Source organism: Caretta caretta, chromosome 4 (assembly GCF_965140235.1).
Source record: "Caretta caretta isolate rCarCar2 chromosome 4, rCarCar1.hap1, whole genome shotgun sequence".
In the NCBI taxonomy this organism is placed as follows: Eukaryota; Metazoa; Chordata; order Testudines; family Cheloniidae; genus Caretta; species Caretta caretta.
In genome coordinates, this window is record NC_134209.1 from 78,535,465 (window position 1) to 78,607,553 (window position 72,089).

Sequence of the window (72,089 nt, forward strand, 5' to 3'; positions counted from 1 at the left end):
ATGAACCTATCAAGTTAAGTTTTTATAGAAGTTTATGACTTCAATTGTCTCAGTACCAACACTATAAAAAAATCCCAGGTTATACATTTTTTATTTCAAATAAGTGCATAGGAAAGAATTGCTCATTTAAGGTACTATCATTGCGTCAGGGCAAACATATTTTTTATATTACTAACAGTTACGAGTGTACACCAGCAACAGAATAGAACCTGTTACTTACTATTAAATGTATTTCCTAAGATTGACTATACTTGCCTTGATTCAACAGAGTTGCAATCCCGTTTTACTGGGACAACTGTGGAAACTTTGTTAATGTGAGGTGGCATATAATATAATAAAAACACTATGGATTGGATCCTGAAGTCCTTGTACAGGCAAAATTCCCAGGGACTTTAAAATTGTGTAACATTTCAGGATCTGGCCTTATGTTATTACCTAGAAAATCATGTCAATATAATCAAGATACCAGAGTACTATTAACTGGAATAATGTGGAGACCTCTGATTTTAATTTTACCTGTCCTATTAATTACCATAATTTTTAGAAAACACTTTTACCCTGAAATATAATGTTCATTTTATTGTTAATTATCTTCCCCTTTCCATGTTTGTTTTGTCTACCTGTTATAATTAAACACTGTAAACTGCTTCTGGCAAAGAGTCTTAATTCTTCAGATTTGTATGGTGCTTAGCACTGTGGGCCCTGATCGGGTCCTTTAGGCACTATTATAATACAATTTATACACAAAACAATAGTTATCAGCTAGACTTTCTGGACCTAAATGAAATAACTATTCACCCAAAGATCCAAGCTGACAGACAAGGGAAGACTCAACGCAAGCCTCAACAACAAATACTCAATGGAAGCCTCCAGACTCAACGCAAGTACTTTGTATGGAAGGCAAGGGATTGTATCTCACAATTCCTTGCTTGTTCAGGAAGGCCTGTAATAGTGGCTTCTTCAAAACAAATGTAAAGAAGTGAAATAAAGGCTCAGTTAGTTCTCCAACAATAGCTTACGCATTCAGTAGCTATGTACCAGTGTATCACTAGACTCCAATTAGAAGGTTTCAGGAAATGCAAAGCTCAAACAGAGTGTGGAGACTGCAGCCAAAATTTGAAATGATATAAAGAAAATTTTCTTATCAGCCTCATAACCCTGCAGCATCTCAGGGCATCTTTTCATCCCTTTTGGGATTCTTGCAGCCCTATGGAACACCTCATTTGTCACTCTACCCAACTACTAGTGACAGTCTCTCACCTGACTCCAGTTGAGGACTCAGCAAGAACCTCCACGCCTGCTAGTACTGCTGTTTTATCCAGAGGGAGTCAGTAGAAAGCAATGAAATTCTGTCTCTGCTATACTCATAATGCAAGGTTGTATCCCTATTTTATAGCTGTTTGTTCATTTAGGAAGTAAATTATTTTACAAATCATTAACATGAAGTTACCACAAACGTAATGTTAACGTATGCAAAAATGGACTCTTAGCCAAAAAAAAAGTGACATAGAATCATAGAATATCAGGGTTGGAAGGGACCTCAGGAGATCATCTTGTCCAACCCCCTGCTCAAAGCAGGACCAATCCTCAATCTTTGCCCCAGATCCCTAAATGGCCCCCTCAAGGATTGAACTCACAACCCTGGGTTTAGCAGGCCAATGCTCAAACCACTGAGCTATCCCGACCCCCCATGTCAGGATATATCCCTCCTCCCCATGTCAGGATATAACCAACGTTATCTATTGGGCTGGGTTTCACCATGTCAAAGGATTAACCTTTAACCACCAACCTTTAAACACCTTCTTCATGGATTTTCTTCAACTGAAACACATGTGAGTAAAATTCTGGAACCACTGAAGTCAATGGCAAAGCTTCCATCATCTGTCATAGAGAAACCACTGGAAGTCTACTATAGTTACTAATATTTTTAAAAGGCAAATGTGATTTTATTTTATTTTGCTGTGAAGTGTACTATGTCTAAGTATTAGATAAATGGTAGCCAAGGCTGATTTCCTGGCTCCACTGGATTCAATGAAAATTGCACTTCAGATATGTATTTGTATCTGCCAATTTTGCTGTACACACACTTGGTATGTTAAATGAGAGATCATTGTTATGGAAAAGTTCACAGCAGGAGTACTAAAGGATGCTTTGGTAATCTATATCCAACAGTTGTAACATTTGGAAGAGCTTGGGGTAGTGGGCACACACTTCCCTATGAAAAAATTTTAGCTTTTCACTGAAACAACAACAAAAAAATTGGCTGAAAACTTTTTATTTGGGGGTTTTTCAGCAAGAGTCAAATTTTTTCTGGAAAGCAGACACATTCTGTGGAAAAATTTATAGTGTCAAATACCCAATTTTTGTGATGAAAATCCTTTTCAGTGGAAAATTTGACCAGTCCTAATATCTGGTTATGAATCACATCCATGCACTCATTAACAATTGGGCATGTCCACCAAAGATACATAAAATCACCTTGTCCCCTACAATTTCTCCAACATCTGCGCCATAAATAATTTTTTTTATGTAGATAAAACTTAGACACCAATGAAACAAGGTCTTCAAGAAATTTGTATTGTACTACAATCAAGGTTTTCCTATTTATACTTGATTTAATTTGAAATTCAAAACACATTTTTCAGAAGTCTCAGCCACACAGACACACATCATATAACATTAATGTTGGTTTATAAACTAACTCCCTCACTAAGGGCTTACAGTAATATTTTAATTCAGATATAAAGGTTTAGCAGGAAACCTCAGAAGTAACTTGATCACATTTGAGGAACTGGAAGGAAGATGAAATTAGGTTGTAACAGAAACAGCCACTGTAATCCCAAAAGCAATCAGTAAATATGTTTACCATATGCTGGTTTGAACTCAAAATATTTACCACCATTTTTTCCTCAGGACACCCTATAAAGAGATGTTCTTAAAGAGCTCTGCTATTCAGTTTTGACATAGTTAATAATACAGGTGTCAATGTCCCAGAAAGAGTGCCTAAGACAAACTCGAATCTCCTTTAAAACAAAATGACAAAATAAGAGTTTACTAGATGGCTAAAAAGGCATGATTCTACAATCAAGAAAGAGGACAACTTTGGCAAAAAGGCCCATCCTGGTTCAGTGGTGAAATGAGGGCACCAATTAGAAATAAAAAATATATAACAGATGGGGAAAAGGAGAACTAGATCACAGTCAGTATAAAAGAGGATTCCACAGCATAGGTGGGGGAAACCAGTAAGTAATGGTTTATTCAGTCATTGAAAGTTATCTGTTTGATGCAGGAATTACTGGGTGCAGTTATATGACCTGTGTAATACAGGAGGTCAGACTAGATTGTCACAAAATAGTCTTGCTGCCCTTCAAATCTGAAATGATGATGGGGTCAGTATAATTTTATCTACAAAAATTTAATGAGGTTGTTGGGAAGACAATATCTCCTTCATGGTCATCTTCATTAATAACCCTCTCCCAACACATGGCTCCACAACCACTTGAAAGGGTTTTCATGGGGATAGAGGAAGGTAGAACAAAGCTATGGAGGCAGCGCTTTCCTGGACTGGGATGCACTAAATCCTCATATTGTTTACTTCCATAGAAATAGAGGCTATGATATATAGTGCCCACTCGACGTCAATGCAACTCTGCACCAAGTCTGGAACCCCTATAGCTCTTGGCAGCACAAAGATTGTCTAGATAATCAGACAACTCTTCCTACATGAGGGGAGTAAAAATTAGCTCCCAAGCTAATCTGGCCTCTAAACTACAGTAGACAGTGAGGAAAACAAAACAATCCTATTGCTCTTCAGCAAATAGTCCTCTGGTCAGGACACCTACAATCTCATCTGGACTGACTAAGAACTTACTTTTCCTTGGGTATTATCACTCCACTCAGCAGGGAGGTGCACAAGGAGAACAGAATCTCATATTTCTGTGAAACCTTTGATACACTGGATCACCCAAGTGTGTTTTTCCCAGGAATTACGAAGTGACTTTTTCCAAATGAAAACTCTGTATGAAGAAATCTTTTTCCTGCCTCTTCACACTGAGCTAAGATGTGTTACAATTAAAATTTCCTCTTAAAATAATCAGCTTCCTACTTGTATTTCTGACCCTCCCCCTAAGGTGACTTTCATTCTTCCTGACAAACAAAATCAGTGACAATGTAAATCAAATGAAATAGCTCTTGCTTGTTGATATCTGAAAGCACATACTCTCCTTACACCATAGAGAACATTGAATAATGCAAACTCTTAATGTTGTCAGCATCCTCTCCCATAAAACACCTCAGCTCCATCTATTATCTACCTAAGCTACCACAATTCATAAACCTAAAATCTATTTAAACAGATTAAATAGACGTTCCTCTTTTAATTTGTAAATCACATAGAGCGATATTAAATCTATGTGCCTGGTAGAAACCAGAAAGATATTGTGTGACTTAGATGACCAGCTACAACCAGCCCATCCAAATTAAAAAAAAAACACCACTATAAAAATGTGCCATAAAATTATTCAGAGTGGTCGTCACAGAAATTATTTGTATTACCATACTGTTCTGAAGCTCTGACCACAGACCGAGTTTCAGCTGTGCAAGGTGTTGTACAAATACAGAACAGAAAAAAGACAGCCCTGCCTAAAGAGCATATCATCTAAGAGACACAGATGGAGACAAACAGATGCAGGAGTACAAAGAAACAATGAGACAATATTGTGACTGTGAGACAGTATGATACCAGCCTACCTGCTGTCAACTTTTTTTGTAGGTAGCATGGCAAAGGGGAGTTTTGAGGAGGATTTTTTTTAATTGCAAATCCATTTCCCCCTCAAGTTTTAAAGATTTTACTCCATCTTGTGAAAAATTCTCACCTCATGAACAAGCATTTATCAATAAGCCTTTGTTATGAATATTTTTGCCTAGTTCTAGTGGAAGATTCAATCAATGTAGTGGCAAACACACAATAAGGCAAAACCTAAGGAAATTGAAAAGTCTTTCCCCCCAAAACAGTATTTTGCTTTATTTGCTAAGCATTTAAAGTGCCATACAGAGAAATGAGGAGACAGGAGCCCGGCTCCCAAGGACTACATCCACATACTAAAAGAGAAACAATATATGTATGTTCTTACCTGAACAGAATTGTGTTTTGGACAAGGGGGCAGATATTTAGCTGATGTGAATGGCCATAGCTCCATTGAAGTCTATGAAGGATCTACCCCAGGATGTACATATGACAAAGAAGAAAATGTCATTAGGTAAAAGCCTGACCCCACTGAAGGCAGAGGAATTTTGCCATTTAGTTCAATGTCACCAAGATTTCATCCATTGAACACAAGCATAGAAAAGACTGCTAGCTAATATAAATACTGTTTTTCACTACATTCAGAGACCAGCATAACTGACACCCTTGTTCAAAGCCGTGCTGCAGATCTCTTACAAACAAAGCCAAATAGAAGGCACAGCCAAAGCAGAAATGCTGGGTAGAGAACCTTCATGATAGAAAAGGGTGGTCTTGTGGTTAAGGCCTTGAATAGGATTCAGGAGACCTGGCTTCTGTTCAAGGACTTCTTGTGTGACCACGTACAAGTCATTTAATTCTCTTTCTACTTCAGTTCCCCTATCTGTAAATTAGGAATAATAATAGTTCCCTACTTGAGAGTGGTATTGTGAGGATAAAATAATTAATGTTTTTGAGGAGTTAATGTACTACAGAAATGGGGGCATATAAATATCTAGAATTAGAAATAAGATATATCCATATGCAAACAGGGCTAAGGAGAATGTTTTCAGAAGCAGAAATAGGCTCAAGCTGAACAAATTTAGATCTGGAATTTCAATAACCACTCTGCAAAGATCAGGGATGCAAGCAGCTGGAGTTTTAGTTTTACCTGATTGCAGATATCTAAGTTTAGATGCAGATCTGAACCTGCATCAGGCTCTGAACCTTCTTGAAGGTTGGGGATATTCATAGCATGAGCTCAATTTTTTTTTTTACTTTTATAAAGAAAGAACCCATTACATACAGGTCAGGCTTTGAACTTCCCCAAAATTCAGGGGTGTTTGGATCTGGAACTATAGTTATGGCAGATCTCTAGTTACAAGCTATATCAATTAATGTGATAACTAATGACCGACCATTATTAAGACTGGCAGCATGAAACAAAACTAGTGAGTAAGATTTTCATCCAAGCACATTTGGAAACAGAAGGAAAAAAGAAAATTCCATTAAAAATATTAAAAATTATTAGAATTCAAAATCCTATTGAACTGTAGACACTTTAAATTAATCTTCTAAAATCCACTATTTAAAACCCTTCCAAATATAGTCTAATGCAGAGCTGAAAACTCATTCCTGTGTGCTTTATTTTGGGGGGTTAGCTTTTGGGTTTTGAGAGTCTTTTTAGGTGTCTAACTCTCCCGATGCATTGTACGGGGAGCCTGGATGATTAATTTGGAGCTGTGAATTTCACTAGGCAGCAGGGTTCCTAAAAGGTAGATGTGGCAATGGTCAAGATCGCAATGCCTAAGCCCACCTTGTGAATCTAGCCTGATCTGCCTCTTTCTTCAGCTATGCTTATTTTCTACACTTGCTTTGATGCGGCATAGACGAAGCCTATGGAAAAGGAGAAAAAGAAGGAAGAAAGTTCAAACAAACAATAGGCAAGAACAGCCGTTCATTTGCATATTAGCTTTGTATTCTTCAACAAGTCAATTTTCCTTTGCCTTCTGGTGATTATTCAGCAACTTCCTCCTTATGTAGGAAACATCTCTGTTGACTACAGCATCTAGATAACAGCTGAAAATGCAGCATGGGTCCAAAGATTAATAGGAAACAAAATAAATCACTTTAATTCCACACAGCAAGTATATGCACTTTGCTAATAGATCACAAGGAGAGGCAGAAAATGCTGCAGAATTGTTTGTCTTGGCTGCATGTGGTAGGAGACAATTGGTCTTATAATTTCATTATCTTTCCCTCCTTAACAAGCCATTCAGTGGGCCATGCTATAAATGAAATTGCATGGATCATTTTATTTATGAAAAAGAAATTAAGAATTATTAAGCCATAAGAAAGGTGTTGGAAAAATATTTTTCTAGTTTTTTAAAGGGATTAAAACATTTTAAAAAGACAGCTCTCATAACATGTCTGCATCTCTATAACATAAATTCAGGATAATAAAGAAAATTGTTTTATAGCATATAATTTAAAAACACATTATGAAAAAATCCCCCCCACCCCTCACAAAAGCATGTTCTGGAAGCCAAGTCATTTCCTTGTGGAGTTTCAGTGACAATCCTGAAACTGCTTATGCATGCAGACATAAAAGTACACTTAGTAGCTGTAATTACAGCTTTTACAACAGTCTAATTAAAGAGCACATCCATCATATGTATTGTCTTCTTGGCTGTGAACATTATAAGAGGCTGTTGTCTCTTCCTCCCCACCTACTGCTTCTTCAGGTAAGCAAGCAATAGCCTGAGGAGGGAAAATCCCCCAGGATAAGAGACTGATAAAGGACATGACTTTCTGTTCTCTGCACTTCTTGGCTAAAACACAGGCAATGCTTTTCATGCTTTGTTACTGTGGTTTGGCCACTGGTGTGTTGAGACCATGGTTTATCATGCTGACCACCCTTGACTTATTGTTTCTTTATATTTCCCCATCTGTTTGTAGCCATCTGTTGTCTCTCGTCATCTTTAGTTTATAAGCTCTTTGTGTAAGAGCTACCATCTTTTTGTTCTTTGTACAGCACCTCGCACAATGGGATCCTGAATGACTAGGACAGCTAGGTGCGACAGCAATACAAATAATCTATAGTAAGTTTTATTGTAACAAGTTTCATATTATTTTTTCAGTCATTAAATGTCTAGTCCAGGGATCGGCAACCTGCGGCTCCGGAGCCATATGCGGCTCTTTGGCTTCCCCCTTGTGAGCAGCCATTTTTTGAGGGAGTGCGAGGTGCAGGCTCTGGCCAGGAGGCGCTTACCACAGGTAGTTCCTGGATGGCGACATACCAGAGCTCAGGCAGGCTGCCAACCTGCCCTGGCCCCATGCCACTCCCAGAAGTGGCTGGCTGCTGGCACATCTCTGTGCATCCCTTGGGGGGAGGGGGGCAGTGGGTCTCCATGCACTGCCCCCACACATAAGTACCTTCCCTGCAGCTGCCATTGGCCAGGGTGAATATTATTCAGCAACTTCCTCCTCATGTAGAAAACATCTCTGTTGACTACAGGATCTAGATAACAGCTGAAAATGCAGCATGGGTCCAAAGAGTAATAGGAAACACAAAATAAATCACTTTAATTCCACACAGCAAGTATCTTGGTGGATTTAACTTCTCATTTGAATGTGTTGAATCGGAACCTACAGGGAAAAGAAATACTCCAATTTCACTTTTGGAAGTTCTTTCATTTGAATGAAAGCTGTCTTTGTTTTCAAGGGACATTGAGATGGGTATGTTAGTGCATTTCTCAACACTGAAGCAATTCAAACAAATGACTGACATTGACGTTAGGTTCCTTGCAGAAACAGGCATCAAAATGCAAGCTGCATTTGCTGACCAATTTCATGAGTTCAGAAGAGAAAAGGCCACTTTGTCATTTCTGTTGAAACTGCTTGAAGCTGACACTTCTGCATTGAATTTTTCAGCATTTGCGTGAATCGATCGAGCACAATTTGAACTTGAATTAGCGGACTTGCAAGACAAGGATTTATGGAATTCAAAATTGAAAGATTTGTCACTGAACTTGAAACTCTGGAAAGGCAGAAATCCACTCTGGGGCTACAACACAAGTGGTCTGAAATGGACAACCTTAAATGGCAAGATCAGATTATATTCAACGTTTGGAATTGTCTACCAGATACAGTCAGCTGAAGAAGTACTCATTCGGGCTTCTCTCAATCTCTGGTTCAATGTACTACTTTGAACAAGTGTTTTCCAACATGAATTTAATCAAAAACAAACTAAGGAGCCAAGTGCAAGATGCTAATCTTGAGTCCTGCTTGAAAATGAAATGATGGCATATTCACTGGACATTGAGCAACTCTCTAAAGATGTTCAACAGCAGAAATCGCATTAAAGGTATTGGTGAGTAGTAATAACTTTAATATGTTCAATTATTATTAGTTGATAAATTCTAACTCTACAAGTAGCTTTGCATGTGATGCAGCTCTCGAAATATTTTGGTCAAAGAAAAAAAACGGCTCTTCTTTGAATAGTTACCAACCCCTGATCTAGTCAACGGAAGCATTTGATTACCATGATTTTGAATTTGTAGGTATGTGTCTAGTCATTATGATCTAGATAGTTGCTTTACAATATGTCCTAAGTAATGTGTGAGGCTCAACAGGAACAGACAAAGGAACAACTTGTGACACTTTCATTATTATTTGTATTACTGTAGCGCCTAGGAGCCTCAGTCATGGACCAGGACCCCACTGAGCTAGGCACTGAACAAAACCACAAAACAAAACAGGACAAAAAACAAAAAAAAACCAAGCAGCCCACTGGCCCCTATGCTCAGGCCAGTGACTAAGGCTGGAAAAAACTAGGTCCCCTCCCACTTCCTTCCCCCAACCTCTCCACTCCTTTTGTACTCAGTTTCTTCCAGAAGGGAGTATCAGGCAAGTAGCCTGGTCTATCCCCCAAGTCCAGGGTCACAACCTCAACAGGGCAGAGGAGGGGTTGGGGTGGTCCTACTCACCTTTGCACCTGTGTATGGGCTGTGATAATTTAGCCCTATGAGTCCATCGGATCAGGCCTTAAGTCAGTATTTGTTAGGAGGTCTTTTGACCTGAAGTGTCCATAACTGGCAAATATGGCTGTCAAGGTTCCTCCCCCACTCTGAACTCTAGGGTACAGATGTGGGGACCTGCATGAAAAACCTCCTAAGCTTATCTTTACCAGCTTAGGTCAAAATTTCCCCAAGGTACAAAATATTCCACCCGTCATCCTTGGATTGGCCGCTACCACCACCAAACTAATACTGGTTACTGGGGAAGAGCTGTTTGGACGTGTCTTTCCCCCCAAAATACTTCCCAAAACCTTGCACCCCACTTCCTTGGCAAGGTTTGGTAAAAAGCCTCACCAATTTGCCTAGGTGACTACAGACCCAGACCCTTGGATTTTAAGAACAATGAACAATCCTCCCAACACTTGCACCCCCCCCTTTCCTGGGAAATGTTGGATAAAAAGCCTCACCAATTTGCATAGGTGACCACAGACCCAAACCCTTGGATCTGAGAACAATGAAAAAGCATTCAGTTTTCTTACAAGAAGACTTAATAAAAATAGAAGTAAATAGAAATAAAGAAATCCCCCCTGTAAAATCAGGATGGTAGATATCTTACAGGGTAATTAGATTCAAAAACATAGAGACCCCCTCTAGGCAAAACCTTAAGTTACAAAAAAGATACACAGACAGAAATAGTTATTCTATTCAGCACAATTCTTTTCTCAGCCATTTAAAGAAATTATAATCTAACACATACCTAGCTAGATTACTTACTAAAAGTTCTAAGACTCCATTCCTGGTCTATCCCCGGCAGAAAACCAGCATAAAGACACACAGACCCTTTGTTTCTCTCCCTCCTCCCAGCTTTTGAAAGTATCTTGTCTCCTCATTGGTCATTTTGGTCAGGTGCCAGTGAGGTTACCTTTAGCTTCTTAACCCTTTACAGGTGAGAGGAGCTTTCCCCTGGCCAGGAGGGATTTCAAAGGGGTTTACCCTTCCCTTTATATTTATGACAATGGCAATCCTATGGGACCAATTGATAGTGTTAAAGTCAGAGCTCTGATATTGATAACAACTTATCCATCGGTATAGTAGCTGCATCACAGAGAAACAAATACTGATTTTTAATTGTAATGAGCACCTTCTCAATCGCCAACCGACCATGAACAATTGGGAACTTAAGAAGGTGAATTAAATAAAAAGGTTTCAAATGTTTAGCTCTTCTGAGGCCAAGTCTCAATTCAGTAGGTGAATGTTGTTGACACTCTGAAGACTATGAACATGCTACTTCTCTCAACTGTACTGAGCCATTTAGATGCAGAGGCCTCTTAACAAAGGGGCCATTTTAAATCAAACCCAGAAAGGAATTTTACCAAATCCCTCCCCCTGCCCCTAATATTATGTCAAATTTGTTTGATGATGACCTGTAACACTCACTACCACAACCACATACTAAGAAGTGAAATAGTCCATGCTCAGCATCACTTCCTGCCTCCATACCCAGGCAATGAAACTGAGCAGTGTTTTATGAAACTTCTTTAGCCTTCATTTTAAATTTTCTAAAGAAGCATTGTGGGGAGAGGAGATTTTCCAGAAGTGATAGTGCAATACCTAATTATGTTGAATTCTGGATGGGTCAATTGTTTGGGAAACGGAGCAAAAACCTTCACCCAAAATTCAAGATGAACCTTGTTAAGTAAAGGATCCGGGGAGATGGTAATATAGTAGAACTTCAAAGTTAGGAACGTCTTGGAAATGGAGGTTGCTCTTAACTCTGAACAAAATATTATAGTGTTTCTTTCACAAGGTTAACATTGACTTAATACAGCTTTGAAACTTTACTATGCAGATAAAATGCTGTTTTTAACCATTGAATTTAAATGAAACAAGCACAGAAACAATTTCCTTACCTTGTCAAATTTCTTTTAAACTTTCCCTTTTTTTGTAGTAGTTTATGTTTAAAACAGTACTGTACTGTATTTGCCCTCCTCCTTTTTTTTGGGTCTCTGCTGCTGCCTGATTGCATACTTCCAGTTCCAAATGAGGTGTGTGGTTGACTGGTCATTTAGTAACTGAGGTTCTACTGTAATAATTTGCACATATAGGTCACGTTATACCTGAGTATCTCAAACTGTATCGCAAATATTAATGAATTCACCCCTTGAGGTATTATTATTATATCCAAAGAAAACAGAGATTACATGTTTCTCAAAAAACAAACCAACATCTACACAGCAAGTCTGGGTGACAACCAGGAAAAGAATAGTGAATTCCCAGCTCACTGTTCTAGCCATCAGATCATATTACCTTTTTCAGTTTTATTTTAATTTTCAGTTGCCTCTCCAATTTGGACAAAGTGTAAATGGAAGTTCTGTACAGAAATACTGTGGTGGAGGTTTATTCTTGCTTATTTCTGACTTACTTTAGTCCAAAGTCCAAAGACATTTAGATGAGTTTAGCATCCAAACATATGGTTGTTTATCCAAACATTTCATAGTTCATTCATCACTAATAGAGATGAAGTATGCTACACTCTACAGAGACGTGCTATTGTATTTCACTACCAAACAGGTGTTTTTTTTAAAAAAAATATGGAACACATTTTACTTCACCTTGAATGAATCTGCACATAGTGTTATATGCTGCAATGTGCAGAACGTACATCCTTGACAATGTGCTTTATGAAGAAAGCAAAAAAACCCCAAACCCTGATCCACAATTCCTTTAAAAAAATAAATAAAAGCAGGAAGGAACACACAATAAGTAAAATGAATATGGTGCACAAGAAATGTCAGATTTGCTGGAAAGGAATGTGCATTCATGTACCATTAAAAATCATTACACGGCCAGTTCCCTTTCTTGATATAGCTCCTCAGGTGACCTCTATCCACAACACTGTAATACTAAAGAATTCTTAATTCCTCTATTCATTCCCACAGATCTCTGGGATTCTTTGATGTCAAACAGGCTAAAACATTTAAAGACTGTTATTCCATTAAACTGCGTATGTAGCGGTGATGTATTAGCATACATCTACATCAAACTAGAAACTCCATTTTGCTTTGTGAACACCATTTTGACTGTAAAGTGCACTGTGCCTTCACTGTTGCTATATCTTCATCTTGGACTGGGATCCCAAGAGATATTAGCAGACGATTAACAATACAAAGCAATCAGGAATCATGAACATGGCGGGGCAGGGGAGAAGGGGTCTCGCATTCAAATAGAATGAATTAGGACACTGAGCTAGCTATCATTTTTACAGGGGCGCAACAAGGGGACTAAGGAGGCCCAACTTTTCACTAACTGATAATTGCCCTATCCTCCATCATGGCAGAGGGGCAACTGGGCCAAATTTGGGCCAACCCCAGGCATGCTCCCACATTTGCAGTCCTTTTGGCACCTATGGGCACCAGCCCCTCCCCCAGTCCCCAGGGAGAAGCTAAGCAGGGTCACTGGGAACCCCCAGTTCCAGGAAGGTGGGAGGATTGGATCTGGGGTTTTGGTGCTTGCTGAGAAAACACATACAGGAGGAGGAGTGGGTCTGGGACTCACAGACCTGCCTGGCCCATGCTTGGGATAGTGTTCTTCAGCCTGACTGCCTCTCTGGGTAAGAGCTCCTAACATTTTTAGAAGAGTACAGAACAAGACAAGACTGGGGCAGAGGAGGAGATGGTTCTGGTGTGACAGATTTATGTTACCAATCTGCCTTGGGCTTCAGGTGATCAGGCTGAAGCCATAGGATATTTAGGGGAGGAGATGAAGGAGCACACCAAGTGACTAAGTTTAAAGCTTTATTAACCAAACAACAGTGGTGAGAGCTGGGCGCGCCCCACCTCGCTCAGAGGGAGGAAGAAAGTATTAGTGCCCGAGCCCTAACCCACTTTCATTTACACATGCACAACCCGTTGCTGGCCAAGCCTGTGTGTAACATACGAAGAAGAGCGGGGGAAGGGTAGACGATAGTTCTGCTCTGTGCACAGGTTGTCTAGGGTCCGCTGTAAATCTCCAACTTGCTTCAGCTCTCGGGAGGGTTTTAAGCCCTGGGTTTTTCCGGAAGCATTTTCGTCCAGGGACCCTCATCCCCTGTGCTCTTGGTACCAGTCAGAACTGGCCTTCCGTGGCTCCCTTAGTTTCCCCAAAACACACCGGTTTCAGGGTCGCGAGACCATTGTTTTTAAACTCACTGACCTTCACAATCTTACTAGTTTTGCAACGCCTTCAGTTCTGTCTGGCTCAGTTCTCCTTTCTCACGGCTGGCCGGGGTTGAGATACAGGCTTCTGGCTGTTTGGCAGCAAAGAGCTTGTTTTCTGCGCTGGCCTTGGGCTGCAGTTTCATTCCTTATCTTTGGGCCTAGTTGGATCGTTGAGTTAACCCGTTCCTTTCTTCCTTCCTCCCCCTTTGGCCTCTTGTAACTTGCAAAGGAATCTTCCACTCCACACTCACACCTTCAGCCCTTCCCAGAAGATGCTTTCCAATGCATATAAAGGCATCAGCAATATACAACACTGGTGCTGACCCCGGAGACCCCATGGGGGGCATTTTATTGTGATACTGGGACCCTGAAATGCCTGACCATATTCCAAAGGTCTCTTTGAGTGGTTAGGAAACTGAGGCAGGGTTTTGCAAGTAGGTTTTTGTTATTTTCTATAAAGGTGTATATATTTTGTGCTTTGTGATTAAAGTGTGATTGGTTTGAAAATTCCTTTGCAAAGCCTTCATGCTCTTTGCTTTCATGGACACAGTCTCTGAAGTGGGAACAGTAATAATGCAGCTTATGTGGAACTCTGGGAGCACGCAATAGCTACTGAGGTGGCTTGGGTTACGCTAAACAGGAAAAAGGCACTCATGTTCCAGACTAAGAGTATCACACATGGAGTTATTCAGGAACACCTACTGCACTTTAAGTTCATACCCTAACTTAATCAGTGTAAACTTTCAAGTGTAAGAGAGCCCTTAATCTCTCTCTCTGCCTCAGTTCCACATCTACAGAAAGAGACTAATAATACTCCCTTTCTCCTCCATTTTTGCTATCTTGTCTATTTAGAGTGTAAGCTCTTTGGGGCAGGACTGTCTACTACTATGTGTGCATAGAGCTTCTAGTACATTAGGGCATCTAGATAGTCCAGCAATATAAATTCATTATTAATACTAGACACTTAAATGGTTACAGCTACTAAGAATTCCACTTTTGACTGGTCAGGAGGCAGTGCCCCCTCTTATAAACTTTGTACTTAGACATAATGATTATCATATTTCAGCTTCCAAGGTGGATTGACAACTTTCAAACCCACTTCTTTGGCATAGCTTTCACATAAACAAGTAAATATTTTAGGATGTGGGGAGAGAAAGCTAAAAATCTTAAATATGTTTACTTTTTGAATTGGTCATTTAGTCAGGTAGCAGGGTGATAAGCGCAGTTTAAAAGCCTAAATAGATTAGATTAGATTGATAGATACATGCAGTGGGTGCTTTTCTCTGTTTCATGGACAGCCAGCCAATATTCCTGAAGATAATTTTCACTGATAGAATGCCACAGAAATTGAGACATTGAAAGATTTCAAAGACAGTCTATTGCTATATTTGAAGCAACCATTTCTGTCTTTCCACATATTACATGGGACATTACTTAGAAAGACAAAAGGGAATAAAGAATTAGTATACTATGGAGAACAGTACACAATGTTTTCCCAATTGCAAATCATAATAGTGTAAACATGCTTACAGTAGCTGAGGTACATAATAGTGCAGGTCTTGGATTTATACAGTTCTGAGGAGTACAGAGAAGGTTGATGCCAACAAATTATTCAAGGGGATAATAAGCTCAAAAACAAGAGGACATGAACTAAAGCTAAGAAAGGACTAGGCATGAAAAGCACTTAGGAAAAATGTCTTGGCACAGATGGTAACTTATGTCTGAAATGGACTGCAAAAGGCAGTAGCAGAAGCTGCAACGAAGAACACTCAAAAAAGAATTAGCCAACCCCTTAGAAGAAAAATCATTACAAGGTTCAAAGGCTAAACAGATAGCTGGGTGGATGTAGTTGGGCAGTAAGGCTCACAAAATGTTACTTTGTTACTATCAGACTAGGCAATCTGCCTCCAAACATTTACTTAATGCTCTAAGAGAGAGATTTTTTTCTCTATTGCACATGGAATAATGGCCATTATTCCACTATCCAAGGAAACAACAGACTGTTAGCACACCTCCTGCAAATAGGTGTGCAAGTTAACTTCTCCTTGGAGAATGAAAATGAGTTGAGATGTATCACTGGAATAGATTAACCTATGGAGAAGAATATCTATGGAGAAAAGCGTAATACCAGCAGACCATAGAGAATGGGGAAACTCCCCATAATTTCATAAAACACAGATTACCCACTTGTCCTGCTACCTACTTAGGCTATGTCCACACTGCACTTTCGGCATTAAAACTTTTGTCGCTCAGAGGTGTGAAAAAATCCCCTGAACAACAAAAGTTTTAATGATGAAATGCGCCGGTGTGGACAGTGCTTTGTTGGCGGGAGATGCTCTCCCAGCGATGAAGCTACCGGCCCTCACTGGAGGTGGCTTTATTTTGTCGCCGGGAGAGTTCTCTCCCGGCGACAATCAGCAGCTGCCCAGGGCACTGTACACCAGTGCAGCCGCAGCAGAACAGGTACGCAATATAGACATAGATGTAGTCTCAGGGGGTGTCGAGAGATGCTCCATGAGTCAGGAAAGAAATGACGAATGGACTGAGGGTGGATGACAGTCACGTCTGGGTTGGTATGTATGTTCTATCAAGAACTGCCAATATGAGAGGCCTGGTCTATACTAAATATTAGGTATGTTTAATTATGTTGGTCAGGAGTGTGAAAAATCCATGCATCTGAGCAGTATAGTTAAGCTGACCTATGTCCCCATGTGAAGGCCACTAGGATGACAGAAAAATTCTTCTGTTGACCTAGCTGCTGCCCCTGGGCAGATATTACCTATGCAATGGGAGAACCTCTCCTGTTGGCGCGAGCAGCATCTGTGCTGTAGCACTATAGTGTTGCAGCATGCTGCTGCAGCATTTCAGGTGTATACAAACCCTTAATAGAGCTACCTTGGAGAGACAATGAAAACTAACAATTGGACCATTAACTCTATGATTACCACCTAAAAGGACTCTTTAGCATACGGATGGACAGTGGCATAGCTGAACCCAACCCTTCCCCTATCTGAACTGGGGCGGGATGAGCTGGGATTTGAGACAAAGGACACAGGAGCAGAGGTAAGCAACTTCAGGTATTCCAAGTTGGGGCTATTGGGCAGGGTCAGGGAAGTTTGCTGCAGACGTGCAGTCTGTCCACCAGGCCAGTTCAAAGAGGGACTGTCCTAATCAAGCAAGGGGAAACTGACTGGTATGGGGAGAGTTATACATTTAGGCTTTCCTTTACCATTTTAACCAAATATCCCTGAATGCTGGACTCCTGCTGACTAATAAATATTGTCTCACTTTGAAAAGGCTGTCCTGTGCCACTACAAATGTTTGCTGGTTGCACAGCTCCCAAGATGAGAAGTCTCGAACAGGAGGTACAAGCTCATTTGGACCTGCTGAAGGAGCTATGGTCAAAAAAAGAGGTGCTGAAGCCAGGGATCAATTCTTGGAGTAGCAGAGTCATGGGGCTCCTCCTTGAGCAAAGTGGAGGCTGAAGGCCTATCACTCACAAGGGTGCACACCTGGAAAGATTGCAAAAGGGTTGGAGGGAGAGTGTGTACTGTACTATTGAGACAGAGTATTAAAGAAAGGAAGAATCATTCCAAATAGGAAAAAAAAATCACCTGAATAATCTTCCCAAAATAAATCCTCACTAAAGGCTTAAATGAAGAGTGATTAGTTATGCTCATCTTCTCTACCTACACAATGGTACAGAATATTGACTGTTTGTGTAGCATGATATAACAGAATGTTATGAGTAATAATCCTATTTGACTATTTCCACGGATACTGTCTATGGTTTATACATATTTGCCTGCTTGAAATCCAATGAGCCAAATTCATCACAGGTGGGTCTAATTCATTCCCAAAATTCAGTTGTGTTGTTTGCACAGAGACCTGCATAGCAGTTGGTATGGAGACAAACCCATTCAAGAGGATAAATGTGCCAGATTGGGTCATTACAGGGGAACGGAGGGTCAGATTCCTCACTCAGAAGGGAGGGAGGGCCCCTGACACAGACTGAAGCCAGCAGTGCTACTGCAAGAGCAGAAGGGGAAGACTCCTTACAAGACAGAAGGCAACAGAGATTGAGGAGTCAGAAGAGGGAAGGGCCTCCCATGCTTTGGATATTTCAGTGATTTTTGTAGTTAAAACTTTTGGATGCTTCTGACCTGTGAAAGTTCATCCACCTCTGTTTAGTGTTAGTATTGATTATTTGTTTTATATTAACATCGAGGCCCCTCTGTCAGTGGTGCCATTGTGCTAGGCATTGTACACCCCAGAATGAGAGAGAGTTCCTGTTCTGAGGAGATTACAATCAAAACAGACAAAAGGCAGCCGGGGAAAAGAGGCACAGAGGGGTAAAGTGGCTTGCCCAAAATCTCATATCAGGATGGGAACAGAACCTAAACCTCCAGATTCCCAAGCCAATGTCTTAGCTGCCTCCCCTGTGTCACAAATGTTTCTATTATTTACTTTTATATCATACAGTCTGATGCTGATCTGGACATGACTGTCCAGTGTCATTCATCTCAAGTACTGCTGTGTTTAAAAGTGTTTTCATCCGAAAAAGATTAGTCATTTAACGCTGCTAGGTCCTTTTACAGAACACCTGTGAAAGTTCAGCCTGGTATGTGCTATTTACTGTCTAATTAAAAAAAACAGTGGATGTCAGTGTAGTACATATATAATCAATGTGACAGACTCGAGGGAAATTTTATTCAAACCAGTATCAATCTGGCAATTCATTAAAGGCCAGAGGACAGAATGAAAGAAAAATTTAAACTACCCAAAGGTATTGTGGCAGCAACAATATGAGCTGTCTATGTATCGTTTGTAAGGGAAAACATCTTGAAAGGCAACTGAACCACAGTTGTGGTAGCTTCCTCCTCTAAAACCAATAGATTTTCTATGAGTTCCCTAAAGTCCATTTTTCTCATACCTTCCCCATGTACAGGTATCTGCATATATGTTTTATAAATACACATACACACAATGTGTATGATTCAACTACATACATTGCCTATTACTATCCCTGTCCTGTAACCTCTGCCTACTTGTCACAGAGCTCTTCTCCAGGTCTGGAGAAAGTAACCTCTAGGGAAGACTCCTTGAAGCTCAAAAGTTTTTACTTCCCACCAACAGAAGTTGGTCCATCGTAATATATTACCTCACCTGTCTTGTCTCTGTCCCCAGAGTGTTTTGCAAATGCCCAGAATCAGGTGGGGGGATAATACCATAAATAACAGAAAGAAAATATGAATATTCAGAGTATTAAATGGAACTGACAATAGTATTATCAACTGTGCAGTACTTATCACCAATTTGTGTGGTGGCTAAAGGCTGTATCTGAGCCTTACTCATATTATTAGTTCCAATGATGATTACACGTTAGTAAAGTTTTGCATAACTGGGCACTCAGAGAGAACAGCATGTATTCCTTCTTCTCCTATCACTCAAATACAATGAAACAAAAATAATAGTCCGATCCAAACATATACTTTATGCTAAAACATTATTCTACATAGTGAAGCTGAAATCTCTTAATGAATAGAGTCTTCAGTGCCAAGCAGCAGACAGGGAGATAAAGAATCTGAAATGCAACTCCCCAAAGTTGAAACTCAGTTGAACAGTTCTCATTTAGTTTGAAGAACCTCTCACACCCCACCACAAGACATTAAAACTTAGAATTTGCCAGTTGATCGGCACTGCTAAGCAAACTCTTTTTGCTTAATTTCAAACTACACAAAGTAATGGATTTAAAAGCCTGACTCCAATTCAAATTGTATTGGGTGCATGTTCTGCTTAGGACAGTTTGTTTTTAAGATGCAGAGAGAGGGCAGAGAGAAAAACAAACAAAAATAGGGTAAAAATGAATTGAGAGAGAAAAACCTCTAATAAAAATAAGATGAAAAAAGGAGACGAGAACAAGCAGAGTGAAAAACAATTGGGGGAAGTGTGGAAAAAGGAGCACAGGAGGAGAAAGATAAATTCCAATAAGGTCAGGGGAGCTGCATCCATTTAATTCAACAGAGAATTTGACCCAACTTATACACAACACATATAGAGAGCACTCATGTGGCAGCCTGGCTTCTGAAGAAGAGTGGGAAGATTCTTCTGTTTCTAATAAATAGCACAAGATTCTCATTTCCTAGAAAAACACACTCTTAAAAAAACCTAAATCACCTTTGAAAGAACACAAGGATTTAAGTTAGCAAGGAGAGAGGGGAGGCAAATTCTGGAACTCAAACAGGCTTTGCAGACCCTATGTGTGGGTTGCAAAACCTTGACCTCCAGAAAGTGTTTATAAATGTGTACTATCCATATATTGTGCAGTGGCAACTCATTACTCCTCAATTGACTAAATTGGCCATGCCTCTCCTGGAGAAAGCAGTGTCACTGGTTGAATACATTGTTTGAATGTGCTCACAGTTTGCCACCAGCACAGATGTGTTCAACATTTTTCAACATCAACTGGCAACATGCCCTTCACTCAACCCAGTTTATTAATGTTAAAGTGCCTCGACCCCCAAAAGAGACTATGGAAAGCAGCCCTAAATTGACACAACAAGCAACCAGATCCATTGAAAGAGGTGTCCGTATTGTCTGGTTTTAAGAGGTTTTACCTTCTTATCTTTGACAAATGGAAAATGAACTGAAATTTTCACTGCTCACTGTCATCTATTACAGGCTGAGTATGCCGTATTACATTGTTTTGATGTATACTGAATAATGATGATGGAATCAAACAGTATGACTACTGCTCCCCTGAGAACCTCACAAACAAAGAGTATACTGTGTCTAGGAAGCTGGCTAATAGAATAAATTTTTAAATTAATAAAAGGATTAACTTACATGTCATCAGATGAATTCAATGATTTAGGACCTAACACCTGTAGCATTTTGGGGTGGCAATATTGCCTACCACACAGTGTCATCTGCAGAGATACAGATCTTCAGAGCAAGGTAAGGAAACATTTTCAGGTTCATGTTCCAAAGTACCCCAGCATATCCTTCAAGAATTAGTCTATTTAGCAGCACCATGGTGGTTTAATATTTGGGGAATAAAAAAAACAGGCTTATGGGCTAGATTCTGATATCTTTATTCCTGTTAAATTGTACCTTATTCCACAAACAGGAAAACTGAAGTCAATGTACTTGTGAAGTAAGGTATCAGAATCTGGCCTTATGTTTGTAAAATCTTCTTGTGAATTTTGGATACTATCCTAGAACCAGTTTAGCAACATTTGTTTCCCCAATCCATCTGACAATATTGAAGCAGCAAATTGTTTCCCAGTTTTGTTCTATAGTAAAGTCTCTCTAACAGCTTCTCCCTTTTCTCCTTCATCTTCAGGCTTTTAAAGGCTGTTGCCTATTCATGCTGCCTTGAATTCTCCTTCAACTCCCTCTTCACCTTTTCTGCCCTTAACTAAAGTGAATAAATGACCTGACTAGAAGAGAGGTGAATCTAAGATTCTCTTCCCCATTCTCACTGGTCTTAAGGAAGCCTTTGATGCTGTATAATACCCCCTTTTATATCCTACCTTGTTTTTTACAACTCTGACTTGCTTTCCTAAATTATTGGTTGCTCCTCCATTGTCCTTTTGGGGGCTCCTCTTCCTCCTCCCTTCCATTCTGTAGGCACCTCTCAGAATCCTGTCCTCAGTTCCCTCCTTTTCTTCCTCTATAGCTTGTTCTGTAAGCAGCCTCATCCATTCCACAGTTTCAGCTGCCATCTCAGACTGTTTGGTCTTTAGGGAAGGACCAACTTTTTGTTTTGTGCTTTTACAGCATCTAGCACAATGGGGTTCTGGTCTGTGACTGAGACTCCTAGGCAGTACCTCAATGCAAATAGCAAATAATGATACACTGATGATTTGGAAATCTACCTCTCCATCACTGACCTTTGCATTTTACTCCATTTATTCATCTCTATCTCTTGGATGGCCCTTTGCTATTTAAATTTCAAACCCTAAAATTCTCATCTGTGCTCCAAAATCCTTTTTTTCCCTCCTTTGCTTTCTTGTTCACAATTGACAACTCCACCAATTTCTCTGTCACCTAAGCTGACAACTTAGGTCTGCCACCTTTTGACCCTTTCCAGACAAATTCTATCACTTTTCTTTTATATCTCTACATTTCCTATTGCTCTCTCCCAATCTCTCTAAATCCTTGATTATCTCTCATATTGACTATTGTAACCTCCTTCTTTATGGTATCTGTGCTCCTCCTCTCTCTAGCCTACTTACATATTATGTATGTGAAAATTACATGTATTTTTCCCATATTGGCTCAGACAGGAGCAGATGGCCTCACTATCCACCCTATTACCAAAGATTTGTGTATGAAAATTTACAAAAGATCAGCTACATTAGTCTAGGATAGTTATTATATGTTTGAGAGAGATGTTCTTAATAGCATAGGTCCCTTGTAAAGGTTGAGATAAAAAGAACTACAAGTGTGAATTTGGAATCCTTAGCTGTAATGATGACATGCCACAGCAGCAGAGAATATGAAAATGTGATTGAGATATGTAAAAAGTCTGAGAGTGCAAAAAGAAAAATAGCCTAGTGGCCTATTTAGTAGATAATGTGTCTCTCTCTCTCAGCTCCACTGTGATCTTCCGGACATTTCTGTTTTTATTAAATCTACTGCTGCTGCAGTGTAAGAGCCAAAACTCTAGATGAAGAAACAGTTCCTTTGTTACTGAAACACACAATATTACATGGAAGGCACATCTTTTAATGAAGATTTGTGGGAATCACACAAAGCTTGCCTGCGAATCGTGGTTAAAGGGATGATTGGTGGCATTACACACTATTACTATATTTGAGAAATTATTGAGGCTTCTCCCCCCCCCTAGTTCTTGAGCAGTTTAGACAGCTGTCTATAAACAATCTGCCTTCTTTAGAATTTTCTGGCAGCAATCCTAAGCAGGGGATGCAGTCGAACTAAGACTGAATAATCTTGTAACTCCCTCTGTAAGTAGACCATGGAAATAAAGTTCAGAAAGTCAATGTTCTGCAAGTAAAATCAGGCTCAGCCTCTTTTGTTGGCACACAGTTTTGCCAGTGCCTTAATCCACGTTAAATGACTGTACTATACTGTCAATGTATGTCCCTCAAGCAGATGGCACTCCAATTATTCATATTTGTAATAGCCTCTTTTTTAAAAAAAAGAAAAAAAGCTAACATGACACCATTTCCAGACACCAAAGCAATTTGTTTTAATACCCTTGAGTTAATCGTGGAGGACTTTTTAACCCCTCCACCCACATCCTATATGGAAATGGTGAGCAATTTCTTAGGTCAGTTTTTATTGCCTCTTATTTCCTCATTATATCTTTCAACTGTGTTTTCATTATACTTGATAGATAAACCCAGCAGCAAAAATCGTAGTCTTTCTCAAGCACATTTATGCAATTCAGATTAGAAAAATAAAGAAGCGAGACACTACCTCTGAATTTTGTCTTCAGTTGGGGGTAAACTTTGTTTAAAAGTTCCAACTCTGAAATCTCAAAATAAGTTCTGAACTTATTTTCTAGGTCTCATACATCAGAATATATTTACATGTTTGGGGAGAGGGAGGAGGGGAAATTGTGCATCCAGCAAAGTACTGAGTTCAAGGAGAGTTTCAAAGTAAATGTGTGGATACCCGAAAGCAAAAGTGGCAACATTTAACTTCTTAAAGAACATTTTTCTGGTATGGTCCCTGCAAGGTTCACTATCTTGGTTTCTTGTGGGCACAGAAACCCCAGATTTGAGCTCTAAAAGTGATATTCTTTTCTACCGTGCACAGTAAAATAAATCTTGCCCAGACTACTTTTCTGGGTTATGATGCTCAGTGTAAATCTTTTGTTGCCAGAATCAATTATGCAGAAAACTGAGATGTAGGGTCTGAATTTTGTGAAAATGAGGATGGCTTAACCAAGGATAACACTCTAGTTCCCATAAAAGTTTCTACTAGAACTAAAGGGAGACGATGGCTCCACAGGAGTATATCTGAGTTACTAGAGCCCTGAAGATCCCATTGGGCAAAGAGGAGTCTAAAGCCACAAAACCACTCATGGAGAATCTGAAATGCTGAAACTAGATTGAGTGGTAGATCCTATGTCTCAAGCATGCTTAGTCCCAATTAAAATTAATTAATCTGGGCCAACCAACACTGATTCTTTCAGCTTCACTGAATAATAATAGGTTTGTGTTTCTTTTTTTCTCTTCTTTTTTTTTTTTACAACCAGCTATTAAAAGAAAACAAACAATTATATATTTTTCTGTATTTGAACACTAACATCAGAAAGTGAAGGATTGTGTGTTAAGTAACAGACTTTACAATGTACCTCCTTTTTATGTCTCCGAGATGTGAATTGTGGAATTTTTGCTTGGTCTGTGAAAGGTCACATTTGTGACGTGAAATTATCTAGTTACTGAGTTACGATATGTTATGAAAAATGGGGAAAAATCTATTTGGGATTATTGTCTTTGGAGTAATGTTATTTAAGAGCCCAGAGATAAATTAAATAACTCAGTTTACTAAAATAAATTAATGCAATTACACATGCAAAATGGACTTGGAAAAGTCTGCTTTGTCGCTCAAAGCCACTCAAAAAAAATCTAAACAGGACAGTAACTGAAGCATTATTTTATCAAACAATTTACATGGGCAAAATAGTGATCCTCAGAAGGACACTGTTACTTTTCTGCAAGTTGTTGATTTTACAAATTAATCCTTTCATAGGTGTCATGGGATTTTTCTGGACTTGACCCAAACCTACCTAGTATAATTCTGTTCCAGCTTTGTTAGAAGACCCTCCATTATGCAACTGATTTTTGTTTTGGTCACTGAAACAGAGGTAAGTTGTACAATGCAAGTCACTTTTTGCACTGGTGCACGGTGCCTACACTAGGGGTTTGCAACAATGCAGCTACAGTAATGCAAAACCACCAAGGACAGATAGAAGAGGCCTCAGTATAGGAAATATCATACCTACTGCAAAGGCCATATTATCCAAGGCAAAATTGCAAAATGAGTAAGGATGACCTCTTGTGATGCAATTCATTTAACCCATATAAAATGAGTAAGCAAGTTTTATGCAGCTATCGTGAGTGGGATCATGGCACAGGGTGGCAGCAGACTATTCCACAGCTATTATTCCTGCATCTGAGCAAGAACTGACACTGAACTCCTTCATATTACTGACTGGGGTGTGAGAGTCACTTAATCCACATAACTATGGGATCCTGACCATCTCCAGTCTCCACACCAGTTTATAAAGGTCTACCACAGAGACTGGCTTCAGTAAGTGGTTAGGAGACCTACTGTACTATGATAAATTTTACCCATAGGGTGAAATTCTGGGCCATGTAGCCATGCTGAATAAAACAGCTTTGCTCATTGTGACGGGGTTGGGACTCACCACCACAGCGCCTCCTGCTGTTCAGTCCAGAAATTAGCTCCATTCATGCACAGCACCCTCTGCCGGTGGTGTCCCATCCGTCTCTCGCCCTCAATTGGTGTCTCAACCCACATTGGTCCCAGCTTGCGGCATCCTCTTCAGGACACTGCCCTCCAGCAGTGCCCCCAAGTCCACACTCGCCCCCTTCCAGGGGGAGGGTTCACGGCAGTCTTTCCAGTTCACTCCTGCCACAGTGGCCAACCACAACCCCTCAAGTCTAGCCCCTCTGTTGCAGTCTGTCACTATCACCATTCTATGGCCAGGTGCTGTACAAGGAGGAAGGGGGGGACCCAGGCCCACCCACTACTCTGAGTCCCGACCCAGGGACCCTCTAGTAGCAGCCTCCCTGCCCTCCATCTAACTGTCCCTGGGGCACTTCCCCTCTGGCCCTTCACACCCTCTAGGCCCTTTCTATCAGGGGCCGCAGTCTGGCAGGTATTGGGTTGAAGCCCTTCTACGCTCCCCCAAGCCTGCCCAGCACTGCTCTGTCTGAGGTGCCTGTCTCCTGCTCAGCAGACAGACCTTCCCACATGTAGACCTGGGACAAACTACATACTCCCTTCCTAGGCAGCCTTTATATAGGGCCTAGCCTAGCCCTGATTGGCTGGCTGTAATACTGGCCCTGATTGGCTCCCAGTAGGCCTTTTCCTGATTGGCTGCCCTCTGCGCAGCCGCTCTGGCCTACTCTAGCCCTATCTTTCATAGGGGTAGGGCAGGAGCCCCACCACACTCATGTACAAATTTGATCAAACATCACAGAGCTGAGGTAGATATTCCTCGGTTCCAACCCACAGTAGTTGGCATGCAGCAATGCCATTACCTGTATTGTATATGGGAAAGGGGGGTGGATGTGTCCTTCTGCTCCTTCATGCGCAGAGTTTTGGCCCAGCAGATCCATACTGTGTGCTGAGCCACTGGCAACTCTCACAACTTGCTCCCTTCTCCCCACTTCTGCTGTTTGCCATGAACAGCCACTGAGGCATGTGGAAGGGGATAGAGTTGGCGTCTCTGTACTCTGCACAGCATGAGGCACCTGTGTAACAGAAATACTCCATAATCATGCATTCTGCATAACCATCCACAGGATTTGACTCATACCCTTTCTTACAGGGACACTGAAGAACATGCATGAGGATCTTGTTTCTGCAATTAATAAAATAGTCTTCAGAAAGACTGAGTTACTGACAGTAACCTGAGTGAGGAATTAACCACAAGAACTCATACCACAAGGACTAGGGGTCACCAAATGAAATTAATAGGCAGCAGGTTTAAAATAAACAAAAGGAAGCATTTGCACAGTGCACAGTGAACCCGTGGAACTCTTTGCCAGAGGATGTTGTGAAGGCCAAGATTATAACAGGGTTCAAAAAAGAACTAGATAAATTCATGGAGGATAGGTCCATCAATGGCTGTTAGCCAGGATGGGCAGGGATGGTGTTGCTAGCCTCTGTTTGCCAGAAGCTGGGAATGGGCAACAGGGAATGGATAACCTGATGACTTCCTGTTTCTGTTCATTTCCTCTGAAGCACCTGACTTTGGCCTCTGTGAGAAGACAGGATACTGGGTTAGATGGACCTTTAATCTGACCCAGTATGGCTGTTCTTATGTTCACAAATATTAATGATGATTGAAAAAACATGAAAGCACTAACCTAGGGCAAAGTCTTCACATTTAAGGACCATATTCTTAGCTGGTAGAAATTGGTGCATGCTGACTTACGCCAGCTGAGAATCAGGACCTTATTGTCTACCTTTAGCACCCAGCACTGAAAATGTTTATTAACATGTTCTTTATTTCTATGTATTCCCATTGTACAATATATTTCAGGTGAATGATTACCCAAAATATCAAGAAGATAGAACTACAGTTTCTTATTAATTTTCATTGCTAATATACTAATAGCCATGATTTACAATACAAGTGCAGAAACTATATAATTTAATCAGTTATAGGTTTAACATGACATTTTATTTCCTGACAATTGAAACCATGAGACTGTGTAGGTCAGCCTTATTATATGTGGTTTTTCATGTTATTTTAAAGACCATGTTATATTTTAATGTACACACTGTGAGAATACCTACAAATAGTTGGATTCCAAATCCTTTCAGTAGAAGATAAAGGTTATGTTGTGTGTCACTTGAAAGGTAAGTTTCCCTAGCTGTGCAATAAATTCTTAGATTTGACTAAAGAGCTTGATGTCATCATGATTTGGCCAATTTTAATAATCCTGCTCTTCTAACTAGCATGGGTACCTGCATGGCCCCACAGTATGCCAACATTTTTATGGCTGACTTAGAACAATGCTTCCTCAGCTCTTGTCCCCTAATGTTCCTACTCTACTTACGCTACACTGATGACATCTTCATAATATGGACCCATGGGAAGGAGGCCCTTGAGGAATTCCACCAGGATTTCAACAATTTCCACCCCACCATCAACCTCAGCATGAACCAGTCCACACAAGAGATCCATTTCCTAGACACTACAGTGCAAATAAGAGATGGTCACATAAACACCACCCTATACCGGAAACCACTCACCACTATACTTATCTACATGCCTCCTGCTTTCATCCAGAGCACATCAGATGATCCATTGTCTACAGCCAAGCTCTAAGATACAACCGCATTTGCTCCAATCCCTCAGAGACAAACACCTACATGATCTCTATCATGTGTTCTTAAAACTACAATACCCACCTGCTGAAGTGAAGAAACACATTGAAAGAGCCAGAAGGGTACCCAGAAGTCACCTACTACAGGACAGGCCCAACAAAGAAAGCAACAGAATGCCACTAGCCATCACCTACAGCCCCCAACTAAAACCTCTCCAAAGCATCATTAAGGATCTACAACCTATCCTGAAGGACGATCCGTCACTCTCACAGACCTTGGGAGACAGGCCAGTCCTCGCTTACAGACAGACGCCCAACCTGAAGCAAATACTCACCAGCAACTACACACCACACAACAAAAACACTAACCCAGGAACCAAACCCTGCAACAAACCCCAGTGCCAACTATGTCTGCATATCTGCCTACCATCATAGGACCTAACCACAACAGCCACACCATCAGGGGTTTTGTTAGGATATAGATTTTCAGGCCTGTTTGCAAAGGCCTGTATTGTAAGAATTTAGGTGTATTCTGATCACTTGGCTAGTTACAGAGGTATAAAAGAAAGAATCAAAATCACTGTCTGCCAGTGTAATGTCCTTGTCTTACTGTGACAGTTTGAGGCCCTGTGCTTAGGCTAAGGCCTTTGGCTAAGCAACAGAGGCAGCCATAAGCTGGGAAGTGAACGGTCACATCCTCACATTCCAAACTAGTCACATTGAAATAAGGTGCTACTGGGCTGTTAGGAATATAATCCTGTCCTGATAGTGCCTATCGCCTCCAGAGAAAGGGAAGTGCCTAGAAAATGTAAAAGGAAACTTAGTTTGATAGCATCCTTTCTGGCAAGAACTCACTTATCAATAGCTGGGATGTGAAATCCTCACTTCTGTATTGTTTTGTCATTATAGTTCCCACTTTGCTATTGTTTGTCTGTATAATCTCTGTCTGGTTCTGTGATCGTTCCTGTCTGCTGTATAATTAATTTTGCTGGGTGTAAACTAATTAAAGTGGTGGGATATAATTGGTTACATAATCATGTTACAATATGTTAGGATTGGTTAGTTAAATTTCAGGAAAATGATTGGTTAAGATATAGCAAAGCAGAACTCAAGTTTTACTATATAGTCTGCAGTCAATCAGGAAGTGAGGTTGTGTGTGTGTGTGGGGAAAATGGGAACAGGGAATGTGGGTAAGGAAACTGGAATCATGTTTTGCTAAAGGGGGAGATGGGAACAAGGAATGTGGGTAAGGAAATTGGAATCATGTTTTGCTAAAGGGAGAAATGGGAACAGGGAATGGAAGAAAGCAATTGGAATCATGTTTGGCTAAGGGCAGGAATGGGAACAGGGACACAGGTGTAAGGCTCTGTGGTGTCAGAGCTGGGAAGGAGGATACTAAGGAAGGAAACTGGAATCATGCTTGCTGGAAGTTCACCCCAATAAACATCGAATTGTTTGCACCTTTGGACTTCGGGTATTGTTGCTCTCTGTTCATGCGAGAAGGACCAGGGAAGGAAGAGGGTGAAGGAATAAGCCCCCTAACAGGTTTGTTTACTTGCACATCCTACCAATGTGATATGTGCCAGCAATGTCCCTCTGCCATGTACATTGGCCAAAGCAGACAGTCTCTTTGAAAAGAATAAATGCACACAAATCAGAGATCAAAAATTGTAACATTCAAAAACCAGTAGGAAAGCATGACATTCTCCCTGGACACTCAATAACAGACTTAAAAGTGGCCATTCTTCAACAAAAAACCTTCAAATACAGATTTCAATGAGCAACTGCAGAACTGGAATTAATTTGCAAACTGGACACCATCAAATTAGGCCTGAATAAAGACTGGGAGTTGATGGGACACTACAAAAAGTAATTTTCCCTCTGCTGGTACTCACACCTTCTTGTCAACTGTTGGAAATGGCCAACATCCACCTTAATTGAATTGACCGCGTTAGCACTGACGCCTGACTTGGTAAGGCAACCCCCCCATCTTTTCATGTGCTGTGTATATATATATACACACATATATACACACACACACACACTGCTTACTGTATTTTTCACTCCATGAATCTGATGAAGTGGGTTTTAGCCCATGAAAGCTTATGCCCAAACAAATTTGTTAGTCTATAAGGTGCCACAAGGACTCCTCATTTTTTTTTAAGTTGTCAAACATTTTCTAAAGGAAAAGCTCTGGTTTTCTGGTTTGGAATGACTTTTTTTATTGAAATTTAAGCTAAATTAGATTGAAAGGGGTAAAAAAAAAGTTGAAACTTAAACAAAATGTTTTGAAACCATGGAAAGAATTCAACAAAAATGGTGGGGAGGGGATGGGAATGTGTGTTTTTTCTGTTTCATAAATATTTTTGAGATTCCAACTTTTCCTCCTGATTGGAGATGGCAAAACAATTACAAACTCTCAGAAATATTTGTGGGATGAGAAAACTGTTTCCCACATAGTTCTAGTGGTGAGGCTTTAATTAGTTAATATTTGTAAAGTGCTTTGATATGCTCTAAGCAAGGAAGGTAGAGCTTACTATTTTAAAGTCAGTTTATCTGCATATGCATTTTTGTTGTATTAGCTAATTAACAAATAAGAACATTCATCTGATATATAGTTTATTTCCCTAGATTGCTAGTGTCATAAATATAAAGGGAAGGGTAAACCCCTTTGAAATCCCTCCTGGCCAGGGGAAAGCTCCTCTCACCTGTAAAGGGTTAAGAAGCTAAAGGTAACCTTGCTGGCACCTGACCAAAATGACCAATGAGGAGACAAGATACTTTCAAAAGCTGGGAGGAGGGAGAGGAACAAAGGGTCTGTGTCTGTCTGTATGCTGCTTTTGCCAGGGACAGACCAGGAATGGAGTCTTAGAACTTTTAGTAAGTAATCTAGCTAGGCATGTGTTAGATTATGATTTCTTTAAATGGCTGAGAAAAGCATTGTGCTGAATAGAATAACTATTTCTGTCTGTGCATCTTTTTTGTAACTTAAGGTTTTGCCTAGAGGGGTTCTCTATGTTTTTGAATCTAATTACCCTGTAAGATATCTACCATCCTGATTTTACAGGGGGGATTTCTTCATCTCTATTTACTTCTATTTTTTATTAAAAGTCTTCTTGTAAAAACTGAATGCTTTTTCATTGTTCTCAGATCCAAGGGTTTGGGTCTGTGGTCACCTATGCAAATTGGTGAGGCTTTTTATCCAACATTTCCCAGGAAAGGGGGGGTGCAAGTGTTGGGAGGATTGTTCATTGTTCTTAAGATCCAAGGGTCTGGGTCTGTAGTCACCTAGGCAAATTGGTGAGGCTTTTTACCAAACCTTGTCCAGGAAGTGGGGTGCAAGGTTTTAGGAAGTATTTTGGGGGGAAAGACGCGTCCAAACAGCTCTTCCCCAGTAACCAGTATTAGTTTGGTGGTGGTAGTGGCCATTCCAAGGATAACGGGTGTAATATTTTGTACCTTGGGGAAGTTTTGACCTAAGCTGGTAAAGATAAGCTTAGGAGGTTTTTCATGCAGGTCCCCACATCTGTACCCTAGAGTTCAGAGTGGGGGAGGAACCTTGACATGGTGGCACAGTGGTGGGATTAACCTGAAATCATTTGAGATCCAGTTGAGATTTTTTGAACTAGAAATACAGATTTTAAAAAGGAAATTTTTTTTTCTTTGGAAAGAAAGTCCAGAAAGCAGCTTTGAAACTGAAAGCAGCTTGGTTTCTCTCTGCTTTGTGGCCAAGCAGAGACAAAAGGGGATTATCTTGTGAATTGCAGGTTTTTTTTGCCTGGAGGCAGGGTACTTAACTCCTGCAGGGAAATCTTCCAATCCAGAGGTTTTTTTTTCTTTTCTTCCTAAAAGTAAATAGAGGGTGTTCCTGAGGAAATAGAAAGATACATCCTAGACGGGAAGCCCAAAACTGTAATCGAGGCAGGAGAGATTGGAGCCAGATGGGTGGAGGTGGCAGAGAAGAAGAAAACTGGTCGCAGTTGGAGTGGAGACCAGAAGGGACCACCCCAGACCACACCCTATTACCGGGGGCCGCCCAAAGCCCCACCTACCTCCCAAAGAACCCTCCAGACCCCTTATCGTCCCACCACCCCGTTCTCCAGCAACCCTCCTCGCCCCAGTGACCCGTCAGCTGGACGATGTTTTAAGTGTAACGAGCTGGGGCATGTAAAGGCCAACTGCCCCAAGAACCCCAACAGATTACAGTTCATTGCACCGGAATCACACCAGAGGTCCACAGGCCCAGATACCTCCCAGATACCCTTGGAGCGGAGGGAAACTGTGAGTGTGGGCGGGAAGAAGGTCACTGCGTGGAGGGACACCGGAGCACAAGTGTCAGCTATCCATGCTTCCTTAGTGGACCCCAATTTAATCAACCCAGAGATCCAAGTGACGATTCAACCCTTCAAGTCCAACTCTTTCAATTTGCCTACAGCCAAGTTGCCTGTCCAGTACAAGGGCTGGTCAGGAATGTGGACTTTTGCAGTCTATGATGATTATCCCATCCCCATGCTGTTGGGGGAAGACTTGGCCAATCATGTGAAGCAGGCCAAGAGGGTGGGAATGGTCACCCGCAGCCAGGCTAAACAAGCCGTGAGGCCTAGCTCTGTTCCAGAAACTTCTATCAGGACCCAGTCAGAGGTGATGGACCTGGACCCCAGGCCAATGTCTGCAACAGCAGTAGTGGATCCAGTCCCAGAGACCCAGACGGAACCAGTCCCAGAACCGGAACCAGCCGAACAACCAACACCAGACCCCGTGTCAGCACTGAATCCAGTACTTGCAACCTCAACAACAGAGGGCCCCACCGAACCTGAACTGGCAGCAGCCGATAACCCGACCCAAGAGGCTCAGCCGGAGCCTGAATCCCAACATAGTGCACCAGCGGAGAGCGGTTCACAGTCAACAGAAACAGCTCCATCCCCTATATCGCTTCCAGAGAGACCAAGCCTAAGTCCACAATCCCATGAGGAACTGATGTCTCCAGCATCAAGGGAACAGTTCCAGACCGAACAGGAAGCAGATGAAAGCCTCCAGAGAGCTTGGACGGCGGCACGGAGCAACCCACCGCCTCTCAGCTCTTCTAATCGATCCAGGTTTGTTATAGAAAGAGGACTTTTATACAAGGAAACTCTTTCTGGTGGACACCAGGAAGACTGGCATCCTCAGAAACAGTTGGTAGTTCCAACTAAATACCGGGCCAAGCTCTTGAGCTTAGCCCACGATCACCCTAGTGGCCATGCTGGGGTGAACAGGACCAAAGACCGTTTGGGGGGATCATTCCACTGGGAGGGAATGGGCAAGGATGTTTCTACCTATGTCCAGTCTTGTGAGGTGTGCCAAAGAGTGGGAAAACCCCAAGACCAGGTCAAAGCCCCTCTCCAGCCACTCCCCATCATTGAAGTTCCATTTCAGCGAGTAGCTGTGGATATTCTGGGTCCTTTTCCGAAAAAGACACCCAGAGGAAAGCAGTACATACTGACTTTCATGGATTTTGCCACCCGATGGCCGGAAGCAGTAGCTCTAAGCAACACCAGGGCTAAAAGTGTGTGTCAGGCACTAGCAGACATTTTTGCCAGGGTAGGTTGGCCCTCCGACATCCTCACAGATGCAGGGACTAATTTCCTGGCAGGAACTATGAAAAACCTTTGGGAAGCTCATGGGGTAAATCACTTGGTTGCCACTCCTTACCACCATCAAACAAACGGCATGGTGGAGAAGTTTAATGGAACTTTGGGGGCCATGATACGTAAATTTGTAAATGAGCACTCCAATGATTGGGACCTAGTGTTGCAGCAGTTGCTCTTTGCCTACAGAGCTGTACCACATCCCAGTTTAGGGTTTTCCCCATTTGAACTTGTATATGGCCGTGAGGTTAAGGGGCCATTGCAGTTGGTGAAGCAGCAATGGGAGGGATTTACACCTTCTCCAGGAACTAACATTCTGGACTTTGTAACCAACCTACAAAACACCCTCCGAACCTCTTTAGCCCTTGCTAGAGAAAACTTACAGGATGCTCAAAAAGAGCAAAAAGCCTGGTATGATAAACATGCCAGAGAGCGTTCCTTCAAAGTAGGAGACCAGGTAATGGTCTTAAAGGCGCTCCAGGCCCATAAAATGGAAGCATCGTGGGAAGGGCCATTCATGGTCCAGGAGCGCCTGGGAGCTGTTAATTATCTCATAGCATTCCCCACCTCCAACCGAAAGCCTAAGGTGTACCATATTAATTCTCTAAAGCCCTTTTATTCCAGAGAATTAAAGGTTTGTCAGTTTACAGCCCACGGAAGAGACGACGCTGAGTGGCCCAAAGGTGTCTACTACGAAGGGAAATGTGGTGGTGGTGTGGAAGAGGTGAACCTCTCCATGACCCTTGGGCGTATGCAGCGACAGCAGATCCAGGAGCTGTGCACTAGCTACGCGCCAACGTTCTCAGCCACCCCAGGACTGACTGAACGGGCATACCACTCCATTGACACAGGTAATGCTCACCCAATTAGAGTCCAACCTTACCGGGTGTCTCCTCAAGCTAAAACTGCTATAGAACGGGAGGTCCAGGATATGTTACAGATGGGGGTAATCCGCCTCTCTGAAAGTGCATGGGCATCTCCAGTGGTTCTAGTTCCCAAACCAGATGGGGAAATACGTTTTTGCGTGGACTACCGTAAGCTAAATGCTGTAACTCGCCCAGACAACTATCCAATGCCACGCACAGATGAACTATTAGAGAAACTGGGACGGGCCCAGTTCATCTCTACCTTGGACTTAACCAAGGGGTACTGGCAGGTACCGCTAGATGAATCTGCCAAGGAAAGGTCAGCCTTCATCACACATCTCGGGCTGTATGAATTTAATGTACTCCCTTTCGGGCTGCGAAATGCACCCGCCACTTTCCAAAGACTTGTAGATGGTCTCCTAGCGGGATTAGGAGAATATGCAGTCGCCTACCTTGACGATGTGGCCATATTTTCGGATTCCTGGGCAGACCACCTGGAACATCTACAAAAAGTCCTTGAGCGCATAAGGGAGGCAGGACTAACTGTTAAGGCTAAGAAGTGTCAAATAGGCCTAAACAGAGTGACTTACCTTGGACACCAGGTGGGTCAAGGAACTATCAGCCCCCTACAGGCCAAAGTGGATGCTATCCAAAAGTGGCCTGTCCCAAAGTCAAAGAAACAGGTTCAATCCTTCTTAGGCTTGGCCGGTTATTACAGACGATTTGTACCGCACTACAGCCAAATCGCTGCCCCACTGACAGACCTAACCAAAAAGAAACAGCCAAATGCTGTTCAGTGGACCGGAAAGTGTCAGAAGGCCTTTAACAAGCTTAAAGCGACACTCATGTCTGACCCTGTACTAAGGGCCCCAGACTTTGACAAACCGTTCCTAGTAACCACAGATGCATCCGAGCGTGGTGTGGGAGCAGTTTTAATGCAGAAAGGACCTGATCAAGAATTCCACCCTGTAGTGTTTCTCAGCAAAAAACTGTCTGAGAGGGAAAGCAACTGGTCAGTCACTGAAAAAGAATGTTATGCCATTGTCTACGCTCTGGAAAAGCTACGCCCCTATGTTTGGGGACGGCGTTTCCACCTGCAAACCGACCATGCTGCACTAAAGTGGCTTCACACCGTCAAAGAAACTAACAAAAAACTTCTTCGGTGGAGTTTAGCTCTCCAAGATTTTGATTTCGACATCCAACACATCTCAGGAGCTTCTAACAAAGTGGCTGATGCACTCTCCCGTGAAAGTTTCCCAGAATCAACTGGTTAAAATCGTCCTTGAGATGTGGAAAATATTGTTAGTCTTTATGTACTTGGTAGTATATTTAGAGATGCATGTGTCTTATTAACTCTGTTTTCCTAGAGCTCCAGGAAGAAATCCCAGCCAGTGTTTCACCCTAGCTGAGATTTGGGGGGCGTGTCATAAATATAAAGGGAAGGGTAAACCCCTTTGAAATCCCTCCTGGCCAGGGGAAAGCTCCTCTCACCTGTAAAGGGTTAAGAAGCTAAAGGTAACCTCGCTGGCACCTGACCAAAATGACCAATGAGGAGACAAGATACTTTCAAAAGCTGGGAGGAGGGAGAGGAACAAAGGGTCTGTCTGTATGCTGCTCTTGCCAGAGACAGAACAGGAATGGAGTCTTAGAACTTTTAGTAAGTAATCTAGCTAGGTATGTGTTAGATTATGATTCCTTTAAATGGCTGAGAAAAGCATTGTGCTGAATAGAATAACTATTTCTGTCTGTGCATCTTTTTTGTAACTTAAGGTTTTGCCTAGAGGGGTTCTCTATGTTTTTGAATCTAATTACCCTGTAAGATATCTACATCCTGATTTTACAGGGGGGATTTCTTTATTTCTATTTACTTCTATTTTTTATTAAAAGTCTTCTTGTAAAAACTGAATGCTTTTTCATTGTTCTCAGATCCAAGGGTTTGGGTCTGTGGTCACCTATGCAAATTGGTGAGGCTTTTTATCCAACATTTCCCAGGAAAGGGGGGGTGCAAGTGTTGGGAGGATTGTTCATTGTTCTTAAGATCCAAGGGTCTGGGTCTGTAGTCACCTAGGCAAATTGGTGAGGCTTTTTACTAAACCTTGTCCAGGAAGTGGGGTGCAAGGTTTTGGGAAGTATTTTGGGGGGAAAGACGCGTCCAAACAGCTCTTCCCCAGTAACCAGTATTAGTTTGGTGGTGGTAGTGGCCATTCCAAGGATAACGGGTGTAATATTTTGTACCTTGGGGAAGTTTTGACCTAAGCTGGTAAAGATAAGCTTAGGAGGTTTTTCATGCAGGTCCCCACATCTGTACCCTAGAGTTCAGAGTGGGGGAGGAACCTTGACAGCTAGAGTATGTTAATCCCATGCTATCTTTGAAGTCAAAGAAATTACACCTACTTATGCCATTGTAAATTTTGCAGTTACAATTCAGCTGTATATCACAATCTTATTCACTCACTGTCACCAGCAGTCACTTCCTGTCCCTTCATCACCAAAGCCAAAACTTTTGTGCAGACCCTCATCATGTCCCCCTTTACTACTTTGACACTCAAGTTCACTCTTCTTCCATTCAAAATGGAGCATTGATGGTCAACTTTCTTTACTATTATTCTGATCCTCAGCTCTGATGGCACAAGTGAACATTGGTAAAGGAGTTTTTATTACTGGGAAGGGCCACACTTTCATATATTATCAAATTATAATTGGTAAATATACCATCTGCATTTGATGAAAACTAAAAAAGTAAAATTGTAAACTGAGGACAGATTAATGTGAAATTACTATTTGACATAATACCTTCATTTGTCAATTAAGAGAAGAATTTGTCTGTAAAAAAATCAGTTGAGTCTGATGTTTTTTTCTTTCTCAAATTCCAAACAAACAGATGCAATATGTTGCAGTGTTCATAGATTTGGTTTCTTTCCCATTCTGCTAAATAAAAATCTTCCTCATGTCTGGAAACAGACACAGTACAATATTGAATAAAAACAAAACAATACAGTTTGAATCATAATTCTGGAGGGTTCACAGTTAATTATTTATTTTGATAAATAGATGAGCTGAAGAACAAGTATAATTTTTATTAGATCACTACAATCTTCTTCGGTGTCAATAGCATAGTCAATCTTTTAAAAGAGCCCGTTAATAATGTGTTGTCCTTTTAAATATCCTCTTTCTCATCTTCAGATAAACGTTTATCTTTACTATTCATTGGGATATGTGATAACAATGGAATCAGCAAGCCTTAGCTAGCTATTTGCTAAAAGATAGTCATGGATTTAAGGTTATGCATTGTAAACTGTTATCCTGATTTTTTGGTGAAAGACCTAAAATCACGTGACCAACTGCATGCTAAGGAGAATCAGTGCATACTAGGAACTTTTTTTTTTTAACACAACAACTAGACTTATGAGCAAAACAACCTTGAAGCAATTTCAGAAGTTATTAGCAAAGACTGTTTCAATTAAAAGTCTACTGATAAAATACGGAAAGGAAAGGAAGTCTGGGGGGACTGACGAAGCATGAAACCCAAAGTAAGCCTTCACATTGGACTTGTTTGCCAGTTGTATTTTATTTGCTTTGTCTTTTTCTATGTTTTACTTCAGAGCTGGTTGAAATTTTTTGAAAGTTCAAAATTTCAACAATTTTTCACAAAAAAATGTTCACTATTTTTCAACCAACAATCTTTATTTCTTTCCATTTTAAGGTCCTGATCCAAAGCCTACTGAACTCAAGGGAAAGACTCCCAGTTTACTTTAACTGGCTTTGAATCAGGCTAAAATTTATGGCTCAAAAAGTAAAAAGCCTATTGAATCTCAGGCTATAATGTGCCCCAAGTTTGACAGTATGACCTAAGTGGTCCTGGATTTCGTCCTTGCCGGCTTATCTTGTGTCACCTCTGTTCGCTTCACCAAGAAAAAAGAGAGAGCTTTATTCACCAGCTGGACCATACCTGTACTCCAGCCTTCAAAGTTGACCACAAATGGAGCAGGGAATCTCCTCCTCCTCTACCTAACTTGAGACACACAGAAGACTGAAAACAATCATTATCCAAACTGCAAAAAGGAACATTTATTTCTGTCCTTTTCCCTTCTAACTTTCTTCTTATTAGCTTTTAGCTGTTTCTGGCGAGGGGAAGACTAATCGCTTTGTAAGCAGGCTGAGAATATTTTGTTTGACAGTTAACTGTTCCCAACAGTCAATAAAATTGTTATGAAAGAGAAACTGGTTACAATTTTTCTACATGCTGGTGTAAAAAAACCTAAACTTTGAGTTTAGCACTCATCATGGAATGCACATAACAATGTTCATAAATCATGATCAAGATTATAATGGTACAGTAGCGCCACATTGCATCACAACTTCTCTTTAAAGGTTGAGCATTCTAGCTCCTCTAAAACTGACATGCTTAGTGAATTTGTTTGAAATTTGGTATGCCTCAGCAGGGTCAAGAATAGGACCCTGGGGTCATTTCAGCCAGTGCTTCCAAAGGTATAAGCTCTGAAAAAGCAGTCATTTTCAAAAAGTTTCTGGGTGGGAGGTTTTGGCCCAGAGCTAGAGATGAAACTACTGATGTGATGTAAATCAAAATGGTCTCAGTAGGTCAATTTTTACTCAAGGTCGTGAACTAAATCTTTGGGGGATCCAAATTGAGAATGGTATTTAAAAACATGTTCACTTCTTTGTTTATTGAGATGTGCAGTCTGGAAGGATTACAGTGCATATGCACCAGTAAAGAAAAATTGTGAGAGGGTTTCCTTATAGCCACTTTATGGTTGCCTAGATAGTTCAAGGGAATGTGCTGATGCTACTGCCCCAGTGAACACTCCATCGCTGATGTTTCAAGTCTGAACCTTTGTACATCTCCACAATAAAGATTTAATAACTCATATTACTTACTATTAGTTGTCTCTGTTATAAGTATGCTTTTATTTTATGGGGGTGTTTACTGCAAACACAACAGAATAATCACCAGCCAGTCAAACCATTTTTTTTGTTATATCAGATTGGGAGGTGCTGGAGACAGAGGACTTTGTGTGGAGGGTGAGGGTATGGATGAGAGGGACAGGGAGAGGGATTACAGCTGTAGAGGAGTTGGGCAGCGAGGACAGGTCGTTGACAAGCTTTGGATTGATTGGTTGTTTGAGAAAATCTGTATTTTACTAGCCCCTGGAGGTGAAGGGAACAACTGGCTAGTGTCCTGGCTTTGGGGCAGATTCCTGTGATGTTTCCGAAGTCACATAGCTCGTAATTGACAATGCAGGTACCTTGACCTCTGAAGGAAAAGAAGTATGGGTACTGCCAGCATTACAATGAGCGGATTCTGGGCAATTCCTGGATCATGAAGTTGCAGAAATTTGCAGGCGAGCAAGGAGTGCACTATGGCGTGGGAATTGCTGACTGGAGGTTCATTTGAGCCAAGACACGATATATACAACTACCTAAATGACTACGAGCTCTGATCAAAACCATATTTTCCTGTTTAATAAATCTACCAAATTCAAAGGCAAAAAGTTATATTAACTCAGAGTTAAAGTTGCTTGGTAGACAACATTTAACACTTTGCCTTCTGCTAATTGCAAATTTGAAAAGAAATGTAACAATGACTTCCTCTGACTTCAAGGCTAACATAAGAGCCCTGCTTGTAATTACAGCAATGTTTGTGCAATTGAATCTTTTTCTGTAAAAGAAATTAAAATGTGAAGTAAAACAGCAGATAATAGTGTTTTATTCTTTTAGTAATTACTGCTGCCAACTCAACTTAAGAAAAAGTGAGCTGTGAATTCAAAGCTAAGAGCTTCCCTAGCAGCATGTTTTCAATTGAGGCTCTTCACTTTTCTTTCTTGCTTGCAAATGGGCCCTGGATTAGTATTATATATAAAATATGAAATGCCAACCACTGTTCTCTTTGATGTATACTTCACAGCTAGAGACATACTGAATTTAAAACTCCTTTTCAGCTTTCTGTAAACATCCCTTATCAATCCTATAACAACATCAATGACAAATTACTCCAGATTTTCCAAACTTATTTGGCAATAATTCCTGCCACTCTGTGCTCAGTACAAAGAGCCACAGAGCATCCACAAATCTTGACAAGATTCTCATTGATACTAATGGGGACTTCTGTGTACAGATCAAATGCAATCAGTGGCCTTTCACTGTTTTTTTACAAAGCCAAAGGGCCCATGTGTTCATTAAAAAAACTGTGTTCTTATACAATAAATAGTAAGAATTTGAGAGTCAAATTATTGCCTCCACTTCCATAATTAGAGGGGACAAAAACCCTTTGGTTTTTCAGCCAGACAGAGCAAGAAGAGGACATACCACCCTCTGTCATTGCCCCTCCTGGCCCTGTGCTCCATGGGAGGTCCTCCATGACCTGTTGGGTCAGGGGAATGGGCACAGCTCAGGGGAATCCACACTAAAGGTAATTCAGAATGTGTGAGCATTAACTCATGTGCATTCCTCCATGTCCTGGACCCTGCCCCTAAGGAGAAAGGCAATTCTAGGGGTAGGCATAAGCAGGAGAGCCCATGAGATCTGACACCACAGCTCGAGTTTGATATACGCTGCCATAGCAATGACGGGAGGATTGTGTTTATATTGATGGACTGTATGGGCTCAAAGAGTTAAAGGCATTGTTCATTATCAAACATTAAACAGTGTTAAACAAGGTTTGGTATAAAGATTTATGGTATACTTTGGTATACAACCTGCTTAGTACCACGGCAAACATATCATTACACATTGTCATAACCTTTCTCTTAAATATACAGAAAAGTATGGAAAAACAGTTAAAGCATTTGAAAGGTAAAGAATTAAGTATGACTTTTATTTTAACAATATCCCTTGTTCCCTTTCCCTTTAGCCATAGAGAGCCTTAGATGGATATAAAACCGCTTATTTGACAGTCTCTTAGATGGCATTAAACTGTCTTTTTTAGGGAACAGAGAAAAAGTTAGTTGAGATGGGCTGGCACCGTTGTTAAAGTCTGATCCTTTTTCCTAAAAGACAAAACACCTAAGAGGGAAGGGAAAACAGCAGCAAAGACAGAAAATTCAGCTTCTGCCTCTGGTGTTGACTTGCACTTGCAACCTCACTGTTGGAAAAACCCAGGCACAGCACATGATTTTATCAGCCACTCTCAGACCTGGCAAACTTGTACCAGTGTCAAGTAGGCTAGGGCATTGCTTTTAGCTGACTTTCTGGTCACAGAAGTGTTGCAAAATATACATTCTTGGCTAGAAGACATACTTTCATTAAACAGAAGGGAAAAGGAAAAGTGGGAAAGGAAAAAAGACATACAGGGTGAGGGGTGATAAAATCTCATGTCCCAGGTGGTATTTGGGATTTAGCCAGAGCCAGTGAAGATGGAGATGTCATCTGGGTCCTTCTCTTGGCCAGAACTGCTCAGGACATCTCTCAGGATCAGAATAATAAAGGCTCGATGATATTACGATAGGACTGAGGGTGGTGCTGGCAGCCACAGTGGTGAAGTTTACACCTTCTCTTCTTTCGGTCAGCAGTTGTTGCACTCGTGTTCCGCTCCAAAGTCTTTTCTTTTAAGGACCCCAAAAGAGAGTGATGGGCAGCATAGCCCACCCTCTTTTTATTTTGTCTACCAACTAGGCCTAATTTCTGACATACCAATTTTGGTTCACTGATTTCCAGCCCCACACTTCTCTTTTTCACCAAACACTGGCCTTGAGTTAGAGCAGTAGGCCTTTTTGTTTAGATTAATTCAGACTTCTGTCTCCCTTTTGCACCTTTCCCCATCGACATTTGTTGTTATGTGATTGGAACTTTTCATAAACTTTTATCCACTTTCCCACAACTGATCTCACAATTACTGTAAATTTGTAGGCCCAATTATTACAACAGAAGGCTGGGGCTCCTGATGTGGCATGGAGCCATAAAGCCTTCATTTGGACAGCTGTGGCATGTGGATCCTGTAAGATACTTTACAAAGGCAAACCTACTATCCATTCCATGATGGACCAACCCCCTTCCTTCTCTTCCTACCATAACATTACAAAGGAAACTCAATGAGGACTTTCTATTCTTTATGGAAGTTGGATCTGGACTTGGTTTTAAAAGTCAAAGCTACTGCCAAAAATAAATAAATAAATAAAGAGTTTTTAAAAAAACATTTATAGAGTACACATTTGTTATTTTCCAGATCTCCCACTGTGCTGTCTCCTTGGAGCTCCACATCAAGTAAAGAGACACTGGTAAAAGACATGACATGACAAATGCAGCTGTGCATTACTTGTCACAACAAAGACGATCAATCTCAGTGAAGTACATCTAAAGTTATCTTGTTTATAAAACAAACTCTTTGAAACACTTGATTTTTAGAAGAAAGTTAGTTAAAAAAAATCAACATTTTCCAAACTAGCACCTGAAATTTATAGACCAAATATGTATGGACAAGTAACAGTAAATGAGACATATACATAAAATGGGTAATTGTACTCTTTAATGGATAGTTATATGCCCATATTGCATACATGAAAACCTGTTGGAACCCATAGCCTTATAACAAAGCTGTATGCACAGGTTTAAGCATTTCATTTTGAAAATGGAAACCTCAAGCGTGTTGTACATGCCTTGTATGGAAAGCTGCTTTTAATTTACAAAGGATATTTATGTGCTACCAGGAGTAAAATCCTAAACCTATAGAGGTACAAATAGGTAAATAAAGATTGTTTGTTAGTTATTTTTTTCTTTAAAGGAGCTATCAATCTTTTGGCACTGGATGCACAAGAATACATTTCAAATACTGTTATTTATCCCTTCCTTTGTCAAATGGCTGTTTCAGATCTCATTTTGAACAATGAAACTATAAATGGGATCCATAAGGTTTATAGTACAAAAGGTTCACAGTAACATGGCAACTACCCAAGCCACTGAACTGTCTGAGTGCCACCTTGTGTGCTACTTCTTTTTTATATAGGACATAATGGTCAGACGCTTCCTATAGCTATTCCTGTGTGACATGCCAACATCACATCACATTACAAGAATGCAATGTATTATTCTGCAATCTAGAAGCTGTAACCATATGCAACACTGAAGGGGTAAACTAAACTAATCTCGTCCACTAACACAGTGATACTCAGACTGAGGCTCGCGAGCCACAAGTAACTCTTTAATGTGTCTGCTGTGGCTCTTTCCAGCACATGATATTAAAATAGTGTGTGATTTAATCATTAACCAGTCTAAGTTATTCACAAATCAGGATGCCTTTGCTCTGTTATTAACCAATTGTAGCTGATAATACTTGATCAGTCATTTTGCTGTGAGAATGAATATTGGTATATCTATCAAAATAGTAAATGAAAACAATGAATTCAAACTCCTGTGGCTCTTTTGGGTAATGCTGATCCCTAATTTGGCTCCTGAACTGAGTATCACTACATTAAAAGGTAGTTTATAGCCAAATCTCAGCACCCATGCATATAACTAATGCAAATCTCATTGCCTTCACTCATGCATTCACACAGCTCTTAACCACTAGTGCAGTCATCCCCATTTCTCCCATAATGCATTTACTATAAGCTTCATCTCAGAACCATAACAAAATCCTTTTTGATATAATTTGATTAGTGATGCTTGTCAGCATTTCTGATAGATACACTTTAGTGAGAAATGCAAACATATGACAAGTGTAGACATGACAACTGGGATTGCCTGCAACTCAGCATTCCTCAGTTACAAATCAATGAACATTATGCCATTAAAAAACCTATAATGACATACTGCCTCATAGCACATTTACTACAGGGATGTCATTTTTCTTTCTTTTGAAATTAAATAACATTCATGTGTATATAATTATTAATAAGGAGTCAAAAATAGTATTGCACTGCATATTCTGGGCCTGATTTTCAGGTGGGCTGTTCTGGGAGAAGGGGCAACACTAACTTTGGTCCTTCATACACAAGCATGCTTTTACTAGAAGTAAATATAGAATTGGTAAGAGACTCAAATGTGCTGTGTACCACTGGTGTTTACTTATGCAAATTCATAACTTACATGGAGGATACATAAAATAGTAGACACATGCTTTCCAGTTTGTTTATTTAGCACAATATTCACCCCTGTTCTGGTTTTGTATACACAGATGAATTTCACCCTTTGACACTTTTTGAAATTCCCTATCATTTCTCCTATTCACAAGATAGGGCGTACAACTCATTTCAGAATACTAACACCACCATCTCCCATTATAATCTTCTGTAAGGAATTCCCCCCCCCCCCGCATTTAAATTACAGCATAACACAAAATGATTACTTGCTTATAAGGATCAGTTATGCAGGATATTTTGCCATTTCCATCCAATTTCGAGGGGGCTCCATAAATCCAGCTTTTTAAAATTAGATGTAGGCTCAAGCTTCATAAGTAAGGCTAAATAAGGGAAGCATTTATCTGTAAATAATTATTCAATAAAAAATGCAAATTCTTTCTCTTGCACATATGGAGCATACATGCAATTGAGTATACTCACTCCAACAGCAGAGTCCCCCTCCACAGTCTCTGTGTGAAGTTTAAGTGGTATGGTAGGTCTTTATTGTCCTTCTGCATCACGGGTAAATTTCAGCCCATGAAAACATAATCATAGGATTTTCAATTACATGATCACACAACCCTTAGCAATCTGCCATGCTAGTTGTCAACTATATTAACTTTAAATTTTCCAGCTTGTGTGTATTTAAACTCTAAAACTTAATATTGTATTAATATAAATGTTTAAACATTTTGTTTTACTTATTTCCTTTTTTGGTTCCCTCTTGAATAGTTGCTCTCCCTCACCAGTTGTTGGGACCTTTCGTGAGAACCACATAAGTGTATAAATAGAAAATCAAGAAGAAACAGTGACATTCATCCTTAAACTCACATCTCTGGCCACCAAACCTCCCCAAATGCCATAGCTAATACATACACTATCCTGGTGAGAAGCCCCAAATCATCCTTCTTCTGAAGAAATCTTGTCACAATCCCCTCCTTCTACCATCAAACGCCCTAATAGACAATTCCATATGTTGAAATGTGTATCTCTGTGTGATGCTGTGTATAAGAAAGGTGACCATTTATATCACTGTTGTGACCACTACTATACAATCTTCATAAGTCTTGTACAAAGTATGTCATGTATGGTATGAATGGAAATTTTTTTTGCTAAGTATGATTATCCTTTACAAAGCATGTATCATCTTTGCATCTGAAGTTATGAATATTGACTATGTATTTGTATCTGAAACATGTGTTCTATTCCTGGGTGACACGCCCCAGATAGGTTTACATTAGGGCTATACAGCTATGTATTGATGGCCCTTTAAGGACTCAGCTTGCACAATGGGCCACTGAAGAATCTCATCTCACCCAATAGGTCTTTCCTTTGGATGCCTCAGACTGAGAGGAGCCAGTGGCCACCCCTGTGATTCAGCAAGACATGTAGGGTCATGTGATATGCTCATGTGACTCTGGACTCCATCTTGGGTCAGTAACTTTCCAGGCACAGGGGCTGTAGGCTTTGTTTGGGACAGTAAATTTCCATGCATAAGACAAAGGATATAAAAGACACCTGAGGCATCTCCATTTTGCCTCTTTCCTCCTCTAATTCACTGCATTGTGGATTTACAATTAAAAGGAGCATCTTGAATCATGGACTGAGACCTTCCAATCTTTTGGAAGTTACCAGAAAGACTTTTGCAAGCCAGCATTCTATTCCATCACTGCTACACACCTCATAGAAGGAATTTGCAATTATTTGTATGTATATGATCAATGGATCATATTCGGCATTTTAACTCTATTTTTTTCTTTTATTAAGAATTTTTTAGTTAGTTTACTAAGGATTGGCTGAGAGCATGATATTTGGGTAAGATCTGAGATGCATACTGACCTGGGGGTAAATGTCTGATCTGTTGGGATTAGTAAGAACCTCACATATGGTGAATTGAGTTTTCAGTATCCTCTCACTATATTAGACCTGTTTGGCTGGATGGGAGCCAAGGGCTGGAATGCCTAAACACATCTTTGTTTGGCTTGTGGTTAACCAGTGTGGTACTACAGAAGCTCTTTTGTTACTGGCATGGTGAATCTAAATTATAGAGTAAACCGCCAGTTTTTGCCTGCCCTTTGCTTTGCAGTAAGCCCTAAGTGTGACATTCTCAGTATGGTCCATCCAAGGCACGCAGTCACACCCTATTATGCATTAAAATAGACCTATTGAATCATGGACTGAAACCTGAGAGGAGGTGAGGATTTTATATGCATGCTAACAGGCTTAGAATATGAGGACTGAAAGGAACAAGGAGGGCAGATAGGCATGATGGGGTTGTTGAAAAAAAGATGTCAGCTCCAATGTGGAACAAAACAAGCCTTGCTGTATTAAGTGGCAAACAAGCCTTGCTGTATTAAGTGACCATTGCTCTTTGATACTTACTGAGAAATTGCACTGAAATACCGTCAAATAATTGTACTGTACCGAAAGAAAAAATTGCATTCCTGTCACCTAAATTGCAGCTACTCGGAAACATCCTTTAATACAACCATTCATATTGTATTAAATTGCAGCGATACAGAAAGCAATGGCAGGGAATATTGACCTCATATCTAGAAGAATATTTCTCCAACCCATGCAGCAGCAATCTACATTTCTACTGCAAAGTCAGCACTAAATTCACTATTCATTTCTCCTTCAACACACAAACTTATTTCTGGCCACAGTGAGCTCTGAGCAAGCTCAACCTAGTGAAACAGAGACCCAGTTTGGTAAGATGCGGATATAAGATGTGCTTATGGAAGACGTATCATTTCACTATCAGAACTAATGCTACGTAAGTACTTCAGGTGACCAGAAGCGATAAAAATCTTTCCATTCTTGCTCTTAAACAAAACGTTCTAGTACTTAAAAACAGAGGGCCCCATTCGCCTCTCACAACAGGTATAAAATATCACAGTCCAAACTGTCCAACACTACAAACTTTAACCAAATAGGTTGGCTCTTAACATAGTTTTGTCTGCACAACACATGTTTGTAACTTAGCACACATTTTTCCCCCCAATGTAGACAGCACCCCATATCATGCCTCTGTAACCAGTTTGGCTGGTCCTCATCCTTCTATGACCATGTCCACAGGGGGATACTCAGGAAACTTAACTAAAACCACTTCATTCCTGAATGAAAACAGCCACATGGGGGTTTAATGTGCCTTAACTTATGCATATTGAGTTCACACCTTTATTTGATTTGCCTTAAGTATCCAGAGTGTCTCCTTGTAGACACGCCCTCTCAGCTATCTGTGTGGTAGAGCATCCCATAGTGCACTGCAGCATGTACTGCTGGTTTTGCTTTGAGTTTGTGGTCCTCCAGGCTGAGGAAGTATGGGAAGCTGCCTAAATTATCCCAAAATACACTGATACAAGTGCAGTTAAGCTAGGTAGCAAATGAGGGTTGCAAACATGGTTGTGATGGTAGAAAAGAAATGGTGTGGACAGAAACTGAACCAAGTTAATTATAACCATTTAAAGTTATTGTTTGATATTTGCAAAGGTGATGCAGATTTAGCTGCCTAACTCCTGCTAAAATTAATGGACACTGTGTGGCTATGTTGCTTAGTCAACTCTGAAAATCTCAAACATTTGCCTTTAACCGGTTATAAATCATGATTGTAGTTGTAATATGCAGTCATTCCATTGATTTTCATGGACTTACTCCTGATTTACAATGATGTAAGGAACAGGAGAATCAAAGCCACAAATGCTATAGATTACAGAACGTAAGTGGACAGCCCTCTCTGCTGAGTGCTTTGTTGGCCTCCTGCCACTTTCTTAATAGTGTCTGATAACTATTCAGGTCTATGTATCATGTTTCACAGACCATTCAGAATGACCATTTTCTTCCTTGGAGAAACGTATCATTTCAGTTCAGTAACAGCTTTATGAAACAGAGCTCAAAATAGTTAAATAGATGAAATTTAAATAGTTAAATAGATGAATGTAACAAATAGTTGACAAGATTTAAAGTAAGGCTTAGTTTGGCATTACTTCTTAAGTATTAAAAAATGCATTTTAGTTAATGAGAGAATCAAATCAAAACAGTAAGTGTGAAAATCTAAAGAGCATTTGTCATAAATATAAAGGGAAGGGTAAACACTTTTAAATCCCTCCTGGCCAGAGGAAAAACCCTTTCACCTGTAAAGGGTTAAGAAGCTAGGATAACCTCGCTGGCACCTGACCAAAATGACCAATACAAAAAGACAAGATACTTCAAAGTTGGAGGGGGGAAGAAACACAGGCTCTGTGTGTGTGTGTGTGTGTGTGTGTGTGTGTGTGTGTGTGTGTGTGTGTGTGTGTGTGTGTGTGTGTGTGTGTGTGTGTGTGTGTGTGTGTGTGTGTGTGTGTGTGTGTGTGTGTGTGTGTGTGTGTGTGTGTGTGTGTGTGTGTGTGATGCTTTTGCCGGGAAGAGAAAGGAATGGAGTCTTAGAACTTAGTAAGTAATCTAGCCAGATATGCATTAGATTCTGTTTTATTTAAATGGCTGAAAAAATAAGCTGTGCTGAATGGAATGTATATTCCTGTTTTTGTGTCTTTTTGTAACTTAAGGTTTGGTCTAGAGGGATTCTCTATGTTTTAAATCTGATTACCCTGTAAGGTATTTATCATCCTGATTTTACAGAGGTGATTCTTTTACTTTTTCTTCTATTAAAATTCTTCTTTTAAGAACCTGATTGCTTTTTCATTTGTTCTTAAGAGCCAAGGGTTTGGGTCTGTGTTCACCTATGCAAAATTGGTGAGGATTTTTATCAAGCCTTCCCCAGGAAAGGGGGTGTAGGGTTGGGGAGGATTTTGGGGGGAAAGACGTTTCCAAGCGGGCTCTTTCCCGGTTATATATCTGTTAGACGCTTGGTGGTGGCAGCAATAAAGTCCAGGGGCAAAAGTTAAAATAGTTTGTACCTTGGGGAAAAATAAGCTTAGGGGGTTTTCATGCAGGTCCCCACATCTGTACCCTAGAGTTCAGAGTGGGGAAGGAACCTTGACACTGTGGCAGAGCGGTGGGATTAACTTGAAATCATTTTGAGATCAATTTGAGATTTTTTGAACAAGAAGCACAGATTAAAAACCTGTACTGCACAAACAACATGTGTCAGCAGGCTTAAACCCATAGAATCAATTTAAAAGCCTATCTATTAAGGGTATATTCAAGATATGCAGTGACCACTCCCAGTGCATGAAATATTTCGATTCCATATGGAGAATTTAATGGATGACTCCAAAGATATACCATTTAATTTATGGACTCTTTGACCTGAGGAGAGCTAGAGTTGAGAAAGGCATGAAAGCGATTGTGTTAGTCTGCATTCACTCTGTCCAGAAAATTCTGTGAGATAATTACATGTTGGCAATTTGCAGTTGCAGTACCAGAAGAGTCATTTCTGCCTTCAGATTAAAACGGCCACATGCTCACCGGGTGTAAATATGAATAACTCCATTAGCACCCTAATATTAGTGTGATGTCGTGGTGGGAGTCTATTATAGACCACCGGACCAGGGGGATGAGGTGGAAGAGGCTTTCTTCCGGCAACTCACAGAAGTTACTAGATCGTACACCCTGGTTCTCATGGGAGACTTCAATCACCCTGATATCTGCTGGGAGAGCAATACAGCAGTGCACAGACAATCCAGGAAGTTTTTGGAAAATGTAGGAGACAATTTCCAGGTGCAAGTGCTGGAGGAACCAACTAGGGGCAGAGTTCTTCTTGACCTGCTGCTCACCAACCGGGAAGAATTAGTAGGGGAAGCTAAAGTGGATGGGAACCTGGGAGGCAGTGACCATGAGATGGTTGAGTTCAGGATCCTGACACAAGGAAGAAAGGAGAGCAGCAGAATACGGACCCTGGACTTCAGAAAAGCAGACTTTGACTCCCTCAGGGAACTGATGGGCAAGATCCCCTGGGAGAATAACATGAGGGGGAAAGGAGTCCAGGAGAGCTGGCTGTATTTTAAAGAATCCTTATTGAGGTTACAGGGACAAACCATCCCGATGTGTAGAAAGAATAGTAAATATGGCAGGCGACCAGCTTGGCTTAACAGTGAAATCCTTGCTGATCTTAAATACAAAAAAGAAGCTTACAAGAAGTGGAAGATTGGACAAATGACCAGGGATGAGTATAAAAATATTGCTCGGACATGCAGGAGTCATATCAGGAAGGCCAAATCACACCTGGAGTTGCAGCTAGCAAGAGATGTTAAGAGTAACAAGAAGGGTTTCTTCAGGTATGTTAGCAACAAGAAGAAAGTCAAGGAAAGTGTGGGCCCCTTACTGAATGAGGGAGGCAACCTAGTGACAGAGGATGTGGAAAAAGCTAATGTACTCAATGCTTTTTTTGCCTCTGTCTTCACGAACAAGGTCAGCTCCCAGACTACTGCACTGGGCAGCACAGCATGGGGAGGAGTTGACCAGCCCTCTGTGGAAAAAAAAAGAAGTGGTTCGTGACTATTTAGAAAAGCTGGACGTGCACAAGTCCATGGGGCCGGATGCGTTGCATCCAACAGTGCTAAAGGAGTTGGCGGATGTGACTGCAGAGCCATTGGCCATTATCTTTGAAAACTCGTGGCGAACCGGGGAAGTCCCGGATGACTGGAAAAAGGCTAATGTGGTGCCAATCTTTAAAAAAGGGAAGAAGGAGGATCCTGGGAACTACAGGCCCGTCAGCCTCACCTCAGTCCCTGGAAAAATCATGGAGTAGGTCCTCAAGGAATCAATTCTGAAGCACTTAGAGGAGAGGGAAGTGATCAGGAACAGTCAGCATGGATTCACTAAGGGCAAGTCATGTCTGACTAATCTAATTGCCTTCTATGATGAGATAACTGGCTCTGTGGATGAATGGCTCGGCAGCAATTCTGCAGAAAAGGACCTAGGGGTTACAGTGGACGAGAAGCTGGATATGAGTCAACAGTGTGCCCTTGTTGCCAAGAAGGCCAATGGCATTTTGGGATGTATAAGTAGGGGCATTGCCAGCAGATCGAGGGACGTGATCATTCCCCTCTATTCGACACTGGTGAGGACTCATCTGGAGTACTGTGTCCAGTTTTGGGCCTCACACTACAAGAAGGGTGTCAAAAAATTGGAAAGAGTCCAGCGGAGGGCAACAAAAATGATTAGGGGACTGGAACACATGGGTTATGAGGAGAGGCTGAGGGAACTGGGGATGTTTAGTCTATGGAAGAGAAAAATGAGGGGGGATTTGATAGCTGCTTTCAAACTACATGAAAGGGGGTTCCAAAGAGGATGGCTCTAGACTGTTCTCAGTGGTAGCAGATGACAGAACAAGGAGTAATGGTCTCAAGTTGCAGTGGGGGAGATTTAGGTTGGATATTAGGAAAAACTTTTTCACTAGGAGGGTGGTGAATGCGTTACCTAGGGAGGTGGTGGAATCTCCTTCCTTAGAAGCCTTAGAAGTTTTTAAGGTCAGGCTTGACAAAGCCCTGGCTGGGATGATTTAATTGGGGATCGGTCCTGCTTTGAGCAGGGGGTTGGAATAGATGACCTCCTGAGGTCCCTTCCAACCCTGATATTCTATGATTCTATGATTCTAGTGTCCCAGGTATCTGGCCCATAGAAAATCTTGACTTTACAGGGAGCTAAGAGAATTATTAAATGTCTTCTATATTAATACATAGAGAAGACAGAACCTTCCTGGGTATACTGGGGCCCTGAGTGAAGAATATTTTGGTCATCTGTGCTGCTCTCTCCCCACAAAATCAGTAAAGGGATTCCATCATCTCATTTCTTTCCATATATCTTTCGTTGTCATGTCCTTCCCTCTGTATCCCAGCTTCAGCATTTATTTGATTTACCCCCATCCTCCACATCTCCACTCTGCCTCCTAGTACGAGGCCAGGAAAGTTGACTTGTGGCCATCAATCCTTCTCCTAGAGCCTTGTCTTTCAGGGTGACATCTCTAAACATAGCAGATTTGATTTGGAATTCCTCTGCTGCCCTAACGTGCACAGGGGAGCAGAACCAGCCTCTGATAGCCCCAGAGAGTTGAGACAGTATAAACCACATCTTCTCAGTCCAGGTACCAGGCTCTGCATGAGGGTCTTCTTGCCAGATGGCTTCTAATTTCAATGAAACTCCTTCCACAGCCAACACAGCCAAGTAAAATAAGGCACTCTAAGCTGCTATCCAACCTCTGCATAAAGGCACTCTGACTAAGAATCACAAATTATCCATTTCATTGACCATATGAAACCTGCTTTACTTTTAACACAGAAGAATAATCCAAGGAGCTCAGAGTTCAAAACAGCAATTTAACTAGTTATTACTCACTAGCAGCTCTCCTGTACAGCTCTATCTCCAAACTAATTAAACACAAACAATGTGTTGGATAGAATTACCCAGGCACTTCTAACCAACAGGCAGACAAAAACTGACAAAATCCAGGTTAGCCCATGTGAGTGCCCAATGAGACACATTAACCACTTATTACTGGATTGATGACAACTATGCACAACAAACATAATATCAGGTTTAGCTTCAAATATTTGAGGAATTCCCCGGGACCAATATGAAGGGCAGAACAATAAATAGACAGCAGAGGCGGGGGGAAGAGATGAAAAACAGGGGTTTGAGTTGGGGAATTGGAAATTTGTTTTAAAGGTGTGCAAAGAGTTATCAAATAAGCAGGACTCTTCATTTTGTTTTAAGAGGTTTTCGTCACTCCACATTATTTTGTGTGAATGGAACAGAACATGAAATGGAAAGAAATATGCACTCTGACTTGCGCTCTGCCTATGTGAGGAGAATTGTCGGTGTTTGCTCTGGCTCCAGAACGAAATATGTGCTCAAATCCAAGTCTTTATAATGGTGAGATTTAGGAAAACATACTGAGCAACCTAACCAGCTGGACCTAGCTAGTACTTATGGGCATACAGTAGACATTTGTGCTTAGCACAAAAAAAAAGAGCTGAATTTGTGCAAAAATCCATAATATCTCTAGCACTAGCAGATGAAAGTAATATTTTTCCCAGTAGGAAATCTCACTAAATGACCAATCTCTGTGTGAATGTGGAGCTGTCTTTTCAGAAAATTATGTAAGTAGAGCTAAGAGAAATTGCATCCATTTACCTTTAAGCATACTTTGCTATATTGTCCTGAAGCAGCCAATGTGAGACCAAGTTTGTTCAACTCCTTTCCAGTTTCCAGTGGACTGAATGGCAGCAAACTAATGGACATTTGTTTTTAAAATGGGCTTTAAATATTTGTTTCACTTTAATGTTTAATGTTTAATTTGAAGGCACCTGTGCACTACTTCTTTCTTCTTCTTTATATGTTGAGGTTTGGGATTGGGTTTTTTTTAAATCTTTGCAAGTTTGTACCATGTTTTCAAGAGCAATTTTTACAAGTTCTGTTTTTTTCCCCCCTGCTTTTTAATAGGGCTGCTCTGGGATGGAAAGGGGCTCACAAATGTTCAGTTCACACTAATGGGAAGTTACAGGTGGAGTTTTCAAAAACATCTATGGCCTAACTTTGCTCCCATTGAAATCAGTGGTAAAAAACTCTCATTTGACTTTAATGGAGCAGAATTAGGCCAACACTTAACCCTTTGGAAAATCCCAGGCTGAATGTAACTGTCAGCCATGGACCAGATCATTAATGCGACATTCCTTCAGTTGGATCCACACAGGTGGTACTTATGTCTACCCAGAGTCCAATTACATGCAGGTATGATTGCAGTATTGGGGCCTAAGTGAATAAGTATTCCATTATTGCTGAGTTGCTCTCACTTTAACTATCACATTTTATGGATTCAAAATCTGCCCATTCCTCCCACACCTCCGATACAGTAGTTTTTAAAATCAGCCTACTTATTCAAAAGTGGAAGAGAATGTATTGTGATGGTGTATTTTCAAAGATCTATTCATGCGTTTGTTCTGAGCTTGAAAACTATTGTTTGGCACCAAAGTACCCAAGGCTGAATCTCTTTTGCTAACTAGAGTATTTTTTAGTTTCCTAATGTTCAGTAATGAGAAATGTCAATATCAGCCTCCACAGTAGAATCGGTCAAAAATGGAATTTCCATTTTGTGAAAAATAGATGATTTCACAATTTTGTTTTGTCCCAAATCAGACCAAAATAATTCCGTTTTAAACACAAACATTCTACTTCAATGTGTCCAACATCAAATGGCAAAACAAAACCATTTTGACCCAGAACAGGGAACACCCGAATGGCCTTTTTATTCACATTTTCACATTTTATTCACATCTTTCACTGGAGATTAAGCTCTGCCTCTGAAAAAATAAAAATCAATCCAAGAATGGGGGGAGGTGGGTGAGATGGCAGTGCAAGCGGGGGAAGGGAGAAGGGATCCCAAAGACACTGTGGGCACTTTATAATCAGGGAGTACTTCAGTGTGGCCTCAGGGCAGCTATATGTGGGTACCCATCACCATTGTGCCAGCAACTCTCCAGTCAGAGAGTACCACCTGAGGCAGCATCACTGAGAGGTGCTGAGGAGATTCTAGGACCCCTCCCATCTTCCCAGCTCAATGCCACCTATCGCCACCAACCCCATTATCGAGTGTGATCCCCAGCACCCATTCCTTGTGTGCACAGGCCCAGCCCACACCATCTTGCATAACTCCTATTCTGGAGGAGTAAGACCACGGATAGTTGCATCTGTGAGCAACAAGATATCAGAGACTGAGCTGCTCTCTGCAGCAGCTCAGGGAAAACATCAAATGCAGGCTGAGTTCAGGGTGATACGGTGTTAGGAGTGGGCAGCAGAGGCCAGGGAGCATCTCCATGCCCATTTGGAGGAGCAGAGGCAGAAGTTCTTCTGGTGATGGGCTGAGGTCACAGCCCTGTTTCTGGGCCAAGCTGCAGCCTCCAGCTCCAGGGACAGTCTGGAGGAGGAAATAAAGGAGTCCTCTAATTTGTAGAGTGTTAGTTTGTAGTTGTTACTTGTTAGTTCTGTCTCTCTGTTGTTACTTGGGGACAGGGCCTATAATAGCCTTGTTCTATGCTGGCTCCTAACCACATGTAGTATGCATTTGAATGTGTCACATTAGGCATTCATCATAACACAACTGTGTTTTGCTTAGCATCTCTACTCCTTTTCCTTTTTTTGGCGGGGGGAGGGGAAGAGATGGGAGCACCTTATCATCACTCCTTTGACATTCTAAACAAGTTATCCTGGAGTCAATAATTACTCGTTGTCAACAAACTTTCTTGTTTTAGTAAGGCAACTGTTTTCCAAAACAACAAAGGGGATTTTTTAAAAAATGTCTGCTCCTTCCTTGGGGCCAGTGGGAAGGCTTGTGTGTTCCAATAACTCTGAGAGCTATGCTGGCGGGAGTTTCAACTCCTGCAGGGTCACCCAAGATGGACAGATCAAAGCGTAGGGAGCTGATAACCAGTCTCCTGGCTCTCCAGGGTAGAAGTTGAATGCTAGGCCAACCACTGAGCCTTATGAAAGGGTTAATTTACAGAAACAAAATATGGTAGCCATTTCAACACAGCACAACTTCTATTCTTAGTTTGTAGGCTAGGTTACAGTGACAGCACAAATGGGCCAAAAAATCTTCACACTAACCCCTCCCCGCTTTAGGATCCCCACAAACATTCCAGGAATACACTCCACCCAAAGACGAAGTAGATTTTTTACCGAAACCAGAGCCAAACCAGATGAAAGAGAAGTTATGAAAAATGTACATGTGTAATTGTTTTGTGAACATGAAACCTACATAACAAACCAACCAAACAAGGTGTAAAAATTGTTGCTGTTTTCACAGTATTTGTGAAGAAAAGAAAGTTACATACCTGGGGGAAAAGGCACTTTTCCTCACAACAATACCTCTGCAACTCCATTGTATTAAACACAACAGCACATACAGCCACAATAAATGATGAATAAATGTGGTACAAAAGAGCTTGATGTTTTCATTGTACTCAGACACAGAATGCTACCATTGCCTCTCTCTAAAATGGTAGAGTTCCAGCTAATCACCATCGTTTGTTTCTTCCAGTGCTATGGCAGTTTGAGTGACTTCTACAGCTCTCCAAGTGGTTCTGTGCAGCATTCCACACATTTAAGGGTTTGAAGTAGCCACAGAGCTTCCTGGCTATTGACAACAGCATTGCATGTCTGGATCCCCCTCCAGATATTCCCTTACAACCAGACTGAAGAAGTGAAGAAGGTCAGGGACCTGTGGGAAGCCACAGTCACACGCTGCCTTTTAGATATTTACTCCACTGTCTGTTGCTACAAACCCAGCAGATAGGACCTGGGACCTTAGACACGTTTCCATGACAGCACCCAGTTTGTCCAGACTGTTCTGGGAGGTGTGCTGTTTTTCAAAGCCAGATATGCAAAGCATGGTTTCTTTGTCAGTGTTGCTAGTGGTCTTTATGTTACTGCTCACCCAGTGAGCTGTAAGACATATAGTCAGTTGTCTGACCACTGGTCCACATGTCAGAGATCAGGTGCACCTTCCCACCTTCACAGTTACCTCAGCCATGCCATATCACAATTCTCATAGCAGTCCAGATCTCTGAACTTCTGGAGTTTTCTTTTTGTTTTGTTTTTTAAAAATAGGAGCTGTTAGGGATCTCCCAACTTGGGGCAGCTGTAGCCCCAAAGCCTGATCTTACATGTAGGAGGAAGGAAGCATGTCTATGGCCAACATGCTGATACGTTCTCTGGTGAGAGTTGAGCTGATCACCCTATTTGGGGTTGGGAAGGAATTTTCCTCCAGGGCAGATTGGCAGAGGCCCTGGGGGGGTTTCGCCTTCCTCTGCAGAGTGGAGCATGGGTCACTTGCTGGAGGATTCTCTGCAGCTTGAAGTCTTTAAACCACGATTTGAGGACTTCAGTAGCTCAGACATAGGTTCGGGTTTTGTTACAGGAGTGGGTGGGTGAGATTCTGTGGCCTGCATTGTGCAGGAGGTCAGACGAGATGATCATAATGGTCCCTTCTGACCTTAAAGTCTATGATTCTATGAGTTCCACAGTACGGGGAGATTGTGTTCATATTTTTGCTCCCTTTGAACACACTCAACTAAAGTCAGTTGGATGATTCTGCTGAATTTAGCTGACAAACTAATGGAAAATACTGGTGTTGGGATATTGTACATATATATATCCATATACCCATGTATTATGTTATAGGCCATGGAGGCCTAGTGTGGATGGACTAGTGTGTTTGACGTGAGTACATGCGTTGCGTGTTGGCAATTGAAGCGAGAACTTAAGGTCAAGTGTTCAAGAACTATTTGTACAAAACAATTTTGTTATGACCCTGGAAAGTATGAAGAATCAACAGATAAAGAAATAACACCAGCTGCTATAAAATTGTGTAAGGATTGAAGGTAATGGCACACCTTGGATCATGGCAGCCCGCTCAGGATTGTCTCTTTGGAACTGAGTTGTGGGTGAAAGGCCCAAACAATAGAGACAAAAGACTAATGATGTTACAAAGTCGATTATAAATGGTGTCTTCACACATTTTCAGTGTGGAGTCTTTCAACAACCAGAGCCCTGTTTGGATATAGATGTGGTCTTTTGCTGGCTTCCCGCATCTTGTGATCTGATCGAACCTCGACTGGCCAGTGGCACTTTATTCTGATCTGCAGACTCGGGTGTAGTGTGTTTGGGGTACGAATGTGGAGTGAATGAGGTTTATTTTGTGAGCAATAAAGAGTACCTGGAGTATTATATACCAATCTGCTACCCCACCCCATAGGGAGCCCCCTGTTGCGGGTCTAACACTGGTAATATCATGGTCAACCTCTATAGTAGGCCCAGTGATTCTTTGCTTTTCTCCAGTTCCTGAGGCCACCAGTTGTGGCATATTCTCTGTGATTGTGCTCAATGTGTTTTATCATTCCTGATGTCCCATATCCTCAGGCAAAGTGGATTCTGTTAGTTTCCTTACCCTCTATTTGCAGAGCTAGCAATTGACAGTGGTAGTGTTCCCAGTATCAATTTGGAAATATTTCCATAGCCATGATGCAGCTGGTTTCCTGTTCACATACTGCAGGAATGGGTTGGTGGATTGTAGCTGGTGGTGACTGTTGGTGCTGAATGAAATGCAGTGTGAGAGCACTGCCTTCCCCCTAGACTTCTCAAAAGCACGTCCAGCAAAGATGTAGGCAATGACCATTCCTCCCACTCACTTGGGAGCCATGACTACCTGCGCCAACCACATCCTTTCTGGGAATAGTGGAACACATTTTTAGAGGAAGTAGATGATTTCAGGCCAGTGGCCTGCTGCTGCAGAGGCTTAGCCACAAGACTCATGTGGTGCTGGACTAAAGAGAGATGCACTGCTAGCCTTCTCATCACCTCTTCCTGCACCCTGAAAGGTCTAGTGTGCCTGAAGGAAACATTTCTCTTCAAAGGAGCTGCCTGCCTCAGGCAACTCAGATTTGGCTAGCTCCCTGACCTTCACTAAGATTCCAAAGCCAGAAGGAACTACTGTCATCATCTTGCCTGACCTCCTGCATAACACAGGACACAGAACTTTCACAAAATAATTTATATTGGAACTAGAGCATGTCTTTTAGAAAAACTTCTGGCTGTCCAGGCTGCGGAGTTTCTCCATTAGAACATTTCTGGAAACTTTCTGTTGCCTAAGCAGTTTCTCTCTTATATCAAGCTCTTGGTATCTTCAGCCCACATGGTTGAAAGCTCCACTTTTCAGATTGCAAGAGTGCTGGCCTCTTTTGTCCCTTAAGTGATGATAACTAACATTTTTTGGTTCCCCTTGAGTGTTTGCTAAACTGTCATCCTTGCCCCTTGTTTGCTTGACCACTTTGTTTACTATATATATGTATATAAATATAAATTTTGTGACAAAGTTCCTCCTCTGACTTGGTGGATCCTGCGCTTCTTGGCAGATTTCCTCGCCTCAGAGATTCATGGCAGCCCTCAGCTCGGCCACTTTTGCTAGTGGCTCAAAACTGCCATTCACTTAGCTAACCTCATCACTGGCCAGCATGGGAAAAACGAAGGAGAACAATCCCCACAGTCTCTGCTGATCCACCATGTGGGTCAGGGAACAGCCCAGAGTCCTTCCCCTCTCATGGAACTCACAGTTCAGGTCAACTCCTCCTGTGTCTGATCAGGAGTTGGGAGGTTTGGGGGGAACCCGGGCCCATCCTCTACTCCGGGTTCCAGCCCAGGGCCCTGTAGACTGCAGCTGTCTAGAGTGCCTCCTGGAACAGCTGCACGACAGCTACACCTCCCTGGGCTACTTCCCCATGGCCTCCTCCCAAAACCTTCTTTATCCTCACCACAGGATCTTCCTCCTGGTGTCTGATAATGTCCTCAGTCCTCCAGCAGTACGCCTTCTCACTCTCAGCTCCTAGTGCCTCTTGTTCCCAGCTCCTCGCACGTGCGCCACAAACTGAAGTGAGGTCCTTTTTAAACTCAGGTGCCCTGATTAGTCAGCCTGCCCTAATTGGTTCTAGCAGTTTCTTAATTGGCTCCTGGTGTCCTAATTAGCCTGCCTTCCTGAATTTGTTCCAGCAAGTTCCTTCTTGTTCTGGAATTGCCCCTGTTACCTTACCCAGGGAAAATGGACCTGCTTAATCTGGGACTAATATATCTGCTTTCTAACACTCTCCTGTAGCCATCTGGTCTGACCCTGTCACTATATATATATATAGTTTTTTAATTGTCCTCTTAATCAAGCTGGTCAGACAGGTAAATTTGTCTAGGGCATGGTTAGTGTATATATTTCCTCCCAAATAGATTTTAAGAACATATTTCTAGTGCACATCTATCCATCACACAATGACTTTTGGGACCAGCACATCAGCAATTTATATATAACACCTTACAAGATACCTTTTAGATATATGCTGTGATAAGCGTGTTAGGGATTCAGGCCTGATATGAGTTACCATATAGTGGGCTCTCTGCCAGTGGGCTTTCATGGGCTCTTATGGTCACAGTTTATAGACATCTCTACACTATCCAAATAACATGTTCTATAATTGTAATCAAAACCACAAGAAAGCAATACATCTCAAAAGCGTAAAATGTTCCAACTGCAAAGGGGAAAATAAGTGATTAATTAAGCAGTGTTTGTCATCTCCGTTGTCCAAAATTGTTGAGACCTTTTGTATGCTGGAAATTTAGAGTGCATTAAATGTAATTGTCTAGACAATTAACCCCAAGGTAGACTTTGTATAGTAAGTGGAAAATAATAAATTAAGCAGTTAGCCACAAATTGTAATATGAAATAAACAAAGGGTGGGGGCTACAAAGACCTGAAGATTGTGAACCATGTTGGTCCAGTGCGAATGGATAGCCTGATGACCTCAGAAGTTGGTAAGTAATTGCCTCTCTGTAATGTGCTGTCATTTTCTTTGGTCAGGGCAACCTGATTTAATATACTTGGTTGAGCTTACTATTTGATATCACAGTAATCAATACTTTAACAGAACTTATTATTTACAGGGAGGAGAGGCATGTGGCTAAATTGAACCAATCGAAAAAGGCTGAATGAAATGCTGAAGTCAGAACAAAGCAAAATGGTAAAGCCAAGGAAAATTTAAAAAAAAATTCAAATCATTCTCAAAATTTTTTCTTCAAAAACTTCATCAAAATATGTTTATGTGATCAAAATATTTAACAAAATGGCATTTTCCTGCAAAAAATGTTTCAATGAAAAATTTTGACAAATTCTAGTCCATAGTTAAACATCCTGAGATAAGCATGGTAAAGTTACCATAGCAGTTAAGTTGCTTCTCTGATTATTAGTAGTTTGTATGTGTATCAGATCTACAGAATAATGTGAAACATTGCAAGCCTTAGTGGTTTCATTTCTTCACATGATGTTGAAGTAAAGATTGCTGAAATGTGACCTCTTATCAGCAAGCATTTATGAACAACTATATCTTAGATTATGTATTAATTATATTGATTACTTAAGAATACCCAGTTATCACTTTGAGGATTGCCAGGTTCCTGCTCAGTATTATTCAAATTATTATATAGTTGGGAACCCTCAAGTGCACAGTTGCAACACTTACACTATAGGAACTCTTTTATATTTACAAATATAGTTTATTAATACATTTAGCACAGTCACAAACACCCCAACTCAGTAAGGTAGATAGAGAAACTACAGAATGAACATCTGCACATTCATATACTCACACCATCCCTTGTAGAACAACCTGAAATGTTAGCCATCATCTTCCTCATCACCATCACCTTCCCCATCATCACCAGTCGCCATCATTCTGGAATTTTCCGAGGACTACATCTCTCTCTCCTACCGCCCCTAGGCTGGGATGCCACTTTTATAATATGTTACACTAACACCGTTATGTTTGATTCATATTTAGTAAGGGATTTTTCCCCCTTTCCTTATTTGTATTTCCTCACCTTACTAATGTTGGAGTGTCTTTTTCCTGTAGGTTTGTATATCAGTGATCTCAACTTATTATCAAATATGTCAATTCGTTACCATGGACTGTTTGTTATTTCTCTCCTAAATGGTTACTTCGGTTCTTTCCAAGTTGTGGTGTACCTGTTAAGTTTCAGCTTAGGAAAGCCCCTATGCCAACCTGCTTTAACACATCCTCTACGTTAAAGGGCACAGCCATACATGGACCTTATGCTTTAGCTCATCACCATCTATCTAGGTGAAAGGTCCCAAACATATGCATGCTAACTTTGCCTTAGCTTACCATGCAGAATGTGGCCTGCAGGTCCCTTGTGTTACAGCCAAAATATACTCTAATATAAACCAATAAACATTATAATAAAACAAATAATCAAACCTATAAGAAAATAAGAAACATATAAGAAAAGATGTATATAGGCAAGCAAGCAGGCTAGCCTTAAATGTATCTCATGTACCTGTTAGTATGTCAGTTCATTCCCAAGACACTTCTGTGGTTGAATTATTTACCTGTGATCAGAACTTCCTCTTAAACTCTATTTTCAGCTCCCCAAATACTTTTCCACTGGTCCATTTATCTGTTCAAAGTTCATAGGTCTCAAGCCTTATGCTAACTTGCAGAAGCTAATGTCTTACAGGATACAGGCCCGCAGGTTCCTTGCATTACTGCTGAATATAATGCAAAACAGAACATAATGCAAAGCAGTAAATATAATAAAGGTAAGCTCACCCACTGGGCTACACAACAAAACTAAAATCCATTTTCCATTTTGGATCAGTTTGACCCAAAACTGGAAAAATTTGTTGTCTTATGGGGGCTGTGGTTCAGGAGCCTGTTGCCCCCTTTCTCTCCTATGAGCCAGGCTTCCTAGAGGACTACATATTCATGTACTTCTGCAACCACAAAGGCTAGACAGGTGGTACATCTCCATAAATGCTCAGGCTGTGGAGGCAAGCTTCTGGCCCTAGATTACCTGATGGTGTTCCTTTAGCATGTACGTTATGTTTTCAAGGCACAGAAAAGGCATTTATTAACAAATGATCAGGTATCTTTACTGTAAATCATTAGACTTAATTTAAGAGTCTAGGGAACATCAACATTTTGTAAATGTCATCCTTTGATTGAGAATCCAAAGACTTACGTAGCCTGGATGCTTAGTGAGCTTTCAATGGCTCGGGGCCACACTCACTATTACAAACCATATGTCATTAGTGAACGGTAAATGCATTATACTGTTTACAATAAAACCACCATTTTTAGGTAACTCCAGTTTTAGGAGACTGCCCAAAGATTCCTCAAGTTTACTGAGCACATATTGGCTCCACTTTTATAAGGAAACAAAGAGTATGTAAAGCAATCAATGGTGTTGATCCCTTGGACAGTTCACCTTAGAATAGGTTTCACTGTGTTTCAATATATTTATGCAGCCAGTGAGTAATTTCTAAATTGTGACGTGTTAGGATGTGATACAGACTTCCTTCTCACTCACTCACTCAGGAAGGACAAGCTCAAATTTTAAAAGTATGTTAATCACTCTAATTTTCATTCAAACATTTACTTAATGAGCCTTTAAAAGTAAGAGTTGAAACAAAATTGCAAATGCTAATATTTATCTTGCTTGATTTCTTATTACACTGACGAATTAATAGCATTACACAAAATAGGAGAAAGAAAAGGAGTACTTGTGGCACCTTAGAGACTAACCAATTTATTTGAGCATGAGCTTTCGTGAGCTACAGCTCACTCACGAAAGCTCATGCTCAAATAAATTGGTTAGTCTCTAAGGTGCCACAAGTACTCCTTTTCTTTTTGCGAATACAGACTAACACGGCTGTTCCTCTGAAACCTGACAAAATAGGAGCTTTAAGATATATCTACACTAGAAATGCTGCAGCTTCATTGCTTTAAGAGCTATAGTGTAGATACTACAGTGATGGAAGGGGTTCTTCCGTCGCTGTAATAAATCCACCTCTCTGAGAGGTAGTAGCTAGTTATGTGTACACAAAGGTTTAGACTGGCTTAATTACACTGCACAGGGCATGAAATTTTTCACAGCCTTGAGCAATGTAGTTAAGCCAACCTAACATTTTTGCGCAGACCAGCCCAAAGTCACAAATTAATTTTCATGCTAAAATTGCAGTTTATAATATTTGGTTTCTATTTTTTCCCCTCCAAGTGATGTATACAATTTTTTTGAACTAAATCAGTGTTTCCCAAACTTGGGACGCCGCTTGTTCAGGGAAAGCCCCTGGCGGGCCGGACTGGTTTGTGTACCTGCTGTGTCCACAGGTTCGGCCGATCGCGGCTCCCACTGGCCACGGTTCGCCGCTGCAGGCCAATGGGGGCTGCGGGAAGTGGTGTGGGCCGAGGGATGTACCGGCCACCTCCAGGGGCTTTCCCTGAACAAGCAGCATCCCAAGTTTGGGAAACACTGAACTAAACAAAACACATGCTTAGTGGCCTCAATCCTCTGATCTGGCTTGGTGAAGAACCCAGAAGGGGTCAGAGGTGCCTGCATGTCACTTTTACATGTGGAGTGTTTCCAGGGTGCAGTTTGGTGTTCTATGAGATAGTTTGTCTCTAATAAGTTGTGGTGCATAACTGAAAAAAATTGAGACACTCTGGTTTGGATATCACAGCGATGGGTACGACAGAAAAACACAAAGACAGCTTGAAATTCCACTCATCCGACTTGCACTCATCTTTTTTAAGCATTCTAGAGAAAGCTCCCCCAAAAAACAGCATGATATCACCCTATCAGGCCGGGCACAATCACCACAGATCTAGCAGGATTTTAGAACAGGAGGAAGAAAAGAATTTGTAGCCAGGCAGAAAGCATGATTTACTGAAATTAATTACTTTCATACTGAGCTACATAAAGGGCCAGCTTCAACAATCTGATTTTAAAAAACGCTACAGGGCCAGTTCATGTCTCTGAATGCCACAAGACTCAAGAACAGTTCTTACTTTGTAATGAAAGAAATGCCTGGGCTCAAGAAATTCGATGCAGGGCTCAAGCCATTTTTTTGTACTTTCATAATTGGGGCAGTAAGCCCAGACGTGGCCGGGCAATAAACTGACAAGCCTAGAGGTGCCAGGGCTGAACCCTGGAACAAATTAAGCAGTGGTTGAGAAGAAAAAAAACATAAGTAAATGGAAAAAATAAGAAAGTTATGGTAAGCAACATAGGGGTCTCTTTCTTACCTTTACAAGGTTACAGTTAAAAGTCAAAAAGTAGCCTTCAGGGCTAAAACCACTGGTGAGATGAGGAGGCAAACATGGTGCTTCTTATCCCCAGAGGGAACATACTGATTAACAGCACAAGCAGTGTATACAAATGCACACATGAATACAGTCTTCAAAATCATGCTTGCATGCACTTCAGAGTCCACTCAAACTTCAGGAGGCAGCAGCTTAAATATGTCACAGTAATTTACTGTACATTAGGTTAAATAAAGTGTTATCATCCTAGCCATTTAACCCAAAGGGTTACTGGTACAAGCTAAAGCCTCTTTTAGGAATAGGCAAATTGTGACACTTCAATATATATTTGTATGTATTTCTTTTTAGTATTAGCATCCATGGTGGCTAATAGAGCTGGTCAAAAGTTTTCCAACAGAAAGGTTTTTTTTTCTAAATCAGAAAATGCTAATTCTACTAAATCAAAACATTTTTCATGGGAAAGGAAAAGGTTATTTCCCCAAGATGATCTTAATAAAAGATGGGCCTGAATTGGTACATGGAATCCAAATGCCACAAACTTTGCTGGGACAGGGCATTTAAATATAGACCTGAAACGAGAGCTGAATTTTTCATCTTAGATGCATTTCTAATCTAAGCCTTTCAAAAAGGTTTAAGTTTGCTTCAGAAGAAAGGTTGATGATCAAAACAGTTGTTTTTATTTTTAAATAATTGATTCGCTCATCCCTAATTTTAGCCAAGTACAGTGCAAGCAAAGCGGCTAACACCAGGCAATAGAACACAAAGTCACCACTATCATTATGACAGAATCTCTTGTGCTTCCCAGCTCATAGTATTAACAGTAAAAGCAAATTTCTTATTTCTAACAATGCAGCTCCATCAGGGAGCAATCTCTGCTACATGTACGAAAGGCAATAAAAGGTGCTCAGGTAAAGAATCTAGTAATAAAAGAATAAAAAGCACAGCTTATAGTGGTACTATTGTTAATAAACTTGTTAGTGGGTTTTGTAATATCAATAATGGGACTGAGAGAATTCATGACTACAGAACTTAGCATTCCAGCCTCTCAGATGGCATTTTTCTTTGGTCATTTTCTCCTAGATGTTACCATTTTATTGTAATATACATATATATCTTCTGTAATTGTGATTATCCCCAACTGAGAAAAAGCTTTTTAACTCTCTTATTGCTAATATGGAAATCTTGAGTCTCCGTCATTTCTAGCAAATGTGGTACTTTCACCTACTTGTTGTATGTAACATGCAATATTAAAGGATAATTCTACCCAAAGTACTCTGTGGATTCCATAAGAATATGCAAATAAGGTAACGAGCAAATCATGTATTTTGGGTATGTACCATTTCTTAATATCATACAAAGGCTAGCAGGATAAATCAGGTGACAAGACCATCAAAGTGAATCTGAATTTCAACAATACAGTATCTTCTCTATAAAAGGAAACAACTATTGTCAGAGGCAATGGGCAGGTGTTTCACACAAAGTCTTAAAGCGACGCCGAGGAATATGTCTACGTGGTATTTTGGAGTGAGCCTCCCAGCATGGGGTAGACAGATTAGGGCAGATGTGATTCATGCTAGCACTCTAAAATTAGAGGAGGCAGATGGACTTCAGAGTCCAAGCTGCAACTTCAACATGTGTCTATGCATCACTAACTCAAGTCTGTCAACCCGGGTTGGCCCACCCACTCCAAAATGCTGTCTAGATATACCCTAAGGATGTGTCTATGCTGCACCTAAGAGCATGCCTCCCAACTCAGGTAGACAGACTCGCGCTAGCTCTGTGAGAGCTAGCACACTAAAAATAGCAGGGTGGATATTGTGGCATGGACAGTGGCTTGGTCTATCCACCCAAGACCACGCCCACCCAAACCCCAGGTCCAAGCTCAGGTAGCAAGCCCATGTCAACACCCAAGCTACAACATCCCTGCTGCTATTTTTAGCACACTGATTTGAGTAGAGATAATGCAAGTCAGTCAACTCACTCTGGGAGGTACACTCCCAGATGCAGTGTAGACATACCCATGTTATCTGAAAACTACTTAAGACATTAGGGTGCATTGAAAAAGTGATTTTTTTTCAAGCCTTTCAATATCTCTTAGGCCTGGTCTACACTAGTGGGGGGGGTGGGATCGATCTAAGTTACGCAACTTCAGCTGCGTAAATAATGTAGCTGAAGTTGACATACTTAGATCTACTTACAGCAGTGTCTTCACTGCAGTAACTTGACAGCTGACATTCTCCCATCAACTCCGCCTGCGCCTCACGCCCTGGTGGAGTACCAGAGTCAATGGGAGAGCACGTGACAGTTGATTTATCTAGACTAGACGCGATAAATCAATCCTCACTGGATCGATCGCTGCCCGTCGATCCAGCAGGTAATGTAGACAAGCCCTTAGTCTCAGAGAATAACATTGCTTAGCACCCAGAACACTGATAATGTTCCAAGTGTAGAGGACATAAAACTATCACAGGGTGGTGCAGGCAGGCACAAGGAGCAGAGAGGGGCACTTGTGATTACAAAAGAGGTAAACAACTTATTGGTACTAGTGTAGAAGTGACATAGTAAGTACTAGCACTGGGGGGGGGGTAAAATACCCAATACTATGAATGTTTAATGGCCACAATCCACAGCTCACTGAGGTCAATGAAAGCATTGACTGCAGTGGGCTTTGAATTGGACCCTAAGTGCCTTACAGCAAATATGCAGTGGCCAAAACAGTCATTTCTTAATTCTTTGGATTCCACAGATTCCTAGACAAGGTTCAGAGCCATGGTTCTTAATTCTGAATGGTACAACAGAACACCCAAAGAAATGCTAAATTGCAGCCTCCAAATATAGCCACTGTATATCCAGCAGGCAATAGATCACTTACAAAAGAATCAGGAAAGCAGTGATGATATTTCTTCATTTTAATTATAAAAAGAATTGCCATTTTAAGGGTTTTCCTTCTACCTCTAGGTGGCATCCTAGAGAATACAGGCTCTCCCTTTATTTCAGGCTCAAAATAGGGGTGTCTGTCCACAAACTCCACACTGCTTGGTTTCATGATTACCAAGGGACACTTTCTTGGTGGGCTTCCTCCAATTTCTTCCTTCCAGCCTTTCCACCAATATCTTTGCCAAACCTCTTGCAGGCCCCATTTCAGCTCCCTCTCTCTGAGGAATTGCCACGGCATTGGCTGAGATTCTGACTCCCCAGAGGGCCCTGCTAACATAGTGCTTCTCTTCTCTATGGCTTCTTCTAGGTCCCCCGAGACATCTTCTACCAAGCCTGTAATGGGCTCCTTCCTCAACTTGCCACAGTAGTCCTAGTCCAGAACATGGTCACTTGAGAGGCGTATAGCAAGTCACTATCCCTGCATGCTCTCTCATTGAGAGACCTATCTTTTATCCTGGTACCCCCATCCTAGCAGGCCTTGCTGTATCCCATAGTGCCCTGATCTGGGAGGAATATTAGGCACTGGTGGGCTAGGCTTTGCTCCTATGAAGGCCCAGCTCACCCTGTGACAAACACATGAATTGAAATCTCCCAGAACCTTTGGCTGAAGCATGTAAATCTCATTCCAGTCAACACACAATGGCATCCATTTGACTAACCTTTCAAAAGTTTACTTGACTTTACTATGTTCCCTACTGGGACAGGAATCAAACCAAATCTACAGGATTTTCAGAATCTACAAACTGATTTTAGAGCTTCCTTGAAATCTCTAGCATGAGCTCCCTGACCTGCACATGTGCATCTACCAAAACACTGCGCCTGGCACTCTGAATGTAATATCAGAGCCAGGCCACACATCCCTCCTTGTACATCAACTCTTGGACTAGGGCCAGCACAGGGAGGATTGCATACTTTGCTCAGTGAAAATGAATCACAGATGATGATCCTCTGTGTGGTTCCCATAGTGGCCTCAGAAGCATTCCTCTGCACATGTCCTTTGCAGGCAGAATCTTTCCAGCCAGGCCCACTGATGCAATATCTCCATCACCATGTTCCCAGTGCAGCAGTGCTTCCTAAAGCCACATACCACCCTCCTAGTAAGGGCCATATATTGTTTTATCCCTAATGTTGGTGTTCAGGGAGTGAGGAGAAAGAGAGAGAGAGAACAAGGAGACATTTCTTTTGTGTCCACCCAACACAAGGGTCAGACACAACAGTAGTCTCTATGCTTGGGAGAACATAAGGACTTCTCCCTCCAGGCACTCTTTGGAGCTCAGAGGGGCTGAAGAGGGGCAGGGGCTGTGGCTTTGCTCTCCTCTGTATCATCACCAGAGAGTCACAAGAAATTGTGATTTGTGAAGCACATTCCTCAGAGCTCCATAAGGCAGTGCACCACTCCAACACGGGCCATGTGTGAACGGCACAATCTATCACTAAGCTTCCACTAAAAATGGGATGCACCCCTAACTCAATACTGTCAATATTTAAAGTATTCCCCAGACACCTTTTACCTGCAAATATTTGTAAATACCAAAAGGACCTACATCTTCAACGAAAGAAGCTCACCGCAAAGTATAAGAAGTTTTGAAGGCCAAAATCTTAGTAATTAAATCTTGGAGACAGCAAAAGTGTCTAAAATCCAAATATTTCTATATAGTAGTATTTGTTTGTAAAGTTCTTTACTATACAGGAAAAAGCCCAGTAAGTAAGTCAGATAGGGTATGCAACATAGACTAATTCAATTCCAGCTGTTAAATTGTCATTTCAAAGCTCCTTAAATGCCCAAAGAGTCACCACTCATACTACAAACAATATTGTGAAGATGAAAAATGTTCACATATAACAATGAATCCATGTTGTACCTTAAATCTAATATAAAAACGCCTAAATAGTTAAAGGCACAAAATGTAGGCAGTCAGGATGTACAGCAGACACAGACCTGCACACAGATACACATGATAGAATGCTTGATATAAAGACTAACAAAAGATCACCTTTCTGCTACCAAGTTGCTATTTACTACAACTGCCTTGTGACACCCAAAGGAAAACATACAGGGAAGTCTTCGACGGTGCATATAAGTTGTCTGCTGGCACTGCTACAAAGGATAGTCCAAACAACATCATGTTTTATAGATTTCTCCTAAAGGACAAGTTATCCCCTCAAATATCTCCTGACTCTCAAATAGCATCAGAATGGGCAATCTTCAGTGCCTGAAAAGAAATTATTCAGCAACTTTCTATTCTTTCTTTATACATTGTAACTGGGTAGCCTGCCCCTTTTAAGACTGGAGAGCTGGAACCAACCAGCTCCACCCAATTAGCCCTGCCCATGACACCTGGAATGCGTTAATGGTTAATTAGTAGAATCAGGTGGGCACAGATGAGCTGATTCCTCTATAAAGAGCAGCAGGAAGCTGTGGCAGGTAGGCAGGTTTCCAGGAGTGAGTAGGTGCTACTAGAGAACCCTCAGTCTTCAGGGAGAGAGAGCCTGGAGTATAGATTTGCTAGGGATATTGAAATTTTATTTTGGGAATGATTTTGTTATTTTAATAACTCTAGCCCCAAAGAGGGATATAGCTGAACCAAAGAAGAGTTTGTCTGGTAACCTGACTGAGAGAGCCCAGTAAAGTAGAGAAAACTAAGGCAGGGCCACCTCTTGAGGGCTCCCTCATGCCTCAGTTTCCCTATCTACATTCTTTACATCTTTATCTCCTGTTCTGACAAATTGAATTCTTTATTGTGAGTGATTATATGGAGTGAATATCTTTTGACTTCCCCAGTCTCTTAACACCCCCTCCCCTTCTACGCATGAACAACCTAATTTCTTTGTCTTCCCCTTGAACTTTTCTTTGAGCTTTGTCCCCCATTCACCAGAAGTATCCAGAGAATAGGGCTCGATGCTGCTCTGGGGCAAATTCTAGGCTTTAAGGGTATGTCTACACTACGGAATAAGGTCGAATTTATAGAAGTCGTTTTTTTAGAAATCAGTTTTATATATCCGCGTGTGTGTGTCCCCACAGAAAATGCTTTAAGTGCATTAACTCGGCGGAGTGCTTCCACAGTACTGAGGCTAGAGTTGACTTCCGGAGCATTGCACTGTGGATAGCTATCCCACAGTTCCCGCAGTCTCCACTGCCCTTTGGAATTCTGGGTTGAGATCCCAATGCCTGATGGGGCTAAAACATTGTCGCGGGTGGTTCTGGGTACATATCGTCAGGCCCCCGTTCCCTCCCTCCCTCCGTGAAAGCAAGGGCAGACAATCGTTTCGCGCCTTTTTTCCTGAGTTACCTGTGCAGACGCCATACCACGGCAAGCATGGAGCCTGCTCAGGTAACCGTCACCCTATGTCTCCTGGGTGCTGGCAGACGCGGTACAGCTTTGCTACCCAGTAGAAGCAACCCCTTGCCTTCTGGCAGCAGACGGTGCAGTACGACTGGTAGTCGTCCTCGTCATGTCCGAGGTGCTCCTGGCCACGTCGGCTGGGAGCACCTGGACAGACATGGACGCAGGGACTAAATTTGGAGTGACTTGACCAGGTCATTCTCTTTAGTCCTGCAGTCAGTCCTATTGAACCATCTTATGGTGAGCAGGCAGGCGATACGGATTGCTAGCAGTCGTACTGTACCATCTTCTGCCGGGCAGGCAAGAGATGAGGATTGCTAGCAGTCGTATTGTACCATCTTCTGCCAGGCAGGCAAGAGGTGAGGATGGCTAGCAGTCATACTGTACCATCTTCTGCCGAGCAGCCATGAGATGTGGATGGCATGCAGTCCTTCTGCACTGTCTGCTGCCAGCCAAAGATGTAAAAGATAGATGGAGTGGATCAAAACAAGAAATAGACCAGATTTGTTTTGTACTCATTTGCTTCCCCCCCTCCCCTGTCTAGGGGACTCATTCCTCTAGGTCACACTGCAGTCACTCACAGAGAAGGTGCAGCGAAGTAAATCTAGCCATGTATCAATCAGAGGCCAGGCTAACCTCCTTGTTCCAATAAGAACAATA

At 41.3% G+C, this 72,089-nt stretch overlaps 1 long non-coding RNA gene across 2 annotated transcripts; it reads left to right on the top strand.

The window, feature by feature from the left end:
- The first annotated feature begins 8,309 nt into the window (after positions 1 to 8,309).
- LOC125635667 (uncharacterized) lies at positions 8,310 to 28,786 on the top strand. Of its 2 annotated transcripts, none has more exons than XR_007356334.2 (3): positions 8,310 to 9,092; positions 24,663 to 24,777; positions 26,491 to 28,786. It is a non-coding gene; the product is annotated as an uncharacterized LOC125635667 (long non-coding RNA). The 2 variants fall into 2 exon arrangements; XR_007356335.2 differs by having other exon boundaries at positions 8,310 to 9,086.
- The last annotated feature ends 43,303 nt before the right edge of the window (positions 28,787 to 72,089 follow it).